At 39.2% G+C, this 72,089-nt stretch overlaps 1 protein-coding gene across 1 annotated transcript; it reads right to left on the reverse strand.

Annotated features, from left to right (window-relative positions):
* Nucleotides 1-29,797: 29,797 nt before the first annotated feature.
* Nucleotides 29,798-52,634, reverse strand: DNAJC25 (DnaJ (Hsp40) homolog, subfamily C , member 25). Its single transcript, XM_006864671.1, has 4 exons — nt 52,300-52,634; nt 35,710-35,862; nt 32,245-32,715; nt 29,798-30,234 (listed from the first exon to the last, which is right to left on the reverse strand). The coding sequence occupies exons 1-4, from the start codon at nt 52,612-52,614 to the stop codon at nt 30,112-30,114; spliced, it is 1,062 nt and encodes a 353-aa protein (XP_006864733.1). The 5' UTR covers nt 52,615-52,634; the 3' UTR covers nt 29,798-30,111.
* Nucleotides 52,635-72,089: the final 19,455 nt, after the last annotated feature.

Genomic DNA, 72,089 nt, shown 5'->3' on the forward strand with positions numbered 1-72,089 from the left:
ATTGAATGTCATCCAATTCTCTTTGGAACAGTGACTGTGTATTCTTTCCATCGTCCCTTGATTCTTCTTGTGTCATTAAATATGTTGCCGATAGAATTCTTAAAATTTGCCACTTAAGCCTTTGATTTTTTCATCAGTATTTCAGTTTGAGAATGCCAAGAATGTTCTCTTTTGGTTTTCTAACTCCAGGTGTGTGCACATTTTGTTAAAATACTTGAGTGTGCCTTCTCAAGCTGTCTTTTGCACTGTTCACGTATTTTACGTAATCATTGCTTCCATTCAGCTACTCTGCATTTAAAAGCAAGTTTCAGAGTCTCTTCTGACATCCATTTTTATCTTTTCTTTCTTTCCTGTCCTTAATGACCTTTTGATTTCTTAATGTCTGATGTCATTGATGTCATCTCATAACTCTCTTGATCTTCAGTCATTATTAGTGTTCAGTGCATTAAATGTATTCTTGAGATGATCTTTAAATCCAGGTGGTAGGATGCATTCAAGGTCATACTTTGGCTCTCATGGATGTGTTTCCGTATTCTTCAATTTCAATTTGAACTGGAATATGAGCAAGTGATGGTCTGTTCCAAAGTCAGCCTCTGGCCTTGTTTTGACAAAAGATAATGGGCTTCTCTGTCATCTCTTTCCACAGTTATAGTCAATTTGGTTCCTGTATATTCTATTCAGCAAGATCTGCATGTACAGTCACCAGTTATGCTGTTGAAAAAGGGTATTTGTCACGAATAAGTAGTTGATCTTACAAAATGCTATCATGTGTTCTCTGGCATTATTTCTGTCTCCAATGCCATATTTTCCTACTACTGGTTTTGTTTTGTTTTACCTTTTTCATGGTGTATTATTTTTTTGATGTGGTACTGGATTCTGTTGGCTAGGATTTTGTTGAGAATTTTTGCATCTATGTTCATGAGGGATATATTGGTCTGTTGTTTTCTATCTTAGTGATCTCCTTCCCTGGTTTTGGTATGAGGGTTATGCGTGCTTCGTAAAAAGTATTAGGAAGTTTTCCGTACTCTTCTATATTCTGGAATAATTTGAGTAGAATTGGTGACAACCCTTCCCTGAATGTTGGTAGAACTCACCAGTGAAGCCGTTTGGGCCTGGACTTCTTTCGGTTGGGAGTTTTTTGATAACCTGATCAATTTCTTCTTTTGTTATGGGTCTGTTCAAGTTTTCTACTTCACTCTGTGTAAGTTTTGGTAGGTCGTGTTTTTCTAAAAATGCATCCATCTCTTCTAAGTTTTTCAATTTGGTTCCATTGTAACATCGCTTGTGTGGTTTCTAATGCAAGTTATTTGTGTCTTCTCCCTCTTTTCTTTTTTTAGGTTTGCCAATTTTATTAATCCTTTCAAAGAACCAGCTTCTTGTCCTGTTGATTCTTTCTATAGTTTTTCTGTTTTCCATCTCATTTATTTCTGCTCTTATCTTTATTATTTCTTTTCTTTTGGTGACTGTAGGTTCCCTCTGTTGGTCAGTTTCTAATTGTTGGAGATGCTGCGTTAATGCGTTAATTTTGGTTCTTTCTTCTTTTTGGATGTGCACATTTATCGCAATAAATTGTCCTCTCAACACCACTTTCGCTGTGTCCCAAAGATTTTGATATGTTGTGTTTTCATTCTCGTTTATATCTAGGAACTTTATGAATTCATGTTTAATTTCTTCTTTTACCCAGTTACTTTTCAGCAGGGTGTTGTTCAGTTTCCATGTATTCGACTTTATTTCCTTGGTCTTCTTGTTGATTTCTAGTTTTATAGCATTGTGGTCTGAAAAAATGCTCTGTAGTATTTTGATGTTTGTAAATTTATGGAGGCTTGCTTTGTGACTTAATACATGGTCAATTTTGGAGAATGTTCCATTTGCACTGGAGAAGAAAATATATTGTGCTGTTGTTGGGTTGAATGCTCTGTACACGTCTATGAGCTCAAATTGGTTGATTGTGTTGTTTAGTTCCTCTGTGACTTTGTCAAGTTTCTTTCTGGTTGTTCTGTCCCTTTTTGAAAGTACTGTATTAAAATTTCTCACTATAGTTGTAGATTTATCTCTTTCTTTCTTCAATTCTAGTAAGGTTTGCTTCATATATCTTGGTGCTTTTTCATTGGGAGCATAGATATTTATTATGGTTATGTTGTCTTGCTCAATTGATCTTTGATCATGAGATAGTATCCTTCTTTATCACTTATGCTGGTTTTCTAATCAGAGATTAGAATTGCCACTCCTGCTTGTTTGTTGTTGCAATTAGCTTGGTATATTTTTTTCCATCCTTTAACTTTTAGTCTGTTTTTGTCTTTGTGTGTAAGGTGTGTCTCTTGCAGGCAGCATATTTGAAGGGTCTTGTTTTCTTATCCAGTCTGCCACTCTCTATCTCTTCACTGGTGCATTCAGTCCATTGACATTCAATGTAATTATCGATAGATATGAATTAATTACTACCATTATATTAATTTTTTGGTAGTACTGTTTGTTCCTTTGTTCTGCATGCCTTGCTGCGCTGAGTTTGTGTTTTTTGTGCTATTTCTTGTCAGTTTCTTCTTAGTTTTCATGTTTGCTTTTTCTGCTTGGAAGTTCATTTCATGGTATTAACTTTTCTCTCTGTTTAAGAGAATCTATTGTATCCTATAATATACCTGACATCCTCACCACCTGGATCTCTGTTCCTACATTTTTCCCTTCTTTGACATTGATATTATTTTGATCTTCAGTTGACCTCCCTGCTCCTTTGAATTCATTGTTGTAGTTTTGTTCTGAACTATGCTGTCTGTCAACTAAGTTCCAGGTGGTATTGCCACGCCTGTCCATCTCTGGTTGTTTTCTGTTCTTGTTGGTTTTCAGTCCAAAGAACTCCCTTTAGGATGTTTTAAAGTGCTGGATTGGCTTTTTAAAAATCTCTTAGATTCTGTTTATCCTGGAATGTTTTGATTGCACCATCGTATTTGATTAATAGTTTTGCTTTGTAGATGATTCTTGGTTGGCAGTGTTTTTCCTTTAGGGTTTTGTATATGTCTCCCCATTGCCTTCTTGCCTGCATGGTTTGTGCTGAATAATCAGAACTTAATCTGATTTGCTTGCTTTTGTAAGTGACACTTCTGTTCTCCCTGGCCACTTTTAGGATTCTCTCCTTGTCTTTGATTTTGGAGAGCTTGATTATTATATGTCTTGGTGACTTTCTTTTGGGGTCTGTCTTCCCTGGAGTACATTCATCTTCTTAAATGTTTAACTTCTCATTTCCAAGATGTTAGGGAAATTTTCTTCCAGAAGCTCAACTATCTCCTCTGTGGACTTCTCTGATTCTTCCTGTTCCAAATGCCTATAATTCTTAAGTTGTTCCTCTTCATGTTATCCAGCATGAATCTTCGACTCTCTTCAGATTTTTTTTATCCTTTTTTCTGTTTGTTCTTCTATCTTAGCAGTATTGAGAAATTTGTCTTCCAGCTTGCTAGTTCTGGCTTCCATCTCTTCTATTCTGCTCCTTTCCCCTTTCAGTGTATTGTCCATTTCTGATATTTTATTATTAATCATCTGGACCTCTTTTTGCAGGTTTTGAATTGTTTCCAATGCTGTATCAATCTTGTTTGATTGCACTTGTAATAATTTTCCTGATTTCTTCCTTGTTTTCCTCCACCTCTTTTCGGAACATTTGAATTTGTTTCCATATCATCCTTCTGAATTCCTTCTCAGGCAAATCCAAAACGTGCTCTTCCTTTTCTAGGGAGCCTTTATCTGTCTCCAGCTCACTTGTCTCCGTTACTCTTTTCTGTTTTGGGACATGTTTTGAGATTGTTTGTTATGTTTGAGATCTTTTGTTTGTCATTTCCAGTAGTTATGTGGGTTTTTAATGCTTAAATGGATGTTTGTTGTTGTGTGACTAAGCTTACTGGGTGTCTCCTGGTGGATATGATCAGGAGATAGACTTCTCTTTTTGCATGTAATGCTTAGCAGCTGTTATTGGCTCTTGTCTCAATGGGGTATGCTTGTAGCTTGCCTATATGGCCACAATTGCTGCCTCTTCTTGGGTAACATCCAGAGAAAAAGCTCCCACCTCCAGGAAAACTGTGTGATCAAAAGGACCAAAAGCAGAAGCAATATAGAAGCAGAGACAAAAACCACCACTTTGAAACAAAAATAAAACTGTGGCTAACTGTCCAGTCACCTTGCTACACAGGCAGTGTGTGTGCACCATAGACGCCTCCAGCAGTGGGTGGGGGTGTCCGCTCGCTCAGGCCCCTCCTCTAGTCACCACCATAGAGGTGTGCAGATAGATATTGAGAAGTTAATGGGAGAAAGATTGTCTACTATTTTTGTCTCTGAAGGTCAGTTAGGTATCTGCATGTACACAGCATAATTCTCAAGACAGTTGTGTCCTTTTATGTTGGGGTTTTACAGATTGTTCTAAGGTTTGTCTGTCAGGCCTGACGGGCCTGCTTTTTTTCTTGCTAGATAGGCCTGCTACCCCAAGGCTGACGTCAAAAACATCCACCAAGCTCTTTCTCTCTGTACTGTGGAAAAACTGTGGGGTCTGCACTGGACTTTTTGGGTGGGGTGCGCACCTGAAGGCGTCTGGGCTGGGCAAATAAGGTGCGACAGGGAAGTGGAGGAAAAATTTGTGTAGAATCCCCCGAACTTTTGCAAATGTCACTGCACGGCTTTTAGTGCCGGTTCCCTGTGCCACTCTAGTTGTAGCCCCACCCTCTGAACTCCGCCATGGCAGGGTGGCCGCAGAGGGAGTCCCAACTCGAGTGATTCCTAACTTGCATTATTTTCCTTTATACTGTGATTGCTTCACTTGCATGTGTGGGAAATTGATGTCTTGGATCTTATGGTAGATCCAGAGCTCTGGTGTTGTTCCATGAGCACAGCTTCTCTGGGTTTTCAATCCCTTCCCCATGGAGCCTTTCCTACCTGGCTGTCACTGCCACCACCCAAACCGGAAGCCTGATCTTTTTTATCATTGTTTTATTCCACATTTTTCTCCCACTCTATCCAAGACCTTCTAATGTGATTCCTTTAAGAACAGTTGGTAGTAGTGGCCAGGCACCAACTAGTTCTTCAGGTCTGAGTTTTGGAGAACTGATGTTCACTGGTCCATTAGTTTATTGGACTAATTATTTCCATACGTCTCTAATTTTCTTTACTTTTGACAGGGAGAGACCAATAGTTGCACCTTAGATGACTGTTCACCAACTCTAAAGACCCTAAGCACTACTCAACAAAGTTAAGATATAGAACATTGTCTTGCGGACTGTTATGCCAGTTGACCTTAGTGTCCACTAAGACCTGGTCCTGAGCCATCAGGCCCAGTGACTTATTCCCTCAAAGTGTTTGGTTATGTCTAAACTTTCATAACTTTGCACCGTGTGTGCTCCACTATATTCACACACACATTTTCAGCAAAGGTAAATAACATGTACAAATATCCTATCAAAGCTATATATATATATTCATAGTATAGTCCCACTCTCCCTTACACACACCTCTGCCTGCATGTGTATCCATGTGTCTATATGGATCATTGAAGGATTGTGTAATGAACAGTATTTACCTCTGTTGCGTTTAACTTTAGTACTCCTCACAGTGTGTTCCTCTGCCTCCATCATTTCTTGCTGACCTCCCTCTTATTGTATATTACCTTCTCCTTCCCCTTTACCCAGTGCTGTGGGGTAGGCATTGGGCTGCTAACCACATGGTTGACAGTTCAAACCCACCAACCATGCTGCAGGAGAAAGTTGAGGTGGTCTGCTTCTGTGAAGATTTAGTTTGGGAAACACTATACAGGGTAGCCTAGTGTCAGAATTGACTTGATGGTTTGGTTTGGGGTTTCACTTAATGCACTGGACTGCAAAGTCAGTTTAAACTGCAAGGCCATTGGTTCAAGCCCACCAGCTGCTCCTCGGAAATCCTATACTGGGTCGCTATGGGTTGGAACCAACTTGATGGCACCTCACAACACCAACAACCCTCTATCCAGTAATTTACCCTCTTTTCCCCTCCTTACCCTGGGAACCACCATAGACTTTCCTTTAGTATAATAAACTTTTCTTGACTTTTTACTATAATGGGCTCACATATTTGTCCTTTTGTGATCAACTTTTTTCACTTAGCATAGTATCCTCCAGGTTCATCCAATTAATGAGGTGTTTCACAGATTTACCATTTTATTTCTTTAATATTGCATAGTATTCTGTTGTTTGTATGTGCCAAAAAACTGGTAATTTCAAATTTCTTCTTTGACATTAGTGGGTGGTGTGTAAATTTAAATAATAGTCATATTAACTGGTCTTTCATGTACACATATGGATATTATGCTATCACCGATAGCATTTTACTTTAGGATAGATCTTGAAATGGACTTTTTGGTGATGAGTATAATGTTATTCTTCTTCAGCTTATCATCTCCAACAAAGCAGACCATGTGTCCAATTCAAAATGGTCAATACCAGTCCATTTCAGTTAACTAATGCCTAGGATATTGTTGATCTGTATACATTCCATTTCATTTCTGACAATTTTCTTAGATTCATGCTTTTGTATATTTCATGATCTGATTATTAATGAATGTTTACAGATGTTTCTTCTCATTTTAAGTTATGTTACATCAGCAAATGAAAATCCCCAAACCTTTACTCCATTCACATCATTAAAGTCAACTCTACTTTTAGGAGGCAGTTCAAGACCAGTTATATTTTGAATAGCTTCAACCTGAGGAACTCATTTTTGGCACAGTATCAGACAGTGTTCTGCTGCTATCCGTAAGGTTCTCACTAGTTATTGTTTTTAGAAGTAGTTTACCAGGTCTTCCTTCCTAGTCTGTCTTAGTCTGGAAGCTCCACTTAAACCTGCCACTATCGGGGAAACTTTAGTATTTGAATTACTAGTGCCATTGTTTGTAATATCATAGCAACATTCAAGTCACCACAATATGGCAAACTGACAGGCAAGTGATGACCAGAAATCCTACAGGGCAGTTGTACTCTACCCTACAGGGGCTGCTATGAGTCAGAATTGATTAAATAGCACATAACAAGGAAATAAACATTTCAAAGAGCAAATGTTGCCAGTAATTGAGATATTTATGCATGTTATATATATATATCTATTTTTCCAGATATTTACAAAATTCTACAAGAAAAAAAGTTTCATGTCCCCCTTTCAGCATCCAATCTCTCAAGCAAACAGAAAAACAAACAAAAATGCATCAAGTCTTAACACAAAATATCTGACACAAGTTTTCTTGGCATAGAAAATGATGATTTAAGCAGAAATTTTATTTCCAAGCTCTTCAAAGATTATCACAAATACAAAGTAACCTTATAAAAGTATCCCAAATTAAATTGAAGGCTTATCAGTAAAATAAAACACTTGTGATATTAAAAAAAAAAAAAAAATTTAGGTTGTAATATTTTCACAAACTTTAACCATATTTAACCATTTGCAATGTTCTATAGGTGATATTTTAAACATTTTTAAAGACATAAATAATGTAGCATTTTTTTAAGTATAGCAAAAACTTAGTACAGGAACTTAAGACAACAGCCATACTGCCTTCATACACAAGATGGGGGGCGGGGGTGGGCAACCTAACATATAATACAACATAAACCTTTCCAAACAAGTGTGATAAGAAACAGCTCCCGTAATTAGTGTTAAAAAGAAACTATATTCTCATTTAGAAAAATTTGGCATCCATTATTAAAGCCTAATCTTCCCCAAAATTTTATACAGTTAGTTCCAGGTTGTGAGTATTGACTTACATACAACCCATTATTACAAGCCTATCCCCATAAAGCCTAATATATTAAAATTCTGAGGTACATACAATGGATCATAATAACACATGGACACTATTTTGTGACGTACATCAAAATATTCTTATAAAACATGTTAAGCATGTTTTAGTGTATCTGGAAGTGTTTCTTTAATACTTTTTATACATAGAATGGTATACTATGTAATAAGACATACATACGCTAACTGACATTAGATATGAAACACATCTAACTTCCAATTTAAATACAAATCTGATTTAGGAGTGGAACTTGGTCATAATCTGGAGACTGCCTATACTTTGCTTTTATTTTCATTTAGAAATGAGAAAAAAAACTTTTTGTTGTTAAGGTACAAAAATCTTAGGAACAAATTATAAATATCAAATTTTTTTAAAAAGCAAAAAGGTTTTTCTTCTTAAAATGTAAATATCCATTAAATAAAACATACATGATATTCCAAGTATAGAAACAATAATAATTCATTTATAAGAAAGGTGTATTTTGGTACGTTTGGTGGTAAATGTTTGCTTGTCTTAAGTATATAAGCATGTCACCAAAAGAAACAGGTCATTATTATTTAAAGATTTACCCCTTTACCTAGTTTCCTTATTTGAGCAAAACCACATCAACCTCTATATAATTTTGGCTATAGGACCAGGTCACAGGAAAGGTCTCAAATGCCTAAAAGTTGTTTGGCTAGAGAGAAATGTTTTCTTGAAACTTGGAGACAGTCATTCATCACTTCATACTTGAAGGCATTCCTCAGTGAGCTTTTCCCTACTGAAAAGAGAGTTGGGAAGGTTTTTACTTCAGTAAGATTTATTCATATAATTAACTAGTCATCATTTCATAGGATACTTTAGTATTCTCTAAATAAAAACTGACAGATTAACACAAAAAAAAATCCAACGCCCCTCAGAACACATATTAAATTTGAAAAAGATTACACTAGCCTATGCTCTTGTCCATTAATATTAATTATTATTATTATACATACACACCTATACATATTGCTATCAAGTTAGATTGCAAGTAGCAAATCACAAGTCTGAGATGATAGGATTATAGTCAAGGAATTACCACCAGACTAAAGAGTTCAAGTACACCAAGAATATCAATATCTAATGAATGAATACCAAAGAAAACTGAGACTCTCCTAATTAGAAGTACTCTACAGGCATGGTAATAACAGATTAGAAAGAGTGCCTTCAGGGAAAATTGTGCATGTTGCTATTCCTTGTTTCATTTTCTCCAAGAATAGTAAATATTCTTAACTTAGTTGCCCAAATCCTTTGGGAATCCCTGTGATAATGCCATGGCCCCAAGATAACATGGAATATCATCACTTACTACTTTTCAGAGTAAAGCACAGGATCTGGGCTCCCGGAAGGGGTTGCTTCCAGCCGGAACACCGACCAGCAGGGCATCCTTGCAAGCATTCTGCATGCAGTACTGTTGAAGTTCTGCAGCTGCCTGAGATACCTAAAACAAAGAGAGGACAGCTTGACATGCTGCTCAGACATGTGTCTGACAGCCATGGGATCGGAAAAAGATCAGACAACCCTACCCAATAAAGGCCGCACTTTTTGTGATCTCCAAAAGCCCCTTTATTTTGCAACCACCAAAGGTCCCCCTTTGTTGAAAATTCTAACAACTGATCTCTAGAAACAAAAGGTTACAATTTCTATGAACTTTGATTTAGACGTTCTTGGTTTAGTTGCTTAATTAACCAAGGTAAAGGAAAAAGTACCTTTGATGCCATTAGGACCCTAGTTTTGAGACTGAGTTTTTGAAGAAATAGCACATTCATGGCATTCCCTTTATAAATTTTTAAGTATATAAAGCATACATATCCAAGTTTGCCATGTAAACAAGCTTAATGTTTACATGGCTGAAGCCTTATCTAGTCTGTTTAAAGTAAGTGATAAATTCTTCCACCATATTTCTGAGGCAGTACAGTTAATTGGGTAAGAGTGTAGTCTCTGGGACCACATACTATCTGGACTCAAATCAGATTACTCATTACTTGTATGTCTATTATCTGTATGACACTGGATAAGTTATTTAATTACTAAACTTCTCTCAAGTGCCTCTGTGAAATGTATTTATCCCAGGACTCCTAGAGAAATGGGACTAAGTTGACCCTACCCTAAAGTTGTTGTTGTTAGGTGCCATCTAGTTGGTACCGACGCATAGCGACCTTATGCACAGCAGAACGTTAACACTGCCCGATCCTGGGCCAACCTCACTACTGTTGTCACTCTAGAGTCCATCGATGCTGCCACTTGGCTAATCCATCTCATTGGGGGGGTCTTCCTCAACGAGTAACTGAGTAATTTGCATATGACTAATTGGTGGTCTGTTCCACAGTCTGCCCCTGGCCTTGTTTTGACTGATGATAATGGAGCTTTTCCATAGTCTCTTTCCACAGATGTAGTCAATTTGATTTCTATGTATTCCATCTGGTGAGGTCCATGTATCCTAAAGTACATGGTAAAAAAGTTAAGGTGATAAGATATGCACAAAGAATAAAGGACAAAAGTGTCAGCATTTCTCTAGTACTAGACTATGGAATGGAAGAATCACAGCCCAAACATATGCAAGCTGTGCCCTGCCAGTGCAGGCCAAATAAGCCGCACCCAAATTAACTGACTTTACTGTGTCTGACCCCTTGCTTATCCAGCAACTTCTGAGAGGCTTCTCCAGCAGAGGGGTCTTTAGAAGGATTTCAAGCATTCCAGTCACTGGGACGGGTTGACCTCCATTATATGTTAGAAAATTGGTGTCCTGGCTTATTTACCAGTTTGAAAATCTGTCACAGAGAAGATCCCTCTGGATGTGTCGAGAGTTTCCAACTCTTGAGCTCTGGAATGAGGCAGGTCATTCCTTTCCTCTCTGATCCCAGCATCATAGTGAACATTTTCAACAATCCTACTTTCAGTTCCCTGACCTTCTCTTCCCCAAACAACCTTCTTCTCAATGCCAATAGCCACAGCCAATGTCTATAACTGGTCCACTTCTGAAATTTTACACTCCAGGACCTGACTTTTTGATCACACTTTTAACAGTCCAGAATGCTGCTTCCTTTATTCTCACTAAACTTGCTCTTTAAGTTCACAACATTTCCAGACTCTGTGTGGTGCAATGAATTACTTTATATGGCTCTTCTAGTCATAGTCTTTGTAATTGCCACCAAACGAGTAGGAGGGACCATGCAGATTGGGTGTGTTTCCTCTTTTGTGGATGGGTCTGGGTAAGAGAAGGTGGGGAGAGATGCTGATTTGATTATATGATTCACTTGTGAGTGATTGTTAATAGGATTAACTGTTATTGTAAAAACTTGGAACTGTTAACACGGGGATTGGTTAATTTTGCCATTCTGCTGGGTATAAAATGAGCCATCTCAGCAGGAAAAGGAGACCTCACGACCTTCAAGAAAGAAGAACCAGGAGTGGAATGTGTCCTTTGGACCCCAAGGTCCCTATATTAAACCTCCTCAATCCAGGAAACAGAGCTGTGACAAAAGCAGCAGCAACAAAGGTAGGTAGCATTAAGAGCACGAGACAAAGCAGTAGGGCTTTCAGGCCCACAGAGCCAGACAGCTGAGTGTCTTTAGGTATCAGGCTCGCTTGTGGAGGGGTGCACCCAGTGTCTTATTTGGAGAAGCTAGGTTTGCTGAAACACTGAGCTAGAGCCAAGTGCTAGAGCCAAACGCCTTCATGCTGAGGCTTACATTGGTGTGGAGTGCCTGATGGGCATTTACCAACAGCACTAAAGGAGCTTTGTAACAATTGCCAGAATTGGTTACAACAACCAAGAGTTAAAAGGCTGACAGGCCAAACACCAGAGAGTGGCATGCCTGCGGGCATGACTGAGAAGCACTCCTGATCCTGTTAACTTTCCTAATAAACCCCATAGTTGTATTGTCTGTAAATTCTGACCATTGCAACAGATTATCAAACCCAGCAGTGAAGTACAGGGATGGTTGACGTAAGAGTCAGGCTGCTCACCTCAAGGTCAGCAATTTGAAACTACCATCCGTTCTGCATGAGAAAGATAAGGCTTTCTGCTCTCGTAAAGATTTACAACCTCAAAAGCCCTATACAGGGTCGCTCTGAGTCGGAACCGACTCCACGGCACACCACCACCGCCACCACCACTGTGAAGTCTAAGAAGGTCAGATACAGTTCCCATACTATTCTTACACTCTAGCTCATCCTGTCTTGAACACCACTTCCTCTGGTTCCAATTTCTTCTGTATCCAGCCTAGGTTTAGCTTCTTTCTGGTCAGATCCTTGCCCTTTGCCCCAATCTTCACCTTACTTGAATTACTAACCTTAGCTATTTGGTTTAACTACCATTCACCTTTGGCACTCAGTTTCCTGGGTGCCCAAATGCTACTGAAGGAGGAACAAAAAAATCCCAACTAGGGCAATCTGTCACCAGTCCCGTATTATCTGGATCTGTGTATGTACCGGTCTTGTTTCCAACAGTACTGTCCCCAACTTTCCACTCTTGTGACTGCATTAATTCTCTTCCCCTGGCCTATTAGAAAAGCTGGTACCCAACTTAACAAAAAAAAATTCATCATACAAGTCCACAAGCCCAAATCTAGTAACATCTGTCTTTACACATATCTTTTCCTCCTATCCAAAGGTGTCTCTCCAAACCCATGCTTCTACCAACCCATTTCCTTTACCTCCATGTTTCTTTCTAGGTTTGTTTCTTTCCTAACCTAAAAACAGGATTTGTTCCTTCCTTTCAGCATAAAAACATGGTCTTTCATTGCTTAAGTTTTAGATTCTTCCCGTTTAGAATGAGATTTCTTTAAAAAAAAAAAAAAGTCTATCTGATTACAAGCTAGATTTTATTTCTACTATGTGGTGTGGTGCTGCAGGATAATACACTGGACCACAAGGTCAGTGTGAACTGAAAGGTTGGTGGTTCAAACTCACCAGCCACTCCTTAGAAACCCTATACAGGGTCACTATGAGTTGGAACCAACCCAAAGGCACTTAACAACAGTGACAACTACTACGCTGTCACCGGAACCTTTCTATATTCCCTTTCTCCTACCTTATATTGTTTATAATTATCATACCATTTCTCTGGAATTATTATTTATCTATCCCCCTATCATTACTGCAGTCCCACTACCTGGAATAGTGCCAGGTATGTGGAAAAGATACTACAGAGGTACAGAGAATATTATAATAGTGATTCATCTGTACATATATGCATATTGTCAACAAATTATGTTATACTAGTTACTAAGCACCACCACTCATCTGTCATCATATTTTACTGTGGTGCTTTTGTGTTGATGTGATTCTGGAAGCTATGCCACTGGTATTACAAAAATCATCAGGGTTACCACTGATAGACACATTTCAGCATAGTTTATGGACAAAGACAAAGTAGGATTAATGAGAGGCAGACCACTTCTGAATGGTTATCACTAAAAACCTTAAAAATAGCAGTGGAACACTGTCAGATATAGTGCCAGAAAATGAGTGCCTCTTTGAGTGGAAGTCACTCAAAACACAACTGGGAAGAGCCGCTTCCTCGAGTGGACCTTAATGACATGGATGAAGTTAAACATTGAGGATGTTCTTTCACAGATGTGGAATAACTCAAAATAAGAAGAAACAACTGCAAACATCCATTACTAATCCATATGGAATGCATAAAGCATGAAGATAAGAAAAATGAAAGTCATCAAAAATGAAATGGAGCATATGAAGATCAATATTCCAGGTATTATTGAGCTGAAATAGATTGGTATTGGTCATTCTGTATTGGACAACAATATGGTTTATTATGTTGTTGTTAAGTGCCATCAAGTCAGTTCTGACTCACAGCAAAGCTGTATAGGGTTTCCAAGGAGAAGCTGTAAGTTTGAACCACCGATTGGGTATTTTTACTATGTCTATATACTCTGGTAGCGTAGTGGTTACTAATCGGGCTGCAAACCTTAAGTTCAGCGGTTCGAAACTACCAGCCGCTCCGCGGGAGAAAGATGAGGAGGCTTTCTACTCCCATAAGGATTTATACCCTCAGAAACCCTGTACAGGGTCTCTATGGGTCGGAACCAACTCGAAGGCACTTAACAACAACAACAACATAAATTCTACACCAAAGTGTAGAAACATTTAGAAACATTTAGAGGAAAGGTGTCACATTCTCATCAAAAAGAGTGTTTCAAGACCTATCTTGAAATACAGTGTTGTCAGTGATAGGATAATATACACAAAACTACAAGGAAGACCAGAGTCCAGGTGTGGCGCTGCAGGATAAGCACTTGACAGCTAACCACAAGGTTGGTGGTTCAAACCCACCAGCTTCTCCTCAGAATCCCTATACAGGGCTGCTGTGAGTCAGTACTGACTCGATGGCACTTAACAAAACAAGGAAGACCAGTTAATACAACTATTATTCAAATTTACATACTAACCACTAACATCAAAGTTGATGGAAACGAAGAATTCTACCAACTTCTTCAGTCTGAAATTGATCAAACATGCAATCAAGATGCATTGGAATTATTGGTGATTAAAATGTGAAAGTTGGAAGGATCTATAGTTGAAAAATATGGCCTTGGTGACACACAATGCTAGGCATGGCATGTTAAAATTTTGGAAGATCAGTGATTTATTCATTGCACATACCTTTTTTCAACAACACAAATAGCGACTATAGATTTGAACCTCACCAGATGGAATACACAGGAATAAAACTCACTACATCTGTGGAAAGAGCCTATGTAGCAGCTCAATATCATCAGCCAAAACAAGTCCAGAGACAGACTTTGTAATACATCATCAATTGCTTATATCCAAGTTCAGACTGAAGCTGAAAAAAAATTAAAACAGTGCACAAGAACTAAAATATGACCTTGAGTATATCCCATTTGAATTTAGAGACCATCTCAAGAACAGATTTGACGCATTTGACAATAATGACCAAATACCCAAAGACTTATGGGATGACACCAGGAACATCACACAGAAAGCAAAAGGTCATTAAGAAGACAGGAAGGAAAGAAAAGATGAAAGTGAATGTCAGAAGAGACTCTGAAACTTGCTCTTCAATGTAGTAAAGCTAAAGCAACCGGAATAAATGATGAAGTAAAACAGCTGAACAGAAATTTCAAAGGGCAGCTCAAGACAAAGTAAAATATCATGAAGAAATGCAAAATACCTGGTTAGAAAACCAAAAGGGAAAAACACACTTAGCATTTCCTAAGCTGAAAGAACTGAAGTAAAAATTCGAGTCTCAGGCTGCAATATTGAAGGATTCTATGAGCAAAATACAGTATGATGCAATAAGCATCAAAAGAAGATGGAGAGGGAACCTAGATCCAGAGGGTGCAGAGGAAGGCAGAATCTCCATTGAGTAGTATCGAATCTGAGTAGTATCCAATCTGTCTAGGCGGGGCTGATGAAAGGAAACGCGGCTAGGTCTCGTGATACAATAGTGAATAATTGTTATCAGGACTGATTGTGAGGGTTGGAAATGTAAAGGTAGACATTTTGTAGCAAGGAGGGGAGTGATTAACTTTGCAGTCTAGGAGCAGAGGTCCCTGGGACCATCAAGGGAGAAGAGCGGGGAGTGGGACCCTACCCAGAGAAGCAGTGATGCCTAAGATACAGGCAGAGACAATGATGTGGAGAGATGGAGCAGCTGGGGACTCTAGACTCAGAGAGGGAGAGGGCTGTGTGCTGACAACCAGGGGCAGGCTTGCAGGGTACATCCTTTGGTTGGTTGATGATGCATGGAGGGGACTGTAACCATAGCAATGAAACAACATACGATAGAATGAATGTAAAATTAATGTTCTCCCATGTAAACTATCACATAATTCACAATGAAATATTTATATATATATATATATATATATATATATTCATTATATTACCACAAAGTACCACATAAACTACTTAAAATGAAATGTTCAGAGCAGTAACTAAATACTTTAAAATAAATAAGATTTTATGGCTATTATGCAAACCCAAAGATTTATGTGCCATACTGATGATAAAATGGCAACAAAAAGTTGGAAAGGTTTTCTATCACATGTTTTTTCTATATTCTGAACACCATGAGATTCAAGGAAGATGTTTTGTCTACATTAAAGCTCTCATTTGTACATTTGCTTACAATGTTTATTCCACATTAAATGATGTGATTAATAAAATCTATGCTGATATGGGGGAAAATAAAGAAGATGGAAGGAATATACAGAGTCATTGTACCAAAAAGACATGCTCAATGTTCAACCATTTCAAGAAGCTGCATATGATCAACAACTAGTAATACTGAAGGAAGAAGTCCAAGCTGCACTAGAGGCAGTGACCAAAAAATAAGCCTTCAGAAATCAATGGAATACAAATTGAAAAGTTTCAAAACACTGTTGCGGCACTGGAGGCACTCACTCATCTATGCCAAGAAATCTGGAAGACAGCTATCTGGCAAACTGATTAGAAGAGATCTATATTTGTGCCCATTGCAAAGAAAGGTGACCCAACAGAATGTAGAAACCATCGAACAATATCATTGATATCACATGCCAGTAAAATTCGGCTGAAAATAATTAAAAAACAGTTGCAGCACCTGAAATAGCTAGAGCAACAGAAGATACATCTTCAAATAAAGATCATCAGGAAAAACTCAAAACAAAAATGGTAGTATGACTGGCTACTACACAAATAAGCAAGTTGTTTGTCAGGACACCATCAAGGCAAGCAATCCCTCAGGATAAACCACCCTCTAAGACTGAAACTCAAAGGGAACAACACATGAGCAGGCATGTAAGCTTGCTGACGACCACGTTGGTCTATGGGTGAGTGGAAGAGAGGGAAAGGCAGCAATGAAGAAATGGGCTGAATTCAACCACGGTCCATGGACTCCCGTTGACCTGGAGATGAGAGAGAGAAGAGGAAGGGCTGGTTGGTCCAAAGTGTGGTACCTAGCAACACCTGAGCCCATGGCCAAGGACATAGCAACAGAGGGCAAGATTTGAGAGTGAAGTATCCAGCTGATATGAAGTGAGGGGAGATGCACAAGAACACCCAGACTTGCAGATAGTACCCATTTAACCTAGCCTCAATGGCTTGATAATCAGAACTCGACTAGAGGAAGATAAAAAAAAAATTTTTTTTTTATAAAGGAGGGTAAATTGCTACAATTTGATGAACTTGACCTATACTCATGGAAGTAGTAGCTCTAAATACCAACAGAGAAGGAAGGAGCCTTCACATCAAGCATCAATGCTATCTCCTCTGTATACAGGGTAGATAGGGACGGGCAACTTAGACACTGGCTACCTAAAATGAGGGACAATAAAGGCACAAAGTGATTGGCTTACAAGGTTTCAAGAGGGCGTTTAGTTTAAGAGTGTGTGAGGGAAGATAAAGAGTCCCCACTGAATAAATAGTTTTCATCTTGTCTAGATAGATGGATCTGGTAAAAAGAGATGGGGGTAAGATTCTTATGATTTGTTAGTGAGTAACTGCGAATGCCACAAATGTAAAGGTAGAAGTTTTATAACAAAAACAGGGAGTAGTCAATTTTACAGTCCAGAAACAGAGGATCCTAGGACCATCAAGGGAGAAGAGCACAAGTGGAATGTGGGACCTTATCCAGAGATGGAGGTGGGGACATGGAGAGAGGGAGCAGCTGAGGACTCTAGATTCATGGGAAGAGAGGGACTAAGAGATGGCGGCCAGGAGGCAGACTTGCAAAATGTGCCCTTTGGTAGTATAAATTATTATATATGCCTGAGTGTTTTAAAAAATATATAAGATAAATGAAGAGCAGAAAAAGGAAAACAAAAAAACAGTTGCAGTAGTACATAGGCAGGGAGCTACCAGAAATCCAAGCTGGATTCAGAAGAGAACAGGGAAGGAGGAATATCATTGCTAAACATCAGATGGATCATGGCTGAAAGCAGAGACTACCAGAAATACGCTTACTTGTGCTTTAGTTACTTTGCAAAGGCTTTCAATTGTGTGGATCATGACAAGTTATGGATAACACTCTTAAGAATGGGAATTTCTGAAGACTTCACTGTGCTCATGAGGAACCTGTACATAGACCGAAAGGCAATCATTAGAAGAGAACAAGAGATACTGAATGGTTTGAAATCAGAAAAGGTATATGCCAGGGTTGTATCCTTTAACCATACTTATCCAATCTGTATGCTGAGCAAATAATTGGAGAAACTCAATTATATGAAAAAGAATGTAACATCAGAATTAGGAGACTCATTAACAGCCTGCCGTATGCAACCATGCTTGCTGGAAGCAGACAGGACTTGAAATACTTATTGATGAAGTTCAAAGACTATACTCCAGTATAGACAGCACCTCAATGTCAAGAAAACTAAAATCCTTACAACAGGACCAGTAACTAACATCATGATAAACAGAAAAAAGATTGAAGTTGTCAAGGACTTAATTTTGCTTGGATCCATAATCAACACTCATGGAAGCAGCAGTCAAGACATCTAATGACATACTGCATTATGCAAATCTGCAGAAGACCTCTTTAAAGTATTCAAGAGAAAACAGATCACTTTGAGAACTAAGGTGTGCCTGACCCAAGCCAAAGTATTGTCAATTACCTTTTATGCAAGTGAAGGTTGGACAATGAATAGAAAGAACGTAGAATTGATACATTTGAACTATGGTGTTGGCGAAGAACATCTCAAAGTTCTGTGTATACAAAAGTGAATTCTAATCATTGCAATGAAACTATGAGTGTAAAACTATGAGATGTTCTCCCATGTAAACTATCACTCAGTTAACAATAAAAAGTTAAAAAAAAAAAAAAAAAAAGTGAATTCATCATTCCTCCAAACCTGCTCTGCCTCAACCAAAGGCTGTGCCAACCACCCCATCACTACTCCAGGAACCCTGAGCATCCTGTCTTCTCTCCTTCACATCATATCAATCCATCACCAACTCTTTTCCATTAATCGCCTCCCCATCTCTGGGCTCCATCCTCCAGCACTAGCTAAGCCCAGGCCACCAGTGAGTGTCAGTTGCATTACTGGTGTCCTCGTGTCCATCCTGCTCCCTTCCACATACTGTCCACACCACAATCAGGGACGGTTTTCTGAAATTGAAACCTTCCTAGGGGCACTCGGTCCTGGACCTCGTCGCGGGGCGGGGTCAGTCTTCCGGAGGCCCACAAGTCCTGGCCTCCTCTTTACTCCATGCTCCCCACCTTTCCCCGGAGCCTCCAGAAAGGGGGGCGGTTCTGCAGCCCACTACGTGCGACCCCAGAGCCTCCGGCCCACAGTGGCTCAACTGCGGGCAGGGGTAGCCCGGCAAGGGTAGCCAAGGGGCCTAGTTCTCCACCAGCGCTCGGGCCCAGGTCAGCAGCCACTTCCGCTCCAAGGCCGCTGGCCTCCTCTTTTCATGCGCCTCTGAGAGGACTGGAGCTGGTGGCCTCCACTCCGCCCAGGAAAAGGTGTTTCCCGGCCAGTGCTCACCTTTATCCTCTCCACACCGGCCTCCAACTTAAGCTGCTCCACCAGGCGCTGCAAGGCGTTCACGCTGGGCCCGGAAGACATGGCGGCAACTGCGCTCGGCTTCTAGGGTGGGTGTGCGGGGCTGGGCCTGACCGCGAGGGCCCAAAGCCCCGGCACCGCCCACCGGGCGTGGAAACTGCTGCGCCCGCCCATGAGCATCCCAGAGTCAGCCCGCTGATAGCCCCTCCCAGGCGTGCCACTCCACTTGACGAAAGCCACTGGCGGCTATTTGAAGTTCTGAACTAGCTGGCAATTATCCCACGTCTCTCTGCATTCTAAACATAAATAATACCTGTGTGTATACCCGTAGACCACCACTCTTCTGGAAATAGGGATGTCCTATGGATCTTGGCTGAAAACAGAGAAGACCAGAAAGATCTTCTGGTTAAGTACCATCAAGTCAGTTCCAACTCTTAGCGACCCTGTATAAGGTTTCTGAGGAGCGACTGGTGAGCTTGAACCCCCGCCCTTGTTCAAATAGACCCTGCAGCGCTCCCTGTGCTTTATTGGCTATGCAAACATTCAACTGTGTGAATCATAAACTATGGATAACATTATGAAGAATGGGAATCCCATAACCCTTCATTGTGCACATGAGGAACCTGTGCATAAACCAAGAGTCTGTTGTTCAAACTGAACAAGGTGATACTGAATGGTTTAAAATCAGGAGAGGTGTGTGCCAGGGATGTACCCTTTCACTATATTTATTGTCTATATACTGAGCAAATAATCCAGGAAGCTGGATTATATGAAGAAGTGGCCTAAGGATTGGAGAATGGCTCATTAACAACCTGTGATATGCAGATCATACAACCTTGCCTGCTGGAAGCAAAGAGGACTTTAAATACTGATGAAGATAAAAGAAAAAAAAACAGTCTTCAGTATGGATTGCATTTCAATGTCAAGAAAACAAAACTCAGAACTAAACCAATAAATAACTTCATAAAAGGAGAAAAGATTAAAGTGGTCGAAGACTTCATTTTGCTTGGATCCATAATCAATATGCATGGAAGCAAGAAATCAGAGGTTGTATTGCATGAGGAATATCTGCTGCAAAAGAGCTCTTTAAAGAGCAAATATACCACTTTGAGGATTAAGGTGCAGCTGACCTGACTCAAGCTATGGTATTTACAGTAGCATCATATGCATGTGCAATTTGAACAATGAATAAGGATAACCAGAGAAGAATAGATGCATTTGAATTATGGTGCTAGAGAAGAATATTGAAAGTTATCATGGACTGCCAGAAGAACAAATCTGTTTTGAAAGAAGTACAACCAGAATGATCCTTAGGAGGGAGAATGTTGATACTTTTCGCTCATACTTTGAACATATTATCAGGAGGAACCAGTCTCTAGAGAGGGAAATTATGCTTGGAAAAGAGGAGGGTCAGTGAAAAAGATGATCCTCAACAAGATGGATTGCCAACAGATGCAGCAACAATGGGCTCAAACGTAACAACAGTTGTAAGGATGGCACATGACCAGGCATAGAGTTCTGTTGTGCATAGGGTCACAAAAGGCACTCATGCACATCTAATCTGGGACTTTTAGAATGACAGAATTTGGGTGTGGGGTGTAGAGATGGAGTAGGCAGCACAGATACCATCTCTGATCACTCAGAGAACCATAATTCTAGGTAGCTGGGCCCAAGAGTGAAATGAGTGGGAGAAATCGGGGTCACATCAAGAGGGGTATTATGACATACAAACACTGTCTATTCAAAAAGAAACAGAATTTCCATGAAACAGTAATGAGCTAATTTATTAGCTTTGTATGGGGTACAAACTCAGGCTCTAACATCTCAGAGGAATTTTAGAAGGAAATGAAATCCATAGACACCCTATCCAACCACTGTACTATAACCATTGTTTTCATTCTGCTGTATTTTTAAAATGTGCATATTACTTCCTGTAACAAAACTCAAGATCATTGCTGTTGGGTGCCATTGAATCAGTTCAGACCCATAGTGACTCTATACACAAAAGAACAAAACACTGTCTGGTCCTGGGCCATCCTCACAATCATTCTTACCCTTAAAACCATTGCTACTGCCATGTGCAAATCCATCTCACTGGTGATCCTCCTCTTTCTTATTCGCTGATCCTCCATATTACCAAGCATGATGTACTTTCTCTCCAGAGATGCAACCCATTTTGAAGACTGTGGTATTGGTCTTCATCTGTAAATAATATAAGGCCTCTTCACTTCTAATAAGCAAGGTTGTATCATCTGCATATACCAAGTTGTTGATGAGTCTTTCTCCAACCCTGATGTCACATTCTTTATATAATCCAGATTCTTAGAGATTGTTCAGTGTACAATTGAATGACTATGGTGAAAGAATACAACCCTGGCACATACCTTTCCTAATTTCAGATCATTCAGTGTTCCCTTGTTAAGTCATTCCCTTAAACAACTGCCTCTTGGTCTGTGGACAGGTTCCTTATAAGAACAATTAAGTCTTCTGACATACTCATTTTGCACAATGTTGCCCATAGCTTGTCATGATCCACACAGTTGAAAGCCTTTGCATAGTCAATAAAGCACAGGTAAACATCTTTCTGGTATTCTCTGCTTTCAGCCAATATCCACCTGACATCAGCAATGGTATCCCTCATTTCATGTCCTTGTCAGAATCTGCCTTGAACTTCTGGCAAGTCCCTGTCAATGTACTGTTGTAGTCATTTTTAAATATTTACAAAATGTACTTGCATGTGATATTAATGATATTATGCAATGATTTCCACATTCCATTGGGTCACTTCTCTTTGGAATGAACACAAATATGAGTATCTTCCAATCAGTTGGCAGGTAGCTGTCTTCCAAATTTCTTGGTATAGATGAGTAAGTGCCTACAGTACATCAGTTTGTTGAAAGTTTTCAGTTTGTATTTCATTAATTCCTGGTGCCTCATTCTTTGTCATTGCCTTCCATGCACCTGGACCTCTTCCTTCACTACCATTGGCTCTTGATCTATCTCTTGAAATGGTTGAACATTAACCATTTCTTTTTGGTACAATGATTCTGTATCCCTTCTATCTTCTTTGAATGCTCTCTGCATCATTCAATATTTTGGCCATAGAATCCTTTAATATTGTAAGTCCAAGCTTGAATTTTTTCTTCATTTATCTCTACTTGAGAAATGCTGAGCATGTTCTCCCCATTTGGTTTTCTACCTCTGGATTTTTGCACATCCATAGTGAACAAGTTTTTCAGTTGAGCTACCAGACTAAAACAGATTAGGAAGAAGAGGCAAACTACTTCTGAATGTTTCGCCCCTGAAAACTTTATAAATAGCAGTGGAATCCTCTCAGTACCAGAATATTGAATATTGAAATATTCTGAACAGCAGCAAAATATTGTCAGATATAGTGTTGGAAGATAAACTCCTCAGACTGAAAGGCACTCATAATAAGACAGGGGAAGAGCTGCCTCCTCAAAGTAGACTTATTTAACTGTGATGATGCGAATACAGTAAAGCCTTCAGAACTTCTTTTGCTAATAGGACACAACTCAAAATAAGGAGAAATGGCTGTAAACATTCATTAATAATCAAAAGATGGAATGTATGAAGTATGAATCTAGGAAAACTGGAAATTGTCAAAAACGAAATGGAACACATAAACATACATCAATATTCTAGGAAACAGTGAGCTGAAATAGACTGATATTGGCCATTTGAATGCAACAATCATATGGTTTACTATTCTGGAATAACAAATTCAAGAGAAATGGCATCGCATTTGTCATCAAAAAGAACATTTCAAGATCTATCTTGAAGTATAATGCTGTCTGTGATAGGATAATATCCTATGAAAGGATAATATGCCTATATATCACTATTATTCAAATTGACACACCAAACACTAAAGGCAGTGATGATGAAATTCAAGAATTCTGCCAACTTCTTCAGTCAGAAATTGATCAAATATGCAATCAAGATGTATTGATCATTACTGGGAATTGGAATGCAAAATTTAGAAACAAAGAGGAAGGTCAGTAGTAAGAAAATAAAATAAGGTCTTGATGATAGAAACAATGCTGGTAATCACATGATAGAATTTCCAAGACGAATGACTTGTTCATTGCAAATACTTTTTTAAAAGAACGTAAAAGACAATTATACACATGGCCCTCACCAGATAGCATACACAGAAATCAAACTGACTACATCTGTGGAAAGAGAAGGTGAAAAGCTCCATATTATCTGCCAAAACTAGGTCAGAGGGATACTGTAGAACAGACCACCAATTGCTCATGTGTAAGTTCAGGTTGAAGTTGAAGAAATGAAAAAAAGTCCATGAGAGCCAAAATATGACTTTGAACATATCCCACCTGAATTTAGATATCATATCAAGAAGAAATTTGGTGTGTTAGACACTAATGACCAAAGACCAGAGAGTTGTGGGATGACATCAAAAACATTATACAATTGGAACAAGAAGGCTCTGGTATCCCAGAGATTGAGACATGGTTGGAATGGGGAAATGGGGGGAAATAATGTTAAGATGCTTGGCTGTCTTTTGAATCTTGGTTTCCCTGGCATACCACTATAAAATAGACACTGGAGGGGGAGAGAAAGGAATAGCCAGGAATATCACCATAGAAACCTTGTAAGTTGGTCTTCTGCCTATAACCGACTGGAATACCTAAAATGGGGCTACAATGTGCCCAGTGAAGGAGGCTTCCTCCGGAAGAAGACTCTGTATTACACAAGACCATAGGTGGATTCCTGAACAGCACACAGAATCTTCTGAGGGGAAATTTCCACTTGAAAGGACAAGCAGACCAGCCTGGAGCAGCCAAAAGAACAGAAGATACTTCTTGAAAGAAAGACTGACAGGAAAAATAGAAAACAATATAGGCAGACTGACTGATTACTACAAGAACAAGTGGCTTGCCCAGGAGACATCAAGGCAAGTGGTTGGGTCCCCTCAGGGCAAATCTCCTTCTAAGACTAAGACTCAATGGGAATACATGCTTTGATTGGTAACCATGTTCATCACCGATAAGAGGAAGAGAGGGAAAAGCAGCAATGAAACTGCCAGCTAAGCCCTACAATGTTCAATAGACTCCTGTGAACCCGGGTGGAGACCTGGTTGGCCAGCAGTGTGGCAAGTCCAGGGGACTCATGGACCCAGACTCAGTGACATAGCCACAGAGGACTAGAGTGGAGAGTGAAGTGTCCAGCTGATGAGAAGAGAGGGCACATGCATAAGTACACCCACACTTGCAGATAATACCCACTTGACCTGGCTTCAATGACTGGATGATCAGAGCTCAACTAGAGGAAGAAAGAAGAAGAAAAAAAGAATAATCTGATACAATTTGATGAGCTTGACCTACACCTATGGATGCAGTAACTCAAAAGAGGGAACAGAACAAATCTTCACAGCGAGGAGCATTCCCACCCCCTCCATACATGGAGAGGACAGGGATGGGCAACTTGGACATTGGCTACCCAGAATGGGGGTGGCTACAGAGGCAAGAAGTGACTGGCTTACAAGCTTTCAAGAGGGAACCTAGACAGAGAGAGAAAAAAAAAAAAAGAACATTATACAAGAAGAAAGCAAAAAGTCATTAAGAAGACAGGAAAGAAGGAAAAGACCAAACCAGATTTCAGAAGAGACTCTAAAACTTGCTCTCCAGCATAGAGATGCTAAACTAAATGAAAGAAATGAGGAGATAAAAGAACTGAATAGAAAATTTCAAAAGGGCAGCTCGGGAAGACAAAGTCAAGTATTATAGCAAATTGTGCAAATACCTGGAGTTAGAAAACCAAAAGGGAAGATCACGTTCAGCATTTATTGAAGGATTCTATTGGCAAAATATTAAATGATGCAAAAAGCATCAAAATAAGATGAAAGGAATATACAGAATCACTGTACTAAAATGGTTGATGTTTAACCATAGCATATGATCAAGAGCTAATGGTACTGAAAAAAGAACTCACAGCAATGCTCACAATTATGGGATTTATTAGGGAAGTGAACAGGGTATAATTCAGGTTCAAAAAGCTCAGGATGTAGCAGATCTTCCGACAGGAATGCCTCTTGAGTTATATTGTAGGCAAACCTCATTCTTGTCTTTAGCCTCTCAGCCATGTGGTCCCTTGGTCTCTGCCCTGCTCGGGCAAGTGTAAAAAAGTTCTTTTAACTAGTCTGTGATGGAATACACAGAAATCAATCTGACTACAATCTGTGGAAAGATGTATATCATCAGTCAAAACAAGGCCACGGATCTGTGTAGGCGGGACTGATGAAATGCGGATGGGTCTTTTGTGATACATTAGTAAATAATTGTTATCAGGACTGATTGTGAGAGTTGTAAATGTAAAGGTAGACATTTTGTAGCAAGGAGGGGAGTGATTAACTCTTCAGCCTAGGAGCGGAGGTCGCTGGGACCATCAAGGGAGAAGAGCAGAGAGTGGTACCCTACCCAGAGAAGCAGTGATGCCTGAGATGGAGGCAGAGACGATGACGTGGAGATGGAGCAGCTGGGGACTATAGACCCAGAGGGAGAGGGGCTCTGTGCATAAGACCGGCGTGGGGCGGGGGAACAGCCTTGTAGTGTATATACCCTTTGGTTGGTTGATGATGCATGGAGGGGATTGTAACCATAGCAATGAAACAATATACGATAGGATGAATGTAAAACTAATGTTCTCCCATGTAAACTATCACATAATTCACAGTAAAATATTAAAAAAAAATTCATTTTGCTTGAATCCACTATCAACACTTAAAAAAAAACAAAAAACAAGGCCACGGTCAGATTGTTGAACAGACCACCAATTGCTCATATGCAAATTCAAACTGAAGCTGAAGAAAATGAAAACAAGTCCACGAGAGCCAAAATATGACCTTGAATATATCCCACCTGAATTTAGAGATCATCTGAAGAGTAGGTTTGATCCATTAAACACTAAAGGCCGGAGACCAGAAGAGTTGTGGGATGACATCAAGAACATCATACAGGAAGAAAGCAAAAAGTTATTGAGAAGACAAGAAAGAAGATCAAAATAAATGTCAGAAGAGACATTGAAACTTGCTCTCCAGTGTAGAGATGCTAAAGCAAATGGAAGAAATGAGGAGGCACAAGACCTGAACATAAAAGTTCAAAGGTCAGTGGTTCAAGCTCACCAGCTGCTCCTTGGAAACCCTATACAGGGTCGCTATGTGTCGGAATTGACTCGACAGTACTTAACTATAAACAAAGGAGCTCTGATAGCGAAGTGGTTACAAATCGGATTGCTAACCTCAAAGTCAGCAAGTTTGAAATGACCAGCAGATCCGCAGGAGAAAGATGAGGTTTCTGCTCCTGTAAAGATTTACAGCTTCGGAAACCCTGTTCAGGGTCGCTTTGAGTCGGACCCAACTCCATGGCACACCACCACCACCACCACTATAAACAGGTATATTCTCAGTCTATTTAGTGCCCTGTTTTCTGCATGTTTGTGCTTTTTTATCTCACTGGTTAGCCCTAGGACAGTGCTGAAAGGGTATCTAGTGTTCCTGCACACAGAAAGGCTGTGATGTGCCTTAATGATAACGTCCATGTTAAATAAGCTTCAATCAGGCCTGGGTTATATTGGACTTAGGTTCAATGCTAATGAAACTATACTTAAATATAAACATATCTAAAACAAGGTTATGTGTTTTGTTGATGAAAATACGATGACAAAGCCTCACAGAAAGCTAACCGTATATTTTCCCTAGGAGCAATAGTCATGTTTGCAGTGACTTAATGGAACATGTTGTTGTTAAGTGCCATTGAGTCGGTTCCAATTCATAATGATGCTGGATAGGGTTTCTGAAGAGCAACTGGTAGGTATGAATCACCAACCTTGAGGTTAGCAATCCTGTGCTTATCCTACAGCATAACACCTATACCACAAATGAACATCAACTGCATTTCTAGAGCACTGAAAGCAGGTGAAACATGAAAAAACAAAAAAGGACCCTCCTTTCCTCCTCTTTACAGCAAAAACACACAGATCTCCGCTAAACTACAGTAAAAGGATGCCACATACAGAGACGATGACGTGGAGAGATAGAGCGGCTGGGGACTCTAGACCGAGAGAGGGAGAGGATCTGTGTGTTGACGACCAGGGGCAGGCTTGCAGGGTATATCCTTTGGTCGGTTGATGATGCATGGAGGGGATTGTAACCATGGCAATGAAACGATATACAACAGGTTGAATGTAAAGATAATGTTCTCCCAGGTAAACGATCACAAATTCACAATAAAACATTAAAAAAAAAAAACGAATGCCACATAAATTTTTCCCTTGGTTAAATTAAAAGCTTGTAGACTTCCAATCTGTTTCCAAGATGCTCTGCACTTCTCAGAAATATCAATGTCTTTATAAAGAGAACTCAATATTCCATGTGTTTTCCTTTTACAATCTAGAATTCTCTACTCCTGTAGCATGTATTTTGTCACCTCCCTACTAGCTTATTGTTGTTATGTGCAATGAAGTCAGTTCCAACACATTGCGACCTTAATGTACAACAGAATGAAATACTGCCCAGTCCTGTGCCATCTTCACAACCGTTGTTAAGCTTGAGCCCACTGTTGCTGCCACTGTGCCAATCCATCTCTTCAGGGGTCATCCTCTTTTTCGCTGACTCTCCACTTTGCCTAGCATGATGTCCTTCTCCAGGACTGATCTCTCCTGATAGATAATATGTCGAAAGTATGAGAAGAACTCTTGCCATCCTGACTTCTAAGGAACATTTTGACTGTACTTCTTCCAAAATACATGTGTTTGTTTTTTCTAGCAGTCCATGGAACTTTTAATATTCTTGAAATTTTAACAAAGAAGGAAGTGCCTGTATTTCTCTTTGGGCCGCAAAAGGCACCTGTTCTCACATGGTAAATACCACTGTGTGCAAATTAAGACAGAGATTACTGACTATATAGACAACCACAGCACCTTTGAAAGGCATTTACCAATGGAAAAGAGTTGAACATTAGAAGTTTTTAAAACAGCTGCTTATATTTTAGCTCAATACTTTTTCAACTTTCCATTAAAGAATATAAGTATAAAATATCTTCATTTAAAGTTTACAAACTATAAGTAATAGATCATTTCAGAATTTTCAGTTGCAAAAAGGCTTTGGTAATCATCTGGTCAAACTCCTTCCCATCTTTATAACTGAGACAATTTAGACTCTCACTCACTGATTAAATAAGTTGCCTCAGGGCTTTGGCTCTACTAGCAAGGAAGGAACATAGGCCTCTGGCCTCTCTATGTACTTTAAACTTGGGGATCTTAACACTTAAAAGGAATACAGTATTTTTACACACATACGGTGCACATTTTACATTTCTGTCAACCACACAACCCCCTTATCTTCCTAGGTATGTTGTGAACATTATATGTGTAGGAGTTGTATTTATGTGAGTAATTTGCAAAAAATTGGTAACCTAGTTTAGCTTAAAAATAAAATGAAAAGACTGCATATCTACTATGCAGTAGATATGTGTGTGCTTATGCCTGGTGTGGCACCCTAACATAAGCACTTGACCTCAAGGTCAGTTTGAATGGCAAGGTTGGCTGTTCAAACTCACCAGCTGTTACAAGGAAACCCTATACAGGGTTGCTGAGTTGGAACTGACTTGATGGCACTGAACAACAACAATCTACTGTGTTACACTAACCTTTAAAATTTATATTAAAGAGGCAATGTATTAATTTTGTTTTAAAATGCCATACCAACAAACCTGTGATGCATTGCAATCATTTTATTGATATAAAGCAATGAGATAAATCCTTTAACAGGAATAGATTCACTACCATAAATGCATATTGATACTTCATTATAGTGTCATGCTTGCTTGAGTGTGTGGGTTCCTTTCACCTCCACATATATAAAAATTATGTTTATATCTCATTGACCAATAGAACAGCATACAGCCATGCACCTCTTCTTTCTGATTTAAATGCATGGAAATGCTCTCATGTAACACTTGTATTTTTTCACCAATCATGGACTTCATCATTTATGAGCAAGTTTTTAGCTTACTATTTCTGTCATTTCATTACTTTAAAAAAACAAAAAACACTGTGGTACAAAAGACCTTTTTACAAGGTCACTTTTGGAGAAATAATTTTGCAAATACAGTTAATAGTCCTAAAATGACTGTAATCAAGATCATCCTACAAGGACATGCTGGTAGACTCACTCTCCTGGAGAGCTTCTGATCTTATTAAGAATATGAAAATGACAGGAGGAGGGGAGATATAAAGATATTTCTACAGAAGACTCGCCTAGAGTCATCTTATGACTTATGCAATGAAGATGACATAGTTCAATCATTCTGCTAATGATGATCATGTCTAGAAAGACGCATCATGTAATTAAATGCTGCTATAATTTTTGTGTTCTGTCTGTGAAAATATAAAGTGGTCATGAAAGCTGGAAAATGTTAGCACTATGACAAATAAGGAAACTCTCTTGGAGATTAAACATTTAAACATGTAAAATTTTAAATAGTATCTAATAAATTTCCATGTCAACTCTTTTAACTAAACATATAAAATTTTAAATGGCAATGAATAAATCTTCATGTCAAATCTTTTAACAAAACCCACAAATAGCTTATAAAAATTGAACAATCATAAATGTTTTATGTATAAAGTTTTAAGAAAAAGTTTAAATTTCTACATTATTCTGTTTAATCAAATACTTGGAGTTTTAGTTACTGCTGAGGAACAACAGATACATTTCTAAAATAATTCAGTTATGAAAATACTATCACAATTATGGTTTGGCATAGTAGCAGTCCAGTGTTTTCAGTCATCCACAAATGTCAACCGTCCAGGACCTTCATTCTTCATCCACCTCCTGTATCTCTTCCATCTAGGGTCATTTGCCAATTTTTTCTTTAGTTCTTCTTCCTGTTCTTGTTTGTAGACCTGTAAGTATGAATAACTGTATATAAGTAACTGATAATACAATCCAAAGAGAAACATTTGCCATTAACTTTATGTAATATTTATATTCTTAACTCTGGTAGCGTAGTGGTTACGAATCGGGCTGCGAACCTTAAGGTCAGCAGTTCGAAACTACCAGCCGCTCCGCGGGAGAAAGATGAGGCTTTCTACTCCCGTAAAGATTTACACCCTCGGAAACCCTGTACAGGGTCGCTATGGGTCGGACCCGACTCGACGGCACTTAACAACAACAACAACAAATATAATTTTAGGTAAAAGCTACATGTGTAACTAGTCATTTTTTGTTCCTGATTTCTCTATCCTAGTAATGCACTCCCTTCCTCACTGAAATCATATATAAACTGATTTTAAACATTTTCTACACATAACCAGTTATTAAAGAACCAACACTTTATTTTTCAACATGATACACTATAAATGTAACTGACTTTCACTATGCTAACAAGAAACAAGTCGACCTTACATGACACCAAACTGAAATTATACCTACTGTCCTCTTCAAAGATAATGATTGGTTTTTCAAAATATTTCAAATCATGTAAGTTCTCAAAGAAGGTTAAATGAATCACACAGGTAAAGAACAAAGAACATTTCCATTTTCCTAACTTTGAATGCCTGTCAACTGAGGTGAAACCAAGTTTTTGGAGCCAGTCTCACATCCACATCACATTTTAGGAAGCAATTATTTTGTTTGCCAATATCAAGAAACAATGACTTCAGACAGCCTTATAGTAGATGCTATGGAAAACCGTTTTATGTTTGGAGCTGCTTAACCTACTTAAAGAAAACTTCAAATAGTGTAGAAGCCATTTTGTTACTGCTTATTTTTATGACATTTTTAAGCAAGACTGAATATATTTACTTGTCAAAACATTCTGGCAGTTCAAATAAGTTAATTTACTTAAATATAACTAAGACTAAAATTTGACTTTTAGTAAAATCTATTTGTTGTTGTAGAGTGCTGTCAGTGGATGGTGGGTTTGAACTGAGGACCTTGCGGTTAGCAGTCCAGTGCTTATTCTATAGCGCATCACACCAGGATTCTCAAATCTATTTTTTTGTTGTTGTTGTTAAGTGCCATCAAGTTGGTTCCAACTCCTAGTGATTCTGTATAGGATTTCCAAGGAGCAGCTGTTGATTTTGAACCACTGACCTTGTGGTTTCAAGCTGACCTTGCTGTCCAGTGCTTTATCCCACAGCACCACACCATGACTCCGTATAATCCATTTAAGACATCGCATAAAAAGGAATGGCTATGAAGCTAAAACAATTAGCAATACATATAGATTTCTTAAAAAGGTTTCAGTTTGTTGCAATATTTAATATTTTGCTATTGTTAAGTGCCATCGAGTTCAGTTCTGACTCAGTGATCCTGTACTGGGTTTCTGTGGAGTGGCTGGTGGGGTTGAACTGCCGACCTTTTGGTTTGCAGTCCAGTGTTTATGCTACAGGGCCATATACTAACCAATTATTTAGCCTACAATGTACAACGGTATCACTGTGCTGTGAGATTCTTAGACCTTTGGTACTGTGACTAGGTACTAAATAGCTGATCCCCTCTAAGCAGTTTTTATACTGACAATTGAAGAATACAGCATCTATTAGAAGAACCAGGTTTTGAGGCATTAAGGTAAGTAAATTATACTTAAAGTAAAAATAAAAGTAACTTTCTGTATACATGAGAGGGTTTTTAAATGTTTGTGGAAAATTAAATTAAAATGCCCCTGCATGTTAATGAAACAGAAAACTCTGCTCATTTACTTTGAAATGAAGGATTTCAACAAAATTTCTATTTCTCATTCTCTGTTTTTAAAAATCTCTAGCTAGGTCATATAACTGGAAGAAAATCAGTTATCAACAGAGCTGTCATAACACACTTACATACAATATAACAGATAAAGGGAGACCATTCTTAACTTTCTCACAAATTATACAATTAATGACACTAAAATCACAGCAGAGACAACTCACCTCATAATTCTCCTTTATCCAGAGCTCCCGTTTAAGAAAAGTTTCTTTCTGCTGATCCTCTAAACTGTCAAACTGAGACTTGGACATTTTCATAGACTTACGTATGAGATACAGTCTCTCTTCCTCTCCATATTCTTTGCCTTTGATGTTAAAGTTATATATCCACCAGCAGTACCAGACTATATATGAGCCCAGGTGAAAAGGAGCCAAGATAATTTGAAACAAGAGAAGATCACGTATGTGGGGTTTCTGATAGCCTCCCTTTATATCGATTTTACTCTTTATAATATTCTTTATGATGTTCTCCTCCTCATCACGAATCTCCTCTTTGGACTTCCTGTTTCTGCCTTTCTCTTTGGCTTTTTTTAGCAGGCCCTGTTGCTTGGCGATTTCTGTAGCTTGAATACGGTATTTGGGCACTGTGGCTAGGTAGCTGATTGTCTTATTGTAGCTATTCCACCAGCTGAAAAACTAGAATATTTAACAAAGAGAAATGGGTCATTTTTATTATAAAAATTCACTACATTAAGTCATAGGAGACTGTCTCAGTCAACACTAGTATCTAAGAAACCAATTCTGATGAACTAAAAATAGGCTCTCCAAGATACAACATACGACTGAGTAGAAACAACAGCTGCTCCATTCAAATGTGGTATATGATCCCAGCAAAATGTCATTGTGGTGGTGTGCCATCGAGTTAGTTCCAACTTAACTGCAATCCTGTATGGGGTTTCTGAGGCTGTAAATCTTTACGGGAGCAGAAAGCCTCATCGTTCTCCATTGGAGCAACTCGTAGATTCAAACTGCTGAACTTGCAATTAGCAGCCCAACATGTAACAACTATGCTACCTGGGCTTCTTGAAGTAAAATGTAATATATATGCATAATAAAGAAGAATGAAATTCTGGTACAGATTATGATATGAATGAACCTAAAAAACATTACTCTGAGTAAAGTACTTAAGATGTAAAAGGACAAATATTGTGTGATCCCACTTATATGAAACATCTGGAACATACAAATGCATAGAGACAAAGTTTTTAGTGGTTACCGGAAACTAAGGGACGGGGGGTAGTGGAGAACTGTTGCTTAAGGGATACTGAGTTTCTCCTTGCAGTGACATGAAACATTTGGAAATGGATAGTGGTTGCATACCATGATGAATGAAATTAATGTCACTGAACTGTAATGTAGAAATGGTATAAAATGGCAAATATTTTGTTATTTATTTGATCACATAGACATACACATACAAACATGCAAATGAACAATATCCAGGTGTGCTCCAGAATGGGATCTCAAGGTTGCATAAGGTAAACCTTGATCTGAGCCAAAACGCCAGAGATTCAAACAAAGGATACTGGCAGGGATTACACCATACCTGTGGTCTCACAGAATTATCATTTGGCTCTTCCCCAGATCACTAAGGAGCCCCTGTTTTTTCACACTGCAGTTTACTCACTGGAGGAAGGGTTAAATAGTAAACACTAGCTGGTGAGGAATTTGTTTTAAAGACTCACAGGCCTATAGCCTCAGGCAACCATACCATTCCTGTCTGAAACCATCTACCTATGCTACAGTAATACACATCAGATTCTGAAACAATAGATTCAAATATGTTTGAATTGACTTATTTGTGCAGGAAAACATTAAATTACTTCATAAATATAATCAATCATAAAAAAGTTTTATTAACTGTCAGAAAAGCCCTGCTCCTCACATAATTCCTCTATACAGTTCATCTGCTGCTTTATTGAATGTATGCAATAGTTACACCAATAATATCTTAATGCATTGTAACAGAACTCTATTAGGGATAACAACAAAAAAATGTTGCTAGGGTTAATACTTTAACTAAAACAGACAAACTTATCTGTGATCTTTCCTTTGAAAGGGCATATGTTCAAAATATACAACTTGAGCTTTAAAACTCTTCTATCTTTTAAACTGAAACTCATTTCTGGGAAGAAATCGAGAATTTTCAAATTAGCAAACTGTTTCATTCTAGTCATTTGATTTGTTCTTTTCCTCTAAAGAGGTCCATGATTCACATGGTCAGTTTAAAAGCAGGGAAAATTAATTTCAAGCTGAAGTTAAATTTTGGTGATATTTCAAAACTACCTAGCAAGTTATTGTCGCTCTTTTGCTGATTTCAGTGGTTCTCAGCCTCAGCAGAAGCACCCTTACGGAAATGTGTGGGACAGTTTGGGTTGTTCCAGTGGTAGGGAGTGATACTAGCATTTGGTGGATGGGAGCTAAGATGGTAAACACACTACAATGCAGAGGCTGTCCTATACAGGCAGAAGAGTATTCCTGCCTTGAAAATGAAAATCTTTCCTATTGAGAAACACTCAAATTATTCTCCTACAACTTAATATATTAAATCCTGTGTGGTGTGGTCCAATACAGTAGTTCCTACTACATATGACTGTTTAAATTTAAATTAATTAAAATGAAAATTTCAGCTTCTCAGTCACACTAGCCACATTTCATGAAAAGCCTCAAGTGGCTAGTAGTTACCATATTGGACAGCACAGCTGGAGACTATTCCTATCCTCACAGAAAATCCTATTGCGTAGTGCTAGCAGATTTCTGGGAAATCACTTCTAGCTGGCTTGCTGGCTCAGTGTATTCAGTTTGACTCTTACCAAAAGTATTTCCAAAGATTACTACTTCTGTCCCTGTTCTCTCCTAGGACAAGCCGTACGCCATGGCATCTGATCATCTTTCCTCAGAGGAATCCATATGTGTCATTCAGGTAGGCTCTGAGTAGGTGTATGCCTGATTTTCCAGGAACTGAAATACATCTGACCAATGTGCTTGAGTAGACTCTGCCTATACTCCATGCTCATGAATAGTTCAAGAGAGCTAAGAAGTAAATTTGTTGTTGTTGTTAGGTGCCACTGAGTCAGTACCGACTCATAACGACCTTATGTACAACAGAACAAAACACTGACCGGGTCCAGGGCCAACCTAACAATTGTTGCCATGCCTGATCCTACTGATGCTGCCATTTTGCCAATCCATCTCGCTGAGGGTCTTCCTCTTTTTCTCTGACCCTCCAAAAGTAGATAGGAGCCAGCTAATAAAGGATTTGGTAGGTCATAGAAAAAGGTTTCCATTTTCTCAAAATTTAATGGTAAATCATTAAAAAGGTCTACAAAGCCAAACCATACGGTGCAACTCTGGCCATTATGTAGAAAATACTCTAGAAGTGGGCAAGACAAAAAGTTCAAGTAATTTTTTTTGGGTTTAGCTATATAAAGACCTTTGCCATTAATTTCCTAGATGTCTCAATAACAAAGATTCAAACACTATTGATTGGCTGAATAAATGAATATTTGCAAATGTAAAAAATGTGTTTCAACTGAAATTAAAATTTTACAAATGGTACTTCTAGTTCAATTTTAATAACTAGCATTGTCAGTGTGCTTGTGCACATACAGAAACATATCCAATACACACCTGAAACACTGAAATAGCACAAACACTGACTAAAATTACAAGTCTAACATCCACTCTCGGGGCTAAACGCCTGCTGTAGTAGTGGTAATAATGGCGGTAGTACTCCTCTGGGTGATCCAGCAGGTAGTCATAATCTCTTCGTGTATCTTCATCCTATAAAACAACACAATAGCCAATTTCATAGGACAGTTCATGAAACGGCCTTAATTTGGAATCTATTAAATGAAATCTAGAATTTGATATTTATGTAAGATTAAACCAAGTGAAACAACTGTCAAAAGAACTCCTATCACTCTTCAAATTCACACATATATAAACTTGTTCCTAGAACTTTAATATTACATAGAAAACATGTAATAAAAATTGTTTCCCCAAATTCTTGAATATTGTTAGTTCTCTTGGAAAATAAAACATTTCAATAGCGATTACCCAAGCTTTTCAAGCTAGTTTTGTGGTTGTAAGGATGCTGTCATGTTCCTATAATTTAAGAGCATGTTGACATCTGCTCTCAATAACTGTGAATATAAAGATATTTATCTTCTGTATGTATTCACAATCATAGCTCGTAAAGAAAATTTTCTTTTGAAAGTCATGATTAAAAGAGGCAAAAGTAGATGAAGCCACTGTGTGCCTACAAAAGTAAATAAAATTCATCAGAAAAATTGAGAGATCAATGCAGTAGAATGAAAAGAGCGTTGGTCTAACTCTAAACACTTTGATTTACTAGCTTTGTGACTCTCAGCAAAATCTCTGCTGAGCCTTACTCTTGTTCATTTGTGAAAGAGGTAATATTATTTGTCCTATTAATTTTAAAGGACTGTTTTGATATCAAATACTATACATTATAAAAATCATAATGCAAATAAGCATTACTTCATTTATAATGCATTGCCACTTAGAGATCTTCATTACTCATATTAGTGTGTTGAAAGAAAGATAGCATGTCAAAATGCTGCTCTGAACATTCATAAACATTTCTTAAAACCTTCTCCTACTCCAAACAGCTGCTAACAGGATGTAAGTCAATCTTTTTTATTGCACCAAACAGGTACAGTTTGATTTTGATCTTATAGGAAACTTATACTTCCAACTTGTCTTGTTTCAAAAAACTTATTATAGATTAAAAACTAAACAAAACCATGTTTTTCCTCTCTACAAGTAAGTGCAACTATGACAAAAAATAAAACTCCTTTTTAACTTACAGTATTGCTTTCTAGGATGAATTATTCAACAGCCATAAAATTGTAGATTCTAGCTAGACGCATTTAAAAATATACCTAGTATCTGGCCTTGCTATTGTAAACACAGGCTCAGGAGTCACTTTAGGGCCTCCTTCTGAGTCCTCCAACATGCAGTTTCTTAGATTTTTTTTAAAAAGAAGTTTTCTTATGATAAATTTTCCTGTGAATCCACTAAAGTTATTATGTATTTTCTATTAAGATTTTTTTACTTTAACTGACAGCCGTCTCGTTGGTATTCATTCATTACATTTAGAGTTATGTTTTACTTCTTACTAGGAGTTCTGGTGGTGCTGCTAAGATTGACAGCTCAAACCCACCAGCTACTCCATGGGAAAAAGATGAGGCTTTCTGCTCTGGTTAAGGCTGACAGCCTCAGAAACCCTAAACACTAGCTAAAGGGTCACTTCATGGCAGTGGGATTATCTGATACTAGACAAACTAGTATCTTGTTTAATTAGATGTGAACATATTAAAAGTCTACTCCATGGCACTATATGCCTGGAGTTTATTTATATGAGAATTGCCTATTATACGAGGGCTGAGTTTACTCTGAAATTCTTTACGGATTTACTTCTTTTATGTTCTCTTCTATCAGAAATGATTTTCTTATGGCGACTGCCCCAAGCTTCACTGTCAGCTCTGTTATTCCTTCTTTAAACCATCATCATACCCCAAGCCTGTAACACACTCAGGGTAAAGCTTTACAGAGGGCACACAGAAAGTCCTCAGGTTGAAAACTTCTCTCTCTTGATGTACATCATTTTGAGTATGGAGAATAAACACTGGACGGAGAGGTCAGTTTGAACCCCAAGGTTGGCAGTTGAAACTTAACAGCCGCTCCTCCGAAATCCTATACACGGTCGCTATGAGTCAGAACCAACTTGACGGCACTTAACAACAACAAATATTTTTAAGAATTTTTCCATCCCCCTCCCCAGTCATTTTTCGCACTTCTGTATAAAAATACCCAGTTTTTGACCTGAAATTCTTAACTGAACTCAGCCTCCCATTCTTGGTAAATGTCTTTAACAACGTTTCCCTTCCAACACGAATCTTCTTGCACCAACGAGGTTACATGCAGTTTTTAAACTAAACGCCGCTCCAGCCTCTCTGTACTCCTCTTGGTGGAGGCAATCAGCCATCAAATCCTTGAATGTCAATGAAATCTGGTATGTGATGTCATACTTCTATTGGTGATCCTTTCTCTTGTTTGTTCTTGTATTAGTGAATGCAGATATTCTCTTCAAGCATTTCAGTGAAATCGTCTCCAGGGTCACCATCTTCTCACTAGTCCCTAGATCTGTGATCCTCTAACAGAAATGTCAAGTAATGTTCCAGCACCCACAACCCCAAAATCTATATACCTTGTGTCTGGCCTCTCTACTATAAGCACCACTCTCCAGAGTCTAGTTGGGGCCTTTTAATGAGTCCTTAAATTACTCAAGTCCCACCAAAAGTTTCAGGACCAAGTCTGATTTCTCTTAGTATGGTCTCCTTTTCCTTGGGGTCAATCACACATTTTATGGTCCTGGTTTGGTCATGACCATAGATTGAAGACTAGCCACCTTGTTATAGCAGCATTTTTTCAACCAGAATCTACACGCTAAGGTTTATAGTTTTTATCCAGAATGAAAAAAATTATCTTTAGACTGAGGCATGCATAACCCTGTTTACAAAGTACTCAAGGTCGGTACTCAAAGTTATGAGTTCTCCACGGCCTAAGTCAAAATCCTACTCTTTAGAAACCTCTAAAGCTTAGACTCAAACTAACAAAGAATACAAAGAAAATACTGGTACAGAGGAAAAGACAGAAATACAAGTACCATCTTTCTGGGCCCAAATTAGAGCTGTACAAACTGTTCTTGTTTTAGCACCGTATGTTGTTTTTCTCCACATGTCTTCTTATAACTAAGGTAGCCTTATACTTTATCCTGCTTCCCCACTCCCCCAATGCTTCCCTGTGGCCAATAAGGTAAGTTAAAGTATGCTTGGAATGCAAAAGGCCTCCACAGTTGGTCCAAATATACCTTCCTCACATTTCTTACCACTTTCCTCTTTTGCCCAAACCAAACATTCAGATAACAATTGCTAGAATTTGGTGTATTCTACAGTACAGAATGCGCTCTCTAGGCTGAGTGCCCATTCCTTTCTTTTCAACCTCATGAGCTCCTAACTAACCTTTCAAGACACAAACATTGCCATCTCAGACCAAAGTAGACCACTCCTCCTCCTCCTCCAATTACAGTCAGCACCCATTTAATATAGCACTTATCACATTGTAATTATCAGGGTTTTTCTTTCCCTTGAGAAAAAAAAAACTTGTAGAAGATAGGGAAGGTAAATCATTCATCGCTGTACATCCAAGGCTTAGCACAGTGCCTGGCATTCATTAAATGTCATTTCAAAAAGGAATGACATTTTGCAAACGCTCTCCTTCACTATAAACATCTGCCTGTGCATCCACACAGGTCTTCGTCTCACCAGCAAGATGGATGGGTAGTTTTGCCAGAAAAACATCGATTTTGTAGAAATAATTGATTCTACAGTTTATGAAAATATACTAATATGGCTAAAATAGCTTAAACCTTAAAACAGTTGAATAGCTTACCTTTCAATAAGGTAGTACTTTTTCTTTCAGCAATTTTGTGGATCTTAAGGTCCCAGGGTCAGGTGATTCCAACTTCTTTCCAAACCAAAACCTTTATACTTGTTTCTTCCTCCTCTCTGTCCTGAGTCTTGATAAGCAGGGCAATAAACTCCTTGTTTCTAATTTCTACAGGAATAAATGGAGCTTCTGCTGGTGTCCACTCCAATCCCAATCCTTTTGGGCATATGCAGGAGGACTGGAACATAACCAACAGTATCTAGATCAAAAGTGAACAAGAGGAAACCCACAAGCAAAGAAAGCACTGAATCCTCCTTCCTTCTCTCATCAAATTTACCACCCCACTTCCCCAGAGGCAAAAATATATTATGCTCTTGCCCTTGAAAGAGATAATAAATTGTTTTATTTCAACAAGTATAAATTGCAATAATTTGATATTGCAGTCAGTTTTACATTAAATTGTTTCTAGTACATAAAATGTAGAAACCATTTCAAGATGGCAAAGGCTAGGAATCAATAAAAGATGAAAACCTAGTAACATCTTATTCATTCTTGAATGAATTTTAAAAGAAACACACACAAACGATCCTTTAAAAAATACTCTCTGTCCCCCTAAATTTTTCTCCAGGCCATTACATTCTACTAAAGAGTAAAAAAATGAACTGTTACCAGTTTCTTTTCTTGTTCCCTGACTACCCAGTCACTAGTACATCTGTCTTCTCAGGTATCTTCTCTTCTCACTATGCACATAGTCTCATAAGCACTGGACTGGGCTGCTAACTGCAAGGTCGGTAATTCAAACTCACCAGCTGCTCTTCAGAAACCTTATATAGGGCCACTATGAGTCAGAACTGACTCGATGGCAGTCAGTATCTCAGATAATAGTATCATCATTTAGTTAGTCAACTAAGAAAAAAGGATAGTCATTTTCCACTCAAGATATAATTATGCAGGGCATTAGGCCTTGTGTTGAATATAAAGACAAAGAAAAAAAGACAAACAAGATAATGTGCTGACTGCAAGAACTCTCACATCTATAAATCTAGCAAGAAAAGTACACTACCGTGTGCTATGGAAAAGGACGAACAACAGCTGGAACCACTGTCAATGAAATCCACTTATGAGATTAAATGAAAGCTGGATCTTGAAACACAGAAAGATGCGGTGTCACGTGTTCCAAGCAAACATACTGCACACCATGAAGCTTGAGCACTGGGGAAATTCAGGAAGAGGAGCAGTCAATGTGGCTAAGAAGGGGTGTGGTTAAGAACTGTTGAGGATCTTACATGCATTCTAACAAGTTATAGGGTGCTATGTCTGCACTCTTCAAAAAAGAAATGTCTTGGTGATTAAAAGGGTGTAAGAATTAAGAGATGTTGAGCATGATACTGAAGTTTCTACCTACAGCTACTGTGTGGACCATGCTGGTACTCACCAAGATTTAAAAAACTGCGGAAGAAGACAGTGAACTTGAATAAGATAGAGGTAAAAACCGTGGAAGATTTTTTATTTTGGGGTGGGGGCAGGACCCATTTACTAGTTATGCTTATCAATGGAATGCTGGAGTTTCCAGAGATGACCTCTTCATGTAGGCAGTATGTTTTTCTTAATTTCTGACCAACCTATTTTAACTGCAGTTGTCAAGCAGATTCTGACTCACAGTGACCCTGTATAGGATTTCCAAGAAGCAGCTGGTGAGTTTGAATCACAAACATTGTGGCTAACAATTCAGTGTTTATCCTACAGTGCCACACCAAGACTTCCATTTATTTTAACTAGATAGACAAAATCGGTAGAAAACTCATACTGCTGTTAAATGCCTTTGAATCCAGTAAAAACTGAGTACTAATTCATGTTCAGAAAAAGGTAAATGATAGCTGTTGTGTCCTATGGAGTCAATTCCAACTCACAGTGGCCCCAGAGGGAGAGTAGAACTGCCCCTAGGAGTAAATCCTTATAGGAGCTGATCACCAGGTGTTTATCCCACAGCTGCTGCTAACAGTGTGCCACCAAGGCTCTAGACCCTCCTATATCTAAGAAGAATGGCTTAAGGGTCTCTGTGCTGTCAACATGTCAAAATGTCCCTTTACCCATAATAATTCTGCACAAGCTAGATCAAAATGTTAACTGTTTCTACTCAGTTTCTGGCTACAATTTTAATAACTCAGTTATTTTCATGATGACCAAAAGTTCTGACTGACGACATTATGTGCCAGTTAGTTATAGAACCAGAACTAGCCACATAATCAGCCCTGGCCATAAGTGGTGGTATGCCATGGAGTCAGCTCCAACTCACAATGACCCTGACTAGGGACTCCGAGGCTGTACATCTTTATGGGGTCAGAAAGTCTCATCTTTCTCCTGCAGAGTGACTGGTAGATTCAAACTGTTGACGTTGAGGTTAGCAGCCCAACTCGTAACCCCTATACTACCAACAGAATAACAATTGAAATTAAGGAATCAGTAAAAAATGAACACCATCTTTGGGTTCACAGCAGAAATAACAAATATGGTACAAACACTATTATGAGAGAACTTCAAAAGATTTAAGGAAAAACGGAATTAAAAGGCACAGAGTTTTCCCACTAATGTTTGAAGCCCTCGCACATATCGTCTCTCTCCCTAGGCCTGAGCAAAGCCCTCAAAGCTCTAACATACAGTTCTAGATAGGTGTGACCAGTCAGAGTCGGCATGTGAGGTGAAAACTATTTGCCATTCCTGGTCTATGCTGTTGATACTGTTGAGTGCCCTCAAGTTAGTTTCGACTCATAGTGACCCTGTATAGGGATTCCGAGGAGTGGCTGGTGAGTTTGAATCATCACCTTGAAGTTCAAACTGACCTTGTGGTTTAGCGCTTATCTTACAGCACCACACCGGGACTCCCTATGTTGTTGTCATTAAGTGCCGTTGAGTCGATTCCAACCCCGTATAGGGTTTCCAAGGAACAGCTGGTGAGCTTGACCCACTGACCTTGCAGTCCAAACGACTTTGCGATCTGATGCCTTAGCCCACAGCGCCCCACCGTGACTCCAAGTGTAAGGGAGCTGAAAGCCTCATTTTTCATTCATAGCCCCTCTGGGAGTTTCGAATTACTGACCGTGAGAATTGACGCCTGACTCACAAGCACTACGCACCAGAGTTTCTTGGGACTCCCTATATACTTACTTAATTAGACTGCAATTGTAATCAAAATTTATTATGAGTACTCAATTATTAAGAATGATTAAAACTGGGATCAATGTTAGAAAATAAAAAGTAATATTAATATGTACAGTGAATCCACCACCACCCCCTCAAATAAAAAGAACATTGTTGAGGGTAGTACACTAATAAAAATGATTGTTAGTGGAGAAAATACGGACTCCCAACTGTACTTCACCAACCTACACCTCACTCCTGGAACATGCTGTGAACAGTCATTTCTCCATGCTTTTGTTGACCCAGTTTTCTCTTTACCAGAAATGTCCCTTCATTTGTTCTAGATCCAGCTTAAAAAAATTCTTCTCTAATCCCCCAAAATGAAAGAATTGCGTCTTCTCAATACAGCAATGTAGTCAGTATATATTTTCATTGTATAACTTAAATAAATAATAGCCAGATAACAAGTATCTATCGCCTCTGTTATAGTAAGGGCTTAGAGGCAGGGACTGTACCCTTTTCATTATTATGGATCCTCCCCTAACACCTATGCGAGTACCAGGAAAAAGGGTTTAGTACTAAGGAATGAACAATAAACATTAGCGTAACAGGACAGAGGGTTCAGAATCTCCTTTTCCCGAAGTGCTAAATACAGCAGTCAGACTGGTAAGAAACGGAAGTGTTTAATGACATTTCCCTGCTAAGGCAATGTTAGAGTAGAAGCCTCTTTCTAAACAGCCTTTTAATTTATCAGCCAATCCTCAAGACCTGTTCCATGCCCTTCTCTGTGATATTGCAAAATGTTGTCAAATTCTACTATTCTTTCATTTTCTACCCATCACAGTTGTTCCATATGCATCCATCTACCTATCCTTTCATCTGTTTATAAATATTTCATCCAGTCCTTATCTGCATGTTTCATATTTCATCCAGTGCTTATCTGCATTTTAAAATGATTAATGTTCACACTTAAAATCCCTCAAAATATTCTTTATCTTTCATGGTAGAAGTATAATTTTTCCCTCATACAGAAATTTTTCATTCACACATCTAGTCTTCTTTAAATGCACCACTCTTTAAAACTACTATTAATTTGGAATAAAATAGCAATACAAGCTTCATATAGTGCTCAAAACACCAGAAATCTGCTCTCAAATTCCATTCTATCTGAATTGTCTCCAAACAAGCATCTTTCTTTAATAAGCATTCATTATCTGACGTGCCAGACACTGTGCTAAGTGCTCCAGATATACACACACATAATGAGGAGCCTGGTTTAGCGGAGAAAGGAGAAAGGCTACTCAGCATTTACAGTGAGTGTGATAAGTGCTATATCCACATAAAAACATCCACCCAAATCCAGCCAAACCCACTGCCCAGTACGGAGCCAAGCCAACTCAAAGCAAGCCTCCAGGACAGAGCAGAATTGCTCCCTGGGGTTTCTGAGGCTGTACATCTTTATGGAAGCAGACAGCCTCATCTTTCTGTGGATTTGAACCACAGACCTATTGGTTAAGCAGCCCAACATCTAACCCACAGTGCCACCAGGGAACACATTAAAAACACGCAATCAAGACTAAATTTGTCATCCCATGAGATCCAATGTGCACAAAGCAAATAGGAGTCCATTCACTTAACTTCAGAAGTCCATGAATTCCCTGGATCCCAGTATTCAAAAACACTAAATATAACTAGGTTAGAGAAGTGTGTGGAAACAATTGTTTGAAGTCTTCCTGAGACCTGGAATTTTAAGTTACTTGGTGAAAACTATGACCCATCTCTTTTGCCTCCATTATTACCCACCCTTCTTTTCCTGGCTGTCCTAAATCTCTCTATGCACATATAGAATTTCCACTGCTAAAACAGTAAATGACCACCTAGGACAACAGCTTTTGGTCCTGTCTTACCCATTTTTACATCACATTACTGCATTTATTTTTTAAGAACCACGATTTACATTTTTCTTTCGTTCTCTCAAACAGGCATTTATCTGATTAAGGCCTTAGAGTAATAACTCCACCAAAGGTTTTAAACAAATATAGTTTCCATTTTGGTCACATATGCATTATCAACATTGGAAAATACTTGGTTATTCGATGTTCTGGTGGAACTCCAATGTGAGGTGACAATGATACACCACAACTTCTAAGATCATACACATTAAAAAATAAAATCATGTACATTAAGAGACTCAAACACACCAATTATAAAAGAAATACAGAAGGTTATCAAAAAGTTGAGGGGGAAAAAATGTTGCTTAGCCACAATGAATTTATAACTAAGCTATTCTGACTTTCAAAAAGGATATCATTTCTGTTAAACAGTTCCAGAGACAGAAACTACCAATTCATTTTATAAAGCAAGTATAAAAACAGCTTTTTCTCCATATACCAACAATGACTAAAGATGGCTGCAAAGGAAGACATACTCTTCCTAGCTCCCCTTTTTTTGCTAGCCCCTATATATAAGTTATAAGGAGCTCTAGAAGCGTAGTGGTTATGAATCGGGCTGCTAACCTCAGGGTCAGCAGTTCAAAGACACCAGCTGTTCCACGGGAGAAAGATGAGGCTTTCTGCTCCCGTAAAGATTTCCAGCCTTGGAAACCCTGTTACAGGGTCACTATGAGTCGGAACTGACTCCATGACACACAACAACAATAACAATAGATAAGTATACTTTTTAAAGGTTTTACTGTTAATCTTTATGGAGAACAATAAAGAACAACATAAAGCAAACAGAAAGACATAAAACAAACCTTTAAAGTTTACAGCTGTGTCTCAGGCCTGCAGTTCCTGCCTCTATGAAACAATATATGGAATTCTCAGTAGGTTTCTACATCCCAATTTTATTTCAGAACCACTTGAACTCACTAACTTCTCCTGCCATTCTGTCAGACCTTTCCTTAGCAAAGATCACCTAGACTTCTTATTCCTCATAAGCCCTTTCCAACTGGAAGCTATAATACAAGTAAAACAATGATTACATACATATCACACCAAGAGGATAATCTGAAAGGCTGGGTTGTTGTTGTTGTTAAGTGCTATTGTGTGGATTTAGACCCATAGCGACCCTGTATAGTGTTTCCAAGGAGCAGCTGGTGAGCTTGAACCACCGACCTTGCAGGTCAAACGATTTTGCAATCTGACGCATTAGCCCACAGCACCACACCAGGCTGGGTAGGAGCCTCCAAACTGGATGACCCTAGTTTATTTAATCTTTGGACTTAATAAATCCAAAAAGAAAGTGCTACTTTCTCCAGACATACTAGTTTTTAAGTGACCAAAAGTTCCTTATTCTTGAGAAGGAAAATCCTCTAGATTTTCATTAGTGGACACATCAGACATAAACTTTAGGGATAGAACCCTTTAAAGGCAACCAAGTCAGTATTCCAAATCTGTCCTAACGTCTCTTCACAAAAATATTTAGAACCCTGAGATCCCATTCAGAAAAAATTTCCACTGATTTTTTTTTAGGGTAAGTTACTAGACTGTGAACCACAGGTTGGCTGGCAGGTCAGGCCTACCAGCTGCTTCGTGAGAGAAAGATGAGGCTTTCTCCTCCTGCAAAAATTTACAGCCTCAGAAACCCTATAGAGGGTTGCTATGAGACAGAACCGACCTGATGGCACTTAACAACAACTCCTCTATTCCCATCCCTAACCTACATGTTCACTATTCTCATGTCAAACGTACTTATCTTTAACCCCACAAAACCCAGCAGAAGGCACCAGGTGCCACTGATTCGGCTGCCCTCTCTTCCCCAAGTTCTCCATCTGTACACAGCTCCTTAGGCAACAGGAGAGCTTTGGAACACCAAGAACAAAGTTTCTACAGCTTCTGGACTTCTATCTTTCCTTACTACATAAAAAAGAAGTTACAGCTTTACATGCTGGGCCGCCAGGAGGGAGAGCTTTTCTTCTCTAGTTTTCTCCATCACTCTTTACCCTAAATTATGAGCAACTCAAATAAGCCCTCTGGCCATGGCATTTTCCTAACTCCCATCCATTCCTCAATTTATTGCCAATAAAAATGATAACCTCATCAATGATAGTTAGAATTTCATAAAGTAGGCTCATTCATAACTGTAAACTATCCAAACTGCTTTGGAAAACATGGATAAAGAAAGAGCTTGAAATTCCTCGATTCTGTATTTTCACATATGGAAAGCTAACCTGAAGAAACAATCCATGGGTAAACTAAACTTCATCCACTCAAAATGCAGTCATTAAAAGCAACATGGAGATATTTGCTTAAAAAATAAAGACTAGAAATCATAATGGTTGTTGTATTAGCATGATGGGGTTCCTGAAGCATGACTAAATTCATCAAGTGTGACCTAAACTTCGTGATTTCTTAAATGTTTTTATTTCTGCAGCAAGCAAGAGAACATCAAGCTAAATCTCCCCATTCCTGTCTCTACATAACTCAATGATACCTTTATTAAATGACTAAAATACATGTTCGCAAATATTTCCTACTAAAAATTCTAGAGTTTCATCTCAAACTACAACTCACCACAAAATGTTTCATGTATGTTAAGCATCTACTAAATTAAAGGTCTTATACAGGGACTTTTCACACTTATTGTGTAAGGAGGATCAATAATCCTGCTAGGAGGATTAGTAAAAGTAAATTTACTGCAGAAATTGCTACTTGGACATATTCAGTCACATACCCAAGGCCATACAGGGGTGGCAGATCCAAGAATCAAACACCCTGTATTCTGATTTATTGTTTATTGTTCTTAGTGTTTTTCTCGTTCCAAGCTAAATGTCATAATTAATACTACCTCCAGAAAACAAATTTATGCCATGACAAATTAAGAGTCATCACAAGTGTCATTCAATTTTCAAGACTGTTCCTGCTTGTTCTATTACAGATCCTGGTAATAACAATCACCCTCCTTTCCAAGTGTGAGCTGCGCACTATTAGAATGCTTCCAGTAAATCTTAAAATCCTAAAAGCTCTGCATAAAAACGATTTTTAGGAAAAGGAGGAGGAAAAACCTTTTCCATGGTGCAATGTATCACTTATAGATGGCTTTTCTGGCCCTGGTCATGTAACTTCCACCCACCAAATGAGTGAGTTGTTGTTGTTAAGTGTTGTCAAGTCTGCTCCAACTCATAGTGACCCTGTATAGGGTTTCCCAGGAACAGCTGGTGGGCCTGAACTGCTAACCTCAGGTTTGGCAACGCCACACCAGAACTCCAAGTGAGTGGGCTGTTATTAAGTGCCATCGAGTTGGTTCCGAGGAGTAGCTGGTAGGTCTGCACCACCAACCTTGCAGTTCAAACCAACCTTGCAATCCAGCACTGATCCTACAGCACCACCAGGACTCCAAATGAATGGGTTGTTGTTGTTAAGTGCCGTCGAGTCAGTTCCGATTCATAGTGCCCCTGTATAGGATTTCCAAGGAACAGCTGGTGATCTTGAACCACCAACCTTGTGATTCAAACCGACTTTGCAGTGCAGTGCATTAGCCCACAGTGTCATACCAGGGTACTAATGAATGGGTTGTTTTTGTTGTTAAGTGCCAATGAGTCGATTCAGACCCACAGTGACCCTATATAGGGTTTCTGAGGAGCGGCTGATGAGCTTGAACCGCCGACCTTGCAGTTCAAAAGGCTATGAAGTCTGGCGTATTATCCCACAGCACCACACCAGGACTCCAATGAATGGGTAAGGCCCATGCAAATAAGGTGCTTATGGCCCACCAAAGGAATTGAACAGTTTACTAATAATGCAAATAAAGTGCATGGAACCCTTGTAGAGGGTGTTGTGATGTTGCTGTAGGTGCCTTAGAGTTAGTTCCAACTCATAGTGACCTTATATACAACAGAACTAACACTGTCCAGTCCTGTACCATCCCCACAATCCTTGCTGTTTCAGTACATTGTTGCAGCCACTGTCAGTCCATCTGAGGGGCTTCCTTTTTGTTGACTCTTTACCAAGCATGATGTCCTTTTCCATCCTTCTGGAAACATGCCCAAAGTACATAAGATGAAGTCTCACCATCCTGGCTTCTAAGGAGCATTCGGACTGTACTTCTTCCAACACAGGTTTGTCTGTTCTTCTGGCAGTTCACAGTATATGCACTATCCAAAGTCACAATTCAAAAATGCATCTATTCTCCTATGGTCTTCCTTATTCAATTTCACATGCATATGATGCGAATGAAAATACTATGGCTTGAGTCAGGTACACCTTAGTCCTCAGAGTAACGTTTTCACTCTTTAACACTTTAAAGAGGTCTTTTGCATCAGATTTGCCCCATGTAACAACTTCCCTGGGCATCGATCGTCGATCCAAGTAAAATGAAAACCTCGACAACTTCAATCTTTTTTCCATTGATTATGATGTTGCTTAATGATCCAGTTGTGAGGACTTTTATTTTATGCTGTGTTGTAATCCATACTGATGGCTATAGCCTTTGATCTTCAGCAGTTAAGTGCTTCAAGTCCTCTTTCAGCAAGCAAGGTCCTCTCATATGCATATCACAGGTTGTTTATGAGTCTTCCTCCTTCAATCCTGACGCGTATTCCTCTTCATATAATCCAGCCTCTCAGGTTATTGCTTCAGCATTAATTAAGTATGGCGGTGTGCCGTGAAATCAGTTCTGACTCATAGCGACCCTGCATAAGGCTTCCAGGGCTGTAAAGCTTTACGGGAACAGAATGTCTCATCTTTCTCCTGCAAAACAGCTGGTAGTTTTGAATAGCTGACCTTAAAGTTAGCAGCCTGACTTGTAACCACTACACTATCAGAGCTCCTTAAATAAATATGGTAAAGGATGCAATATAGATAAACGCCATTCCTGGTTCTAAAGTATACAGCATCCCCTTGTGCTGTTTAACTAGTGCCTTTTGGTCTACATACACATTCTGCATAAGCAGTTAAGTGTTCTGGAATGCCCATTCTTCAAATTGTCATCTGTAATTTGTTATAATCCACATAGTCTAATGCCTTTGTGCATTCAGTAAAACACAAGTAAACCTCTTTTGGCACTCTCTGCTTTCAGTTCAGATCCACTTGACATAAACCATGATATAAACCTCATTCCACATTCTCTTTTAAATCTGGCTTGAATTTCTGGCAATTTCCTGTTGATATTCTATTGCCACTATTTTTGAGTTATCTTTAGCAAAACTTTGAGTGTGATATGAATGATATTGATAATGTCTACATTCTGTTAGGTCACCTTTCTTTGGAACCGGTATGAATGTGGATTTCTTACAGTTGATCAGCCACACCACTGTTAAGCACCTTAGTGCTGCAACCATTTGTTCAAACATCTCAATTGGTATTTCATCAATTCCTGGAACGTTTTTCATCAATGCCTTCAGCACTATTTAGACTTCCTCCTTCAGTAAGTTTTTGGTCCGATGCTACCTCCTGAAATGGCTGAACACTGATTATTTCCTTTTATTTCAATGATTCTGTGTATTCCTTCCATCTTCCCATTATGCTTCCTTCATCTTTCAATACGTTATCCATGAAATCCTTCAATACTGCAACTCAAGACTTCTTCTCTACACTCAAGAGCAAGTTTCAGTTTCTTCTGACATTATTTTTGTCTTTTGTTTCTTTCCTGTCTTTTTAACAACTCTTTGTTTCCTTCACATAGGATATCCTTAATGACATCCAACAACTTGGCTGCTCTTTGGTCATTAGTGTTTTATACATCAAAGCTATTCTTGAGTTGGTCTCTAAATTCAGGTGGGATATATTCAAGATCATACCTTTGCTCTCATGAATTTGTTTTAAATTTCTTCAGTCTCAAATTGAACCTGCATACGAGCAACTGATGATCTTGTTCTGCAGTTGGCCCTGGCCTTGTTCTGACTAATGATATTGATCTTCTCCATCATATCTTTCAATAGATGCAACTGATTTAACTCCTACAGATTCTATCCAGCAAAGTTCAAGTATATACTCACAGTTTATGTGGAAGTAGAATCATACAAACAAGATTTTAGAACCCTAACGAGAGAATTGGTCAGTTTTGCCAGGTCAGTAGTCTTAAATTCAGCCAGTCCCAAGGAGGAAAAAGGGAACTTGACTATTAGCAAGAAGAGATGGGAGTGGAGTGTATTCTTTGGACCGGGGCTTCCTCACTGGGAAGCTCCTAGTTCCATGAGATGGAGATTTGCAAAACCAGAGTTGGTGAGAAGCAGCAGCAGCCAAAAAGCAGCAGAACCAGGAGTCTGTGGTGGGCTTGGTGTGAGAGAGCCAAGCACCTCTGGGCAGGAAGTTTGCTGGCAGCGTAGGCACTTGGGGGAGCTAAGTTTGTTGACCCATAGAGCAAGAGGACTGAGCACCTTTAGGCAGGAAGCTTACTGGTGAAATGGGGTGCCTTTATGCACTTATTGGTGGAGCTAAAGAGCTTTGTAATACTTACCAAAGCAAGGCAGAGGCCAGGCCACCCCAAGACGCCAAGAGGTCTGCATGCAGAGAGGCTGTCGTGATTGAAAAACTGTATCCTGAGTTGTTCCTAATTCTGAATTGTAACCTGTTGCTTCCCTAACCAACCCTATAATTGTTAGTATGGTCTGAATTCTGTATGGCCATTGTAAGGAATTATTGAACTCAGCAGAGAGTGGAGCGGGAATGACAGTTGGTCAAATGGTTCAAGACAAGAGGTATGTCTGATGACCTCTACCTCATCAACAGCCTTGGGCTGTTAATGTTGATTCTCTAACTCCTCAGAGCAGGCTAGCCACCTCCACCACAAACATTTGTAGTTGCTGTTAGAAGCATGGGATACTGAAAGTGAAGGAATGAATAGGCATGGAAAGTGACACTTTTGTTTCTTAGCTGGTTACTTTGGCTGTTAATACCTAAGGGCTGAGAGGAGAAACATCACATCTGGAGCAGTCTGAGGCTAAAGCTAGATGGAACTCGGCTTGCAAAAGCTAGGCTTACCCAACCACAGAACTAGAGAGCCACAGGTTTTCAGACCAAGGCTTACTGATGGAGTGGGATGCCACAAGTGTTTATCAGTGGACCTAGCGAGCTTTACAATCCTTGCCCCAGCAGAGCAGAGGTCAAGCCAGGGGGCCTGACTGCACAGTTCAAAACAAGCTGACCTGAAGGAGGACTACCTCCTGCATCTGTCCTGATACTGAATTTGTTCATTTCCTGATAAACCCCATAGTACCTTGTGTGTGGTCACTGCAACAAATTATCAAATTTGGCAGAGAAGAGAGTGCTGTGGGAAGGTAGCTGGTTTTAGAATTGCTTAAAAAAACAATTTAACGGTTGGAAAGATGAGGGAGGTATGTCTGACCTCCAACTCATAATAAGAAGCCTTGGACTGTTAACCTTCTCTGTCCCTTTCATGCAGTTAGAGAAGGTCAGATACCTCTGCCACGCCATTTTTACAGGAGTGCTGCAGAATCACCGGCCCACCCAACCCCCTAGCCTCAAGGTCCAGGAGCTCCAACCCTTGTCAATGGGTCGCCTGGAAAAGCATGAACCTCCTCCGAGGAGGAAGCGGCAGGACGTCGGGGTCATCGAAGACCACTCTCTGTGGACAGGAGGCATAGATCGCCGCGCCACGTGCTTCCCACGGCGGGTTCTCCATCCCACCCACAGCCCCAGGCTTCACCTTGAGAGTCTCGTAAGCCGTGGCCACTAGCAGGAAGGCCTCCTCGGCGCTCTGCGGCGTCCGTCCGGGTTCCTCGTCACCGGGCCGGTAGCGGTCAGGGTGATAGCGCCGGGCCAGCTGGCGGTAGGCCCGCGCGATCTCCGCCTTTCCAGCAGTGCGGCTCACCCCCAGCACCTCGTAGCAGTCATGAGTGCCGCAATAGAGTCCCTCCAACAGAGCCCCCGCAGGCCGTACGAGCAGCAGCAGTGGCAACAAAGACAACCAGTACCGGCCGACAGCCCTGGTTTCCCGACTCGGAGCGAGCGGAACTCCCATCCCGGCCCTGGCTGCGGCTCCACCACCAAACGGAGATCCCACTCACCGCGGCGCGCCAGGCTCCGCGGTCCCAGGCCACTTCCACGTCAGCAGGAGGCACCTCGGCGCAGGCGCAAAAGGCGTGGTTAACTCTACCACTTCCTTCACAACCGTTGCTAGAGGAGAAGGACGCCTAAGCCACCATGCTGCTTCCGGTTTGCTTCTCAAAGCTTTCCCAGCTGCAGGAAGTTCACGTTTAGTGAGTGGCGCTGTGGGTTAATGCGCTGGGCAGCAAGTGTGGCAGTTCAAGCTCACCAATCGCTCCTCGGAAACCCTATACAGGGTCACTATGAGTCTGAACCGACTCGATGGCACTAAACAACAACCAGGAGAGTCCTGGTGTGTCGCTGCACGATAATACGCTGCACTGCAAGGTCAGTTCAAACCTCAAGGTTGGCGGTTCAAACCCACCAGCTGCTCTTGGGAAGCGCTATACAGGAAGCTATGGGTCGGAACCCACTCGATTGCACTCAACAACAACAAAGGACGTGGTGTGGTGCTGCAGGATACTGCGCTGGTCTGCAGGGTCAGTCTGAACCAAAAGGTAGGTGGTTTAAACTCACCAGTCGCTCTCACCCACAACCAACTTAACACTTAACAACAACAGCAAAGGACATCTCAGTCAGTGTCTGAAGCACTTGGTTTACAAAGCATTGTGGCCCGCCTTAACCAGAATGTGCAGATCAGTTTACTGTCCACAGTCCTCTTAGCGTGCCATCTTTTCTGCATCGCCTCCAGCTGCTGCATAACCACTGTAGCTCTTAGTCATTCCGAAAGAAGCTATTAGTTCGGTGTTAAAACTGAGCCTCCAGCCCTAGACACCCTGCTCTCACTAATCACATGCTGCCTTTCCAAAAGGAAGATGAACTTAAAAATCCTAAGCACTACTTGCTTGCAAGGGACCCTAACGTTTCATGGCCATCTAGGTCTGAATTTCTCAGCCTCATTACTACTAGTATTTTGGATTAGATAATTATTTGCCCATAGAGAGAATGTCCGATTCATTGTAAGGTGTTTAGTAGCATCCCTGGCATCTACCCACTAGATTCCATTAGCATCAGCACCCCAGTCATAATGCTGAAAAGAACCAAAAAATGCCAGACCAGAAGTCAATATACAATAAGGATGTAAAGAAAATAATAGAGACAGGGGCAAACATAGGGATAAGTGCAAGAGTTAAAGGCAACAGAGATGAATACTGTTATATACACAATCCTGAGTCCTGGTGTGGCGCTGTGGGTTAATGCGCCAGACTGCAAAGTCAGTTTGAACTGCAAAGTTGGTGGTTCAAGCTCACCAGCTGCTCCTTGGAAACCCCACACAGGGTCGCTATGGGTCGGAAACGACTCGACAGCACTTAGCAACAAAATCGATAGATGCAGAAAGCATCAAAAGAAGATGGAAGGAATACACAGAGTCGCTGTACAAAAAGGAAATGGTTGATGTTCAACTGTTTCAAGAGGTAACATACAATCAAGAGCCAATGATACTGAAGGAAGAAGTCCAAGGTTCACTGAAGGAATTGGCAAAGAACAAGGCACCAGGAATTGATGGAATAAAAATTGAAATCTTTCAAGAAAATTAGGTGGCACTCACTCATCTATACCAAGAAATTTGGAAGACAGCTGTCTGACCAACTGATTGGAAGAGATCCGTATTTGTGCCCATTCCAAAGATAGGTGACCCAATGGAATGTGGAAATCATCGGACAATATCTTTGATATTCCATTCGAGTAAAGTTTTACTAAAGGTAATACAGAAACGGCTGCAAGCATACATTGACAGAGAACTTCCAGAGGTTCAAGCCGGATTCAGAAGAGGACGTGGAATGAGGGATATCATTGCTGACATCAGACAGATCTTGGCTGAAAGCAGAGAATATCAGAAAGATGTTTATCTGTGCTTTATTGACTATGCAAAGGCTTTCAATGTGAATCATGTGGATCATGACAAGCAATGGACAACATTGCAAAGTATGAGTATTCCAGAACACTTAATTGTGTTCATGAGAAACCTATATATGGACCAAGAGACAGTTGTTCAAACAGAACATAGGAACACTGAATGGATTAAAATTAAGAAAGGTGTATGACAGGGTTGTATTCTTTCACCATACTTATTCAACCTGTATGCTGAGCAAATTATCCGAGAAGTTAGATTGTATGAAGAAAAATGTGGCATCAGGATTGGAGGAAGAATCATTAACAACCTGCAATATGCAGATGATACAACCTTGCTTGCTGAAAGTGAAGAGGACTTAAAATACTGATGAAGATCAAGGACCACAGCCTTTGGTATGGATTGTATCTCAATGTAAAGAAAACAAAAATCTTCTCCACTGGACCAATAAACAACATTCTTATCAACGGAGAAAAGATTGAAGTTATCAAGGAATTCATTCTTGGATCAACCATCACCACTCATAGAAGCAGCAGTCAAGAAATCAAACGACATATTGCTTTAGGCAAATCTGCTGCACAAGACCTTTTTAAAGTGTTGAAGAGCAAAGGTGTCAGCTTGAGGTCTAGGTGCACCTGACCCAAACCATGTATTTTAAATAACCTCATATGCATGTGAATGCTGGACAGTGAATAAGGAAGACCGAAGAAGAATTGATGCTTTTGAATAGTGGTGTTGAAGGAGACTATTGAAAGTGCCATGGGCTGCCAAAAGAACCGACAGATCTGTGTTGGAAGAAGTGCAGCAGGAGTGCTCCTTGGAGGCCGGGATGGCCAAACTTTGTCTCTCATACTTTGGACATATTGTCAAGAGGGACCAGTCACTGGAGAAGGACATCATGTTTGGTAAGGTCGAAGGTCAGAGAAAAAGAGGAAGACCCCAGCGAGATGGATTGGCCAAGTGGCAGCATCAATGGGCTTAAATGTGGCAACATTTATAAGGTTAGTCCAGGACTGAGCAGTGTTTTGTTCTGTTGTGCATAGGATTGCTATGAGTCAGTACTAACTCAGTAGCATCTAACTATAACAACATGGATTGATGTTTGAAAAGACATGTAGGCTGAGTGGATATGGGAGGGAGCGTGGCAGTATATCCACAAACAGATATCATTTTGACAGGATATTTTTCCATAGATATTTAACTTTGCTGCAAATACACTATGAATGGTGTTCGTGAAAAAGTGGAATTGAAAGAAAATGGATTTTTTTTCCACAAACTTTTTTAAGCCCTCACATATGTGTGTACAAGGAAAATTTCATTAACTTTTAATCCATTGTTTTTGAAGCTCCTCATTTATGGAACCCTCATGGTGAAGTGCATTAAGTGGTAGGCTGCTAACTTTGAGGTCAGTGGTTCAAACTCACCAGCTGCTCTGAGGGAGAAAGGTGAGGCTGTATCATCCTGGAATCCTGGTTTGATGCTTCAGGAAAAACACTGAACTGCTAACTGCAAGGTAGAAAGTTCAAACCTACCAGTCACTACTCAGACATTCTATATAGCATTGCTGTAAATTAAAACCAACTTAATGACACTTAACAATAACAATTTCCATAAAGATTTATAATCTTTGAAAACCAAAAGTCTACTCTATATGATCGTGTCACTCTGAACTTGATTCAACTTGATGGCAGGGAGTTTTTGTTTATATTATGATGACTACAAGTAAAGTTCTTGTTTATTCATTACTTTCTTCAGTTTACTATAGGTGACTACAAGGTACAAACAGTTATGCATGCTACTATTGTTGTTAAGTGCTGTCGAATCGGTTTCGACCCATAGTGACCCTGTATAGGGTTTCCAAGGAGCATCTGGTGAGCTTGAACTGCTGACCTTGTAGTTCCAACCAACTTTGCAATCTAGTGCAATAACCCACAGTGCCACACCAAGACTCCATGCAACTACTAGTTGAAAAGTTGACAGTTTGAACTTGTTCAGAGGCACTTAAGAGACGCCTAGTGATATAATTCTGAAAGGTCACAGCTCGGGAAAGTCTAAGGAACTGTTCTAAACTACAAACATGTGATTACCATGAGTTGGATTCGACTTGGTGGCAACTAACAGTTATCACAGCATTCAGAAAAAGATATTTCAGTATCACTACTTACAAGGGAAAGTTAGGAAATCTTCTTAGACAAAACCAAGCAACTTCAGGGAATGAGTCACTGGACCTGGAGTATCTTAGGAGATACTATGATCATTTGGCTTAACAGTCCACAAAGACAGTGTTCTCCATCCTACTTTGGTGAGTAGCGACTGGGATCTTAAAACCTCATGAGCATCCATCTAAAGTTCAACTACTGGTCTCTCCCTGTCCAGAGGAAGAAGAGTGATGGGGAAAAAAAGACACATGGCAACAATTAGTCCAGTGTACTAATGGACTCAGTATATGAGTATTAGTATCCACGATCCTGAGACTGGAAAAATTAGATGGTTCCCAGATGCCACTACCAACTGCTCTAAAAGGGATTGTAATAAAAGGTTCTAGATAGAATGGGAGAATATGTGGAACAAAACTCAAAATCATAGAAAAGATCAGCCTTAATGGCCACTGTGGAACCCCACTGTGTGACCCTTGGTCATCCTTCCAGGCTGGAGCTGAACTCACCCTGTGAGCCAAGTAACAGATAAATCTACAGAGGGAACAACGTTAGTGAGGTACGAACACCATATAATAATCATTTGAGATAAAAAAAAGGCAACGTGTACCTGAGGACACAGTTCAGAAGGGATGGGAAAGAAGGAGGAATAGAAACAAGAAACGCAAAGAAGAAGTGGGATAAGTGATAGTACATTTGGGGGATTTGCAATCATTGAAATAAAATGAAATGTGTGTGATTTATTAAAAATAAACCTGATGATCTGCTCTATAAACATTCAACCAATTAAAAACAAAAAATTAAAAACAAAAAACCACCAAACCACACCCACTGCCGTGAGTCAATTGCAACCCCATAGGACAGAATAGAACTCCCCATAGGGTTTCCAAGACTGTAGTAACTCTTCAAGAAACAGACTACCACATCTTTCTCCTGTGGATTGCCTGGTGGATTTGAACTGCTGACCTTTTGTATAGACCTGGTATGGCACTGTGGGTTAATGCACCAGACTGCAAAGCCGTTTGAACTATAAGATTGGTGGTTCAAGCTCACCAGTCGCTCCTTGGAAACCCTATACAGGGTTGCTATGGGTCGGAACCGACTCGACGGCACTTAACAACAACAACAACAAATATAGAGAATATGCTGAGAAATTATAGCTTCATATTTTTATATTCTTTTCTAATAAAGATGTCACAGTAATGTATTTTTACTTCCCCTTGTATAATGATTAAAGATCAATCCAGGAAGAGAATATAATCTTAATAAATATATATACACAAAATGAAAGACCCCAACACACATAAATCAAACACTAACAGAGCTAAAAGGAGAAATAGACAACAAATAACAAATAGTAGTACACTTTAACACATCACTTTCACTGAAGGATAACACAATTACAAAGAAACTCAAAGATACAGATCTAAACAGCACAATCAACCAAACTGACCACATGGATACATGCAGAACATTCCACCCAGCAAAAACATAATGCACATTTTTCCAGTGCACATGGATCAAGCACCTGGAGATTATATGTTAGGTTACAAAAGAAGTCTCAGTAAGTTAAAAACCATTGAAATATGAGAGTAAGAAAAACAATTTTGCTGCAAAATTATAGAAGCCTTTATTAAGCAAAAGTATTTAAAAAATATATATGAAGCCATTGTTTCTCAAGATATCATCCATCTAGGTTTATACACATCTGAAGGTGGCATTTCCTCCACAAATTCTAGGCTTTTCCATTTATACCACATCAAAACAGCAGTTTGGACATCCTCAAGGGACTCAAATTATGTTCTTTTTCAAAACTATCAGTTATTAGAACAATATTTTAACAATATTGACAGACTCAAATTCAAACTGTAAACACGAGTAGTAATTATCTTTTTTAGCAATAGCCAACTAGAAACTGTATTCCATTTTGGTCACTACTGTATACACAGTGTTAGCATGTAGTTGGTGCTCAATAAATACTACTTATGGCTCAAAAAATAAATATCTAAGTGAATGTGTCTTTTCATAAGCTTGCTATTTATGATCCTGCCTGCACTCACTGAATCGTGGCTCTCTATCTTCCTAGCCTTAGAAAAACTTGAGGTTTGGTGGTAGTGTGACTGTAACACTAACTGTAGCTGCACCAACCTAAAATTAAGGTTTGTACCAGTTTAATGCTTTCTTCACAATCCCTGACCACAAAGCAGAACGATCTTCTTTCTCGCTTTCTTTCTCAACACTGTAATAGCATAAGCAGGAAACTTATCATTCATTGGTTTATTTTATGGTTGAATTCAGGCAAGGGATGGGGGTGAGGGTTCTGACTTCTCTTGACTCAACTGTTGAGGTAGACATGTCCAGTATATTAGAGCAATCTTCCAGTTTGTCTATGGTGACCACTATAAACAATTGGAATAATAACATCTTAAGCCAAAACATTCTTAATACATAACTCTAGCCTTTGACTCTGATCTTTTTTTTTCATACAAAGTTCAAGAGTTTTGAACAATCACAGATGGAATTTTGAGACATAGTCTCAAAACTTCATTCCTTAATTATCTGTATGGTACACTTCTTCCTAATGAAAACAAAAGGAAGTAATAAGTAAAGAATTATTTCTTTACAGATAGCCTTCAATCAAACAACTTGAATGAATCAGTAGTCTTGTAGGTTTGTGTTTAGCACCATGACAAATCTATTCAGCATTCTAAAGTTTAGTAAACAGAATCAGAACCCCACGTGGAATACAACTAACTTTTACATTTTTAGTGTTAATTTCTCCTTTGAAGTACCAACACAAACTTGAGACTTCCATAAAACCCAAAACCAAAACTTGTTGCCATCAAGTTGGTTCTGACTCATTGCAACCCTATAGGATAGAGTCAAACTGCCCCCTTCAAGTGTTCAAGATTTTACATCTTTACAATGCACACTGCCACATCTTTCTCCTTGCAGAGTGACTGGTGGATTTGAACCGCTGCCCTTTCTGTTAGCAATTGAGTGCTTTAACCAATGCACCACCCATCACAACCTTGTATAGGGTTTCCAAGGAGAAGCTGGTGAGCTTGAACTGCCGACCTTGCAGTGCAAATGACTTTACAGTCTGGTGCATTAACCCACAGCATCGCACCAGGACTCCAATGCTTATTACAGAAACAGTTAAAAGCATTTTGAGCCAAACATACTCTTTAAACCCTGGCATTTGGCAGTTTTAAAAAAAACAATCAGTAATAAAGAGTCATTTCAGAAATTTTCTCTATGCTAAGGTTTTACGTGGGAAGCTTTCTCACTGGCAGGATACTCACCCAAGTCTATTTGGTTCCAGAGTCTCTGCTGTTAACTACGATATTCCCCTAAAACAGAACAAATCACTTAAAGGAAAGAGATGTGAATACTTCGTCCATCTTTTGATGTGGAATAGCTCTTTTTAAGTTGAGAAGTTACAGAAAATTTTTTGCAAAATTGATCATGTGTGATTTGAGACTATACATTAAAACCCACAACATTATAACAAATTGAGTGGAATTACAGAAAATATGACAAAGGACTAGTATGATTTATATGAAGAATATATAAATTATTTTATTTTCATTACTAATATAAATAAAGGAGCCCTGGCGGCGAAATAGATTACGAGCTGGGCTGCTAAATGCAAGGTCAGCAGTTCGATTCTACCAGTTGCTCCGCAGAAGAAAGATGAGGCTTTTCTGTCTTGTAAAGATTTATAGCCTCAGAAACCCTATATTCTATGAGTCGGAAATGACTCTGTGGTACACAACCACCACCAATATAAATAGGGTTGCTGTGATTTGGCACCGATTTGACAGCACCTAACAACAGCAACAACAATATAAATAGTAAAACCTAGGGTAGACAGTCTCAGAAAATGAAATTGAGCAAGTTAACAAATAGGGAAAGAAACGCTCCTGACATAATGGTTAGCAACTTGGTTGCTAACTGAAATGTTGGCAATTCACACCCACCCAGTAGCTCTGTGGGAAAAGATCTGGCAATCTGCTCCCATAAAGATTGTTGTTATGGTGGTTAAGTGCTGTGGAGTCAGTTTCAGCTCATAGCAACCCTGTATAGGGTTTCCGAAAAGCAGCTGGTGAGCTTGAACCGCAGACCTTGTGGTTCAAATGGACCTTGCAATCCAGCGCATTAACCTGCAGTGCTACAAACCAGGACTGCACATGTGTATGTAGAAACTTAGAATTTCTGACGGTTACAGCCTAGAAAACTCACTGGGGCCAGTGCTACTCTATTACATAGGATCGCTATGAGTTAAAAGTCAACCGGATGATACCTAACAACCAACAACAAATAGGGTAATGCTTAGTTTGGCTAGAAACCATCAGAATGAAAATTTTAACGACCAATTTTCATTTGTCTGACAAATTAGCAAATAGTCTAAAAACTTGCAAAAGCAATTTAAACAAGACCAACATAAAATGCAACTCTGACACTCTTCTCAAGGGTATATAAAGTAATGGTGATGGTTATGTGCCGTGGAGTTGATTACAACTCACAGCGACCCTGCATATGGTTTCCAAAGCTGTAAATTTTTACAGGAGCAGAAAGCCTCATCTTCCTCCTGTGGAACGGCTGGTAGTTTCAGACTGCTAACCTTGAGGTTAGCAGCCCAACTCAATCACTACGATACTTTTTTTAAAGCAATTGGGTGGTGACAATACCTGTAATACAACAGCCCAGGCAGATTCATTTTCCAGAAAGTATTCATATCCTTTGTCCAATTCTCTATCCTTAGGAATTAATCTAAAAGACAGAAAAGTATATATATATTATACATATATACACTTTGTATACAAGAAGCTCTGGTAGCGTAGTGGTTACGAATCGGGCTGCGAACCGCAAGGTCAGCAGTTCGAAACTACCAGCTGCTCCGCGGGAGAAAGATGAGGATTTCTGCTGCCGTAAAGATTTACAGCCTCGGAAACCCTGTTCAGGGCTCACTATGGGTCGGAACAGACTCGACGGCACTTAACAACAACAACTTTGTATACATATACACTAAGATGTTCATCCTGACACTGTGTATATGTTGTCCCAGCCACTCCAGTCTAGAATTTAAAATGTAGTCCAAAAAATAACATTTAAAAATAATTTGAACTTTGCTTTCATCTGTTCCACAGAGGCCTCCGTAGTCTGTAGGTGCTTGTGAGAAGGGGCGTTCTGCCTCCTGGCGGTCCTGGCTATGATGTGGCATCTGCTCTGTCTTTGCTTTGCTTCACTCTGCTGTGAGACAGGGTGAGCGACACCATTGTCATAGTTTTCAAGAGCTGCTACAACAAATAACCACAGCGTAGTATATTACAGAACAGAAAACTGTCTTATAGTTCTGCAGGCTGGAAGTCCAAATCAGGGTGTTGACTCTAGGGGAGGAGCCTTTGTTTTTGGTAATCCCAGACATTGCTTTATATTTCTTGGCTCGTAGACAGTTGATCACATGATCTATCCATATCCTTCCTTTCTTTTATAAGACATTACTTAGAAGGAAATGGATTTAGGACCCAGCCTAGTATAGCGTGACTTCATTAACATAACAAAAGAAACCCCTATTTCAAACAGGATCATATTCACAGGCACAGGGGGCAGGACATCTAATATATATTTTAGAGGGGAGGGGGCACAATTCAATCCAGAACACCCACTCATGAATATTATCACTGTTGCTCCTATGGTTACAAATACTGATGCATCTGCAAACGAGGCCAGGACCCAATACTGAGGGGGTGTGTGGGGCATGTTCTGACTTGGGTGGATTACAGTGATATGCATCCATGACAGTATTACTTGTGAGACAGTGGTTTACTAAGACTACATAACGAGAGAACTATGATCATTAGGGTGAGCCAAGACTGATGTTGGGAATTCATCATCTTCATGTATTTTGTGCTTCATTCTCCTCGAAATTGTAATCGACTACTTTAAAAAAAAAGAAAAGAAAAAAATAATTTGTAATGGAATATTATTCAACCATAAAACAAAATGAAGCACTGTTAGAAACTAAAATGTGGATAAACCTCAAAAACACTATGCTAAGTGAAAGAAATCAGACACACCACAAAAGATCACATACTGTTATCATTCAAGTGATAATGAGATGTGCAGAATAGTTAAATCTACAGAGACAGAGCCCAGGTGAATGGTGTCCAAGGACTGGGGAAGGGGAATGAGAGTGGCTGCTGAATGAATACAGGGTCTCCTTTGAGAGTGATGAAAATATCTTGAAACTAGATAGAGGAGGTAGTTGCACAACATTATGCTAATGTCACTGAATTTTACACTTAAAAGGGTTAACTTTGTATAGAAACTATCTCTTTCTTTTCTTTCTCTATTTCCTTTCCAACCCAGTCCTTTGGTTTGGGTGGGACTGATGGGCCGCAGTGATTGGATTACTGATGAACACGTGACTAAATCTGAACTAATGAAAGTCAGTACTGAGATTTTTGAAACCATTTGGAGAGAGGCCCTCTTTCCACTGGTCTTGCTGGAAAATAAGTTTGGAGCTATTTTTTTTTTTTTTTTTTTTTTAATCATCTGTTGGTTTCTCACATTTAAAAGCAAAAAAAGTCTACACTGATTTCAGGAGTTTAAACTATGTTTCACAGTCATCTTCTCACTCATCCTCCTCCCAGATCCATAACTATCCAGCTGAGAAGATAAAACCTTCAGGTGGAGTTAAAATTCCTCCTCTCTGTACCTAAGACCAGCTTAGTTCCCTATTTTCAGTTGTTTAAAAAATTTTAAGGAAATATTTAGTACAGAACAATAGAAAGAATAATGGATCTGTGGCAGAGAATGCTAGTTACCTATCAAAATTCATTCTCCTCTTCATTCGTTGTATCGAACCTCAGATTTTAGCTAGGCAAAGTCTGATCTGGGGGTGGGCTATGAGAGCGGGAGGAGCCCTCTCGGAGTGGACTCATGACTAAGCTCTGGTCAAGATATAAATGGGACTTCCAGAAAGCATCCTTATGGGAGCTAACTCCACTGGGAAAAATCTCTTAAAACTCTTCCACCTTTTTTTTCTTCTTCTCATCTGTAAGTCAGATACGATGGCTGGGGCTTAGCAGTGATGTTGAACCATTAAATGACCTTGAAGTTAAAAATCATATGCTAGGTTGTAGTGGTGTTGTTAAGTGCTATCTAGTCGGGAGTCCTGGTGTGGCACTGTGGGTTAATGTGCCAGACTGCAAAGCCATTTGAACTGCAAGTTCAGCGGTTCAAGCTCACCAACTGCTCCTCAGAAACCCTATACGGGGTCACTTTGTGTCGGAACCAACTCTATGGCACTTAACAACAACAAAGTTGGTTCCAACTCATAGTGACCCTGTAAAGGGTTTCCAGGAAGTGGGTTGGTGGGTTTGAACTCCCAACTTAGCCTACAGTGCCATAACAGAGATTTTAGGCTGGATTTTGTTGTTGTTGTTAAGCACCGTTGAGTTGTTCTGACTCATAGTGACCCTGTATAGAGTTTCCAAGGAACAGCTGGTAGGTTTGAACCACTGAGCTTGCTGTTCAAACCAACCTTGTGGCCCAGTGCATTATCCTGCAGCATCACATGAGAACTCCTTTGTGCTAGTTTAGTGAAGCAAAAAGATAAGGTGGATGTGAGTGAATCATCTTGGAAGTGTACCTTCTGGCCCCGTCAGTCTTTCAGATGAATATAACCCAGTTAACCTCTTGACTAAGGAGCTCTGGTAGAGTAGTGGTTATGAATCGGGATGAGGCTTTCTACTCCCGTAAGGATTTACATCCTCGGAAACCCTGTACAGGGTCGCTATGGGTGGGAATTGACTCCACTTAACAACCTCTTGACTATGATTTTTTGAGAGATCCATGAGCTAAATCTACCATCTAAGCTTTTCCTGAATTCCTAACTGACAGAAACTATGAAAAGGTAAATGTGTGCTAAAAATATAAATAAATAAGAGGATCTTGATGATAATTTGTAGTATCTTTCTAGCTCTAGACTGCCTAGCTCTGGATTACTTTTTTATGATCAAGAAATGAAACTATTTTCTTAAGTCACTGCTATTCTTCAGTTTTCTACTCTATGAAACAATATGAATCCTAACTGAAAGAACCTGGTACTTGGAGGTGGTTCTTGTTAGGTGTTGTCAGGTTGGACTGACTCATAGTAACCCTATGTACAACAGGACAAAACAATGCCCTGTCCTGTTCAGTTGTTGCTATGTTTGGGCTCATTGTTGCAGCCACTGTATCAATATGTTTCATTAGGTGGGCTTTCTTTTTATCTTTGACTGTGGAGGTAGGATGCTGCAAAGAACAGAACCTAAATGTGAAATTAGCTAAGTGGTGGAGGTGAGGATTCTGACAATGAGGATGAAGAAAGTGCGGATTGGAAATACGATGATCCTTATAATGTTGTTAAGTGCCATTGTTCTAATTCATAGCAACCCCACCTGTGTACAACAGAAAGAAACTGCTCAGTCCTCACATCTTCACAATCATTGCTGTATTTGAGCTCATTGTTGTCTCCATGGTGTCAATCCATATCTCTGAGGGTCTTCCTCTTTTCTGCAGACCCTCTACCAAGCATGATGTCCTTCTCCAGGGAGGGTTCCTCCTGAAAACATGTCCAAGGTAATCAAGATGAAATCCCATTATGCTAGCTTCTAAAGAGCTTGATTTGTTTGTTCAGCTGGCAGTTCATGGTATATTCATTATTCTTTGCCAATCCGGTAATTCAGTGCATCAATTTTTCTACAGTCGCCTTTTCACTGTTCAGCTTTCACATGATGCATATGAGGTGATTGAAAATACCATTCCTTGGGTCATGTGCACCTTAATCCTCAAGGTGGTATCTTTGCTTTATAACATTTTTCAAGTTTTTATGAGGCATTCATAGTAGATTTGTCCAATACACTCCATTGCTGATTTCTTGGTTGCTATTTCTATGAGCATGGACTATAGATCCAAGTGAAATGAAATCCTTGACAACTTCAATATGTTCTCCATTTATCATGATGTTGCTTATTGGTCCAGTTGGGAGGATGTTTGTTTTCTTTATATTGACATGTAATCCGTACTGAAGACTATAGTGTGGGTTCTGATAAACTGACATATGAGTGGTGGACCCTTATTACATGATGGCAAACATTTGATCAAATCATTGCCTGTTGTACTTAGCCGGCAGCATGTAGACTAAAGTTGTTAGCAGAGATAATAGAAAACGTCCAATGCTAGGTGTCTGTATGCTCCTTTTTTTCCTGGTGTAGTGCTGTGGGTTAAAGTACAAAACTGCAAAGCCATTTGAACTACAAAGTCAGCCATTCAAGCTCACCAGCTGCTCCTTGGAAACCCTATACAGGGTTGCTATGGGATGGAACTGACTCGACAGCACTTAACCAAAAAACAAAGAAAGTTCTAGAAGAGAGAGATGGACGCGTTAGAGCTAAGCATGTGAAAGCAGAAATGGAAGGAATCCTGCTTGGCAGGTTTCTTCTTTTTTTAACAAGGTATGTTATGTGTGTTAAAGGAAAATAATTCATCTTTTTGTCTATAGTTGCTAAACTTATGGACCCAATGGAGAAAACTATACACATTCTGAACTTTGAGTTGAATACAAGACCGGCTAAGTCTTTAATGTTTCCGCCCTTGAAGAGAGGTTAGTGCATTCTATGTATGGATGTTTGGGAGTGAAAGAAGTAGACCATTAGTGACTGCTAGGTGCCCGTCTAATATCAATGGTGTCATGAGGAAGGTGCAGATCACAGTTGGTGACGCTGATAGAGGGGTGATACCAAATGACTCTCTATAAAATTTTTGTGTAGTATTTCAGCAGGAACCTTTTACTTTTTGTAAAAATATGCCTGTGGTTAGTTTATAAAACAAAGACAATTTTGTAAGCCCAGTTTACATATATGACTATTCCTGCAAAGCTAAAACTCTATACTAATTTCTTTTTTGAACTTTCTAGTGTGCTCTGGTCAGAGCCTTCATTATTACCCAATTATACTTGGAATCATGTGGTTTCATCTGCACACACTGCAAGCATGTTGCTGCTAGTGTTTTCATAGTCACTGATTTTGCCAAATTTTCTGGTATATTACCTATAATATTGTGCCAATTGTGAACCTACACTAATAATGATTTTTTGTTGTTTTGTTTTTTTAATGTTTTATTGTGAATTATATGATAGTTTACATGGGAGAGCATTAGTTTTATATTCATTCTAATAATGTTTTTTAGTTTAAGTAGTAATTAAAGGAAAAGAAAGAGAAAATAATAGGTTTCCACTCAATTACTAATAATGTAATTCAATGTAGAAAGCTTTTACAAAGCAATTTTTTATTATTCATATAATATAAAAACACCAAATATAAGCAATTTACAACTATATTTATCAGATGATCAACAGTGATAATAAACCTGAAGGATTTTGCACAGCTTAGTATGAGAGACTATGGTGGGAGGGTGACACACTGGGTCACACCTACCCTAGTGAAGCTATTGCCTAACATCTTTCCTCCTTAGTAACAGGATCCTGTTTTGTGACAAAAAATAAAAACCCACTCACACTCAGACTTACAGACTATTTCCCAGCCTCCTTGCAGCTATGTATAACGATGTAATTACACTCTGCTCAATGAGCTATAAACCAAAGTGTTACAATGACTTCCAGGGAGTCTTCTAATATTAGAGGGGCATTCTTGATTTCTTCCTGCTTCCTGCTATCTAAAAAATACATGTAATGCCTACCTTGGGTCGTGATATCACCTCAAGGATGGAAGTTAAGTATTTGTTGTTGTTGCTAAGTACCAGTCAGTGTTACCCATAGTTACCCTGTAGAGGGTTTTCAAGGAGCGGCTGGTGAGCTTGAGTAGCTGACCTTGTGGTTCAAACCGACTTTGCAGTCCAGCACATTAACCCACAGCACCACACCAGGACTCCAGAGTTAAGGATAGTGGAACAGCCATTTGGAAAGGGCTAAGATTTATGCTAATTTCATGGTACCTTCCTATTAGGCAGCCTGGACAACTTACTTCTAGATTTTTCTATGTAAGCAACAAAAAAATTTTTCTAACTTTTATAAGTCACTCCTATTTCCAATTGCTCTTATCTGCAGATATCTTATTTTTAATTGATGAACCATTCCAGTATACCATTGTGGTTTCCCTGATTCTTGCTTTCTCCTCTTATGTCAAAGCTAATTAAAACAGCACAGAGACTCCTAGAAGATTTTGAGCTGACTGATTTTGTCAACACTGCCTTGCCCTGCCTGGTTGCTGACAATTCCTGTTTGATCTTTACTTAGCCTAATGAGTTTACTCTATCCCATTAATAAGAACTAAAGTTATTAATTAAAAAAACATTACTTTCATATACTTTCCATTTTAAATAAGCAATTAGAAACACAAGAATGGCTTTCTAAAAGTCTGTGTTTAGCATAATACCTGATTCACTCCCTAACTCAATTTCATCCATAAAAAATCGCCAAGTTAGAGCCTGCTTCGGGGAGAATTTGTCTGAACTTGATTAGAGCTACAGAAAAGCTCCAGTTTAAATTTACTTTCCTTTTGCTCATGAACTATCTAGTCACGAAAGCACTGCGCCTAGTATATGATTTGTAAAGTATTAATAAGAAAAAACAAATTGTTGCTGTATAGTTCATGGTAGAATTCTTTATCACTAGTAACTTCAACCTAAGTAACAATATCCTAAAAATAATTTGCCTTCACTAAAAATTATTTTGATTTGAAACAAACTAAAAAAGCTATGGCACAGATTTTATTGTATGATAGTACCACACTAAGAGGAAAATTGCCTTTTTTTTTTGAGTCCTGCCTCCTTGCCTTCTAAAATTTGAATAATTTCTTATCCTTTATTTTCTCCTGCTGACTCTATCCCTTTCTTCTGACTTGGAACACATTTTCCTATGAGCCAAGTAGATACATCAAAGGTTCCCTTTGACAGGTGGCCCATACTAATCTATGTAATTGTTTTTGTTGTTAAGCGCAAGTTGGTGTCAACTCACATCCACCCTGTATAGAATTTCCAAGGAGCAGCTGGTGAGTTTGAACTGCCCACATTGTGATTCAATCCAGCCTTGCTGTCCAGTACTTTATCCCACAGCACCACATCAGGACTGCTATGAATACTCATAATCTGTAATAAGAACTTTCGAGTTATTTGAGTGAAATTTTGAAACTTGGCCTTGCTGTTGTTCTGTTGCTTTCATACTTCTCTCTTGAATCTCTTCACCAATTTGTGTATGCTTTCTTTTCAGGAAGGTTATAATCCTTAACATTCAAGACTACCTTAAGGACATTTTGTTATAGATTGTTGTTGTTAAGTGCCAACAAGTCGGTTCTGACCCATAGCGACCCTGTATATGGTTTCCAAGGAATGGCTGGTGAGCGTGAACTGCCAACCTTTGCAATCCAGTACATTAACCTGCATTAGACTGTCAGAAAATCTTTACTGTCTGATAGAGATGTCAACCACCACTAGTCTGTCAGTTTGTTGTATTATGGGGGCTTGCGTGTTGCAGTGATGCTGGAAGTATACCACTGGTATTTCAAATACCAGCAGGGTCACCTGTGAGGGATAGGTTTCAGCTGAGCTTCCAGACTAAGACAGACTAGGAAGAAGGAGAGACAGACTACATCTGTAATGTGTAGTCACTGAAAATATTATGAATAGCAGGGAAACATTGTCAGATATAGTGCCAGAAAATGAAAACATTATGAATTGGGACAGAATATTATCAGATATTGTGCCAGAAAACAAGCCATTGGAAGGCACTCAAAATGTGACTGGGGAAGAGCTACCTCCTCGAAGTAGAGTTGCCCATGGTGACGCAAGTGTAATAAAGCTTTCAGGGCCTTCATTTGCTGATGGGGCACAACTCAAATGAGGAGAAACATCTGCTAACATCCATTAATAATTGGAACATGGAAAGTATGAAATATGAATCTAGGAAAGTTGGAAGTTGAAAAAAAAAGGAAATGGAATACATGAAGATTCATATCCTAGGCATTAATGAGATGAAATGGACACTTGTATTGGTGATTTTGAATCTGACAATCGTATGACTTACGATGGCAGACACGACAAAGTCATGAGGAATAGCACAGCATTCATCATCAAAAAGAACATTTCAAGATCTGTCTTGAAATATATTGATGTCAGTGGTAGGATAATATCCATATGCCTACAAGGAAGACCAGTTAATACTAATATTATTCAAATGTATGCACCAACTACTAAAGCCAGTGATAATGAAATGAAGAATTATACTACTTCAGTCTGAAATTGATCCAATATGCATTGACAATCACTGGTGATTGAATGCAAAGGTTGAAAACAAAGAGGAAGAACTAGTATTTGGAAAAGATGGTTTTGGTAATAGAAATGATGCTGGAGATTGTATGATAGAATTTTGCAATACCAATGACCTATTCATTGCAAATATCTTTTTTAATCAACATAAAAGGCAATTATACACATGAACTCACCAGATGAAATACACAGGAATCAAATTGACAACATATGTGGGAAGACATGGTGGAAAAGCTCAGTATCATCTGCCAAGACAAGGCCAGGATTAGACTGTGAAACAGATCATATGCAAGTTCAGACTGAAGCTGAAAAAACTGAAAATTAGTCCACGAAAGCCAAAATATGACCTTGAACATATCCCACCTGAATTTAGAGACCATCTCAACAACAGATTGATGCATTAGACACTAAGGACCGAAGACTGGAAGAACTGTGGGATGACATCAAGAACATCATACAGAAAGAAAGGAAAGGGTAATTTAAAAGACAAGAAAGGAAGAAGTCAAAATTGGATATCAGAAAGGACTCTGAAACTTGCTCACCCATGTAGATATGCTAAAGTGATTGGAAGAAATGAAGAAGTAAAAAAGCTCAACTTCAAAGGGTAGCTCTAGAAGACAAACTCAAGTATTATAATAAAATGTGCAAAGACCTCAGAGTTAGAGAACCAAAAGAGCAGAGCATGTTCAGCATTTCTCAAGTTGAATGAACTGAGGAAAAAATTCAAGCCAGGACTTTGAATATTGAAAGACTTCATTGGCAAAATACTGAATGATACAAAAAGCATCAAAAAAAGATGGAAGGAATACTCAGTCACTGTACCTCAAAGAAATGGTCGATGTTCAAACATTTCAAGAGATAGCACATAATCAAACACCAATAGTACTAAAAGAAGAAATCCAAGAGGCTCTGAAGGCATGGATGGAATACAAATTGAAATCTTTCAGCAAACTGATACAACACTAGAAGTACTCACTCATCTATGCCAAGAAATTTGGAAGACAGATGCCTGGTCAACCGATTAGAAGAGACCCATATTTGTGCCCCAAAGACAGGTAACCAGCAGAATGTAGAAATCATTGAAAAATATCATTAATATCATATGCAAGTAAAATTTTTCTGAAGATAATTCAAAAATAGCTGCAACAGTGGATAATTCAAAAATGGCTGCAACTGCCAGAAACTTGATCGGGTTCGGAAGAGAACATGGAACAAGGAATATCATTGCTGGCATCAGATGGATCTTGGCTGAAAGCAGAGACTACCAGAAAGATACTTACTTGTGCTTTATCTACTATGCAAAGGCATTCAACTGTGTGGATCATGACAGACTATGGATAATAGTGCAAATAATGGCTATTCCCTTAATTGTGCATATGAGGAATCTGTACATAGACCAGTAGGCAGTAGCTTGAATGGAATGAGGGGATCCTGGTTGGTTTTAAATCAGGAAAGGTGTGCTCCAGGGTTGTATTTGTTCATCATACATATTCAATCATCTGAGAAGCTAGATTATATAAAGAAAAATGTGGCATCAGGATTGGAGGAAGACTCGTTAACAACCTGTGATATGCAGCTGACACAACCTTGATTGTTGAAAGTGAAGGGGAACTGAAGCAGTTACTGATGAAGATCAAAGACCACAAACTTTAGTATGAGTTGCATCTTCATGTAAAGAAAACAAAAATCCTTACAACTGGACCAATAAGTAAAAAAGATTGAATTGTCAAAGACATCATTTTGCTTGAATCCATCATCAACACTCATGGAAGCAGCAGTCAAGAAATCAAACGATGTATTGCATTAGACAAATCTACTACACAAGATCTCTTTAAAGTGCTCAAGAGCAAAGATATCAGTTTGAGGAATCAGGTGCACCTGACCCAAGCCATGACATTTTCAATAACCTCATATGCATGTGAAAGGTGGGCAATGAACAAGGAAGACCAGAGAAGAATTGATGCATTTGAATTATGGTGTTAGAGGTGAATATAGAAAGTACCAGGGACTGTCATAAGAACAAATAAATCTGTGTTGGAAGAAGTACAG

This window comes from Chrysochloris asiatica, unplaced genomic scaffold (assembly GCF_000296735.1).
Source record: "Chrysochloris asiatica unplaced genomic scaffold, ChrAsi1.0 scaffold00069, whole genome shotgun sequence".
Taxonomy (NCBI): Eukaryota; Metazoa; Chordata; class Mammalia; order Afrosoricida; family Chrysochloridae; genus Chrysochloris; species Chrysochloris asiatica.

Bases quoted from the DNA above. Each gene is read 5' to 3' on its own strand.
- DNAJC25 (XM_006864671.1), bottom strand. From the start codon at position 52,614: ATGGGAGTTCCGCTCGCTCCGAGTCGGGAAACCAGGGCTGTCGGCCGG. The intron at 35,863-52,299 runs GTGAAGCCTGGG...GTTGTTTTATAG, and splicing joins CGGCTTACGAGACTCTCAAG to GATGAAGATACACGAAGAGA. The intron at 30,235-32,244 runs GTGAGTTGTCTC...TCATACTTACAG, and splicing joins GGATAAAGGAGAATTATGAG to GTCTACAAACAAGAACAGGA.